Source organism: Oncorhynchus tshawytscha, linkage group LG14, assembly GCF_018296145.1.
Source record: "Oncorhynchus tshawytscha isolate Ot180627B linkage group LG14, Otsh_v2.0, whole genome shotgun sequence".
In the NCBI taxonomy this organism is placed as follows: Eukaryota; Metazoa; Chordata; class Actinopteri; order Salmoniformes; family Salmonidae; genus Oncorhynchus; species Oncorhynchus tshawytscha.
The window spans coordinates 43,918,235-43,990,323 of record NC_056442.1 but is presented as its reverse complement, the minus strand read 5'-3'; positions in this window follow the sequence as shown (position 1 = coordinate 43,990,323).

The window sequence follows — 72,089 nt, the reverse complement described above, 5'->3', positions numbered from 1 at the left end:
GGGAGGGGCTCTATGCAGGTTTTGCCAGCACAGATAGTCTACGGTGTTTTGAATGTGGGGATTTGGGGCACAAGAGTTTTGCGTGCCCACATAAAGGCCATAGACAAGGTGAGGGTGTAAGCGCAAGTGGGGGAAATCGAGGTCAAAATGCAGGGGGTAAGGAGATGCAGACAGCAGAGGCTGGGCCTTGTCAGTCTAGAGATGGTGGTGTAGATGAGTCTCAGAGATGGTGGTGTAGATGAGGCTGGGCCTAGTCAGGCTAGAGATGGTAGGGTAGTGGAGGCTGGGTCTAGTCAGGCTAGAGATGGTGGAGAAGCAGAGGCTGGGTCTAGTCAGGTTAGAGATGGTGGGGTAGCTGAGGCTGGGCCTAGACATGCTATGGAGGGTGGTGCAGATGATGCTGGGCTGAGTCATGCTATGGAGGGTGGTGTAGCTGAGGCTGGCCCTAGTCATGCTATGGAGGGTGGTGTAGCTGAGGCTGGCCCTAGTCATGCTATGGAGGGTGGTAGCTGAGGCTGGCCCTAGTCATGCTATGGAGGGTGGTGTAGCTGAGGCTGGCCCTAGACATGCTATGGAGGGTGGTGCAGATGATGCTGGGCTGAGTCATGCTATGGAGGGTGGTGTAGCTGAGGCTGGCCCTAGTCATGCTATGGAGGGTGGTGTAGCTGAGGCTGGCCCTAGTCATGCTATGGAGGGTGGTGCAGATGATACTGCGTCTAGTCAGGTTATTCTAGTGGATGAGGAGAGTATAGTGGGGAAGTGTAAGAGATTAGGGGGAGGAGGAGGGTGTCAAGAGGAAAAGGAAAAAGGGTGTGGACAAAGGCACCATGGAAATGTTGCCTGTTGCTGTGGGTGAGGCCCTAACCAGAGAGAAAGGGCAGGTGGTCAGGGTGGGAGATAGAGAAGAGGAGGAAAGTGAGTCTGAGGAAGAGGATGAGGAGTTATTTTTTTCAGACTCCTCTTCAATTGGCCCGGAGCTGACAGCCAGTCAAACAGAGGGGTCTAAGTACACGTTGAGAGAACTGACAAGGTTCCTGAATGAGACTAAGGGGAAAAAAGTTAATCTTGAGGCTTTTTTTCCTGATCCTAGAAAGTTTGTAAGATCAGTACAACATGCTATGACAAATGAGGGGCATGGTGTCCTCTCACCCAGGAAACGGTTTAGGTTGAGGAAGTGGGTCACAACAGTGCGTAAAGGTTTACCTTCAGACACGTTTTAAATGTTTAATTTCTTACTGACACTGGGGCTTTTTGAGCTTTGCTATTGGTCTATTTCTCTGCTGGCTTTTCTCCCACTTCTTATGGAGACTCTTCGGGTAGGCTCGCTCAATATAAATGGCGCCAGAGATGCGGGAAAGAGGAGTGTGTTGGGTGAATATGTAAAACAAAAAAAAGTACAGGTGTTGTTTCTGCAGGAGACGCATAGTGATGTGGTGAATGAAGTTGATTGGGGGCTCTGGTGGAAAGGGGCAAGTGTGTTGAGCCATGGGACAAATCTTAGTGCAGGGGTGGCAGTCCTTTTTGCACCGGGACTGGCTGTAAAAATTTGCTCCTCAAAGGAGGTGTGTAGGGGTAGGTTGCTTGTTGTTAAAGCAGAAATTAACAACATGTGTTTTGTCTTTATAAATGTGTATGCGCCTAACACAGGGAGAGAAAGAGGGGTTCTATTTGGGAGTCTTAGACAGGAACTCTCACAAGTAGCGCCTGAGGAGACGCTGGTGATCGGAGGTGACTGGAACTGTACAATGGATTTTACAAAAGACAGAAATGGGGAAGAGCCTCATTCAGTGTCAGTGGGAGTGTTAAGGGATATCTTTAATCAGTTTGACCTAGTGGATGTTTGGAGAACTAAACATCCAAACACAAGACAGTATACGTGGGTGAAGGTTTTTGGGGCTAGGGTGAGTGCAGCTCGACTTGATCGTTTTTACATGTCCAGGAATCAGAGCAATAGGCTGCTGGGTGCTACCATTCTCCCAGTGGGGTTTTCGGATCACCACATAACCATGGCTCGGCTGTCTATTTCACCAGGCCCCGGCAGGCATCTTATTGGAAGTTTAATGTAAAGCTCTTACAAGATGCCACTTTTTGCTCAGGTTTCCAGACTTTTGGGAAAGATGGGGGCAGCGAAGAGAGGAGTATGAGTCTCTGAGTCAATGGTGGGATGTGGGGAAAGTGCAAATTCGGCTTTTCTGTCAACAGTACACAGCTCTCTCATCCTCAGAGGCTAGGAGAGTATTGGGGGAACTAGAGCGGTGTATTAGTGAGATGGAGGTAGAGATGGTGGGGCAAGGCAATGTAGGCCTCCAGGCTAACTTAGCCGATTACGTAGGGACCTGGGCAGTTTTTTCCAGGTTAAAGCAAAGGGAGCACTTGTAAGAGCTAGGTTCTCCATGCTCAAGGAGATGGATGCTCCCAGCTCCTTCTTCTTTGGTTTGGAAAGACAGAGCAGTGAAGCCAAGGGTATGCATTGTCTACGGCTGTCTGATGGGCGGGTGACCTCTGTGGTGGGGGAGATGCGGGAGCGGACTGTGGAGTTTTATACTGAATTGTATAGGGCAGAAATGTGTGATCCTATGTGTGCTCAGGTCTTGTTCGCAGGACTCCCTAAGCTCTCTCGGGCACAGAGGGATGAAATGGACATTCCTCTGTTGTCACATGAACTGGCAGAGGCAGTAACCCAGATGTCCCCCGGTCGTGCACCCGGGGTCGATGGACTTCCAGTGGAATTTTACAAAAAATTCTGGGGAACAATTGGACAGGATTTCTTTTGCGTGTTGCGTGAATGCGTCGGGGTAGGAGAGTTGCCGATGAGCTGCCGTCGGGCGGCTCTGACTCTCCTGCCCAAAAAAGGGGACTTGTGTGAACTTAAGAACTGGAGGCCTGTGGCATTACTCTGTGCGGACTACAAGATTTTTGCCAAGGTCCTCTCTAACAGACTGAAGTCCCATCTGGACTCTATAATACACAAGGACCAGACATATTGTGTACCGGGACGCTCAATCACGGACAACTTGTTCTTGATTAGGGACATGTTGGACTTGTCGAGAGGTTCTAATGTGAACTTTGGACTGGTCTCTTTAGATCAAGAGAAGGCTTTTGATAGAGTGGATCATGAGTATCTGTTTAATGTGATGTCTGTGTTTGGGTTTGGGAAGAGTTTTGTGACCTGTGTGAAGCTGTTGTATGCTGGGGCGTCATGTATGGTTAAGGTGGGAGGGGGCTCAGTAGGCCAGTCTGGGTGAGACGGGGCATTAGACAAGGATGCCCTCTATCTGGGCAGCTGTACACACTAGCCATTGAGCCTTTTTTAGGACTGCTACGCAGGAGACTGCGGGGAGTGTGCTGGACAGGCATGGATGTGGTGACAGGAATAGCAGTCTCAGCATATGCAGATGATGTTTCTGTGATGGTCAGGGATGGGCAAGATATGCAGGAACTAGAGACCAGTCTGAAGGTGTACGAGGGAGCTTCATCAGCTAAGGTAAACTGGGGAAAGAGCAAAGCTCTGTTATGTGGGGCATGGGGGATAGGGCTCCTCCTCTGCTTCCAGGGGTTTGCAGTGGGGTTGTGAAGGGCTTAAAGTGTTGGGGGTGTACCTGGGCTCGGAGAGGTGGGTCAGCAAGAACTGGGAGGGGCTGTCACAGGCAGTGGTGTCAAGACTGGCCAGGTGGAGGTGGCTCCTGTCCCAAGTGTCATATAGAGGGAGGGTGCTGATAATCAACAACCTGGTGGCATCTTCCTTGTGGCATAAACTGGCTGTCCTCAACCCCCCGCCGGTCTGCTTGCAGACCTGCAACGCAAGCTGGTGGACTTCTTTTGGTCGGGACATCACTGGCTGAAGGCAGCAGTTTTGTACATGACCGTCCACGAAGGAGGACAGGGCCTGGTGGAACTGGAGAGCAGGATGGCTGCTTTCCGACTAAAGGCGGTGCAGAGACTGCTGTACCACACTGATGTTGGCTGGAGAGAACCAGCATGCGCGCTGCTGAGGAGAGCTGGCGGATTAGGGTTGGACCGGCAGCTGTTCCTCATGAAGCTGGAGAGGCTGAGTACAGCAGGTCTCTCAGAGTTTTACTCTGCGGTGCTGAGGGCCTGGCAGCTGCTAAGGCCCACACGAGAAGGGGGTGTGGAGCCTGGGCAGTGGGTGTGGGAGGAGCCTATCTTCCACAACCCAGCCATCCCTTTGAGATCGGTTCAGTCGGCCACCCTGCAGAGGCAACTGATGGCAGGGGGTTTACAAAGGCTGGGTGACCTGAGACTGCTGGGAGAGGAGGGGTGGAAAACCCCAGAGGTCTTGGCGCAACAAACAGGAATAACGTCTCTTAGGCTGCTGGAGAGATTCCTGGAGGAGGTCCAGGAGGCACTGTCTGAGCCGGTAAGGGGGGTGTTTGAGAGGCCAAAGGGAGAGGGGCCACCAATGTTCCCGCCACTGCAGGTGACTGCAGAGACTGGAGACTGGCAAGGGGGTCTGGAGGACTTGTTAGATTTTAACACTCCGAGCCTGGGGAGTTTGAGGGGTGGGAGGTAAAGCCCTCTACAACCTCTGCGTTAAGGTTAGGAGCATTAGAAGCCTAACAGGAGTGAAGGCTCATCAGTGGCAGGGGGTATGTGGGGCGGAGAGTATGGTGGGTTTTAGATGGAGGGCGCTCTACAAACCCCCAGTACCAAAGAGGTCAGGGGACCTCCAGTGGAGGGTTCTTCATGGAGCCCTGGCCACTAACAGCTGGTTGGCACGGGTTGATCCGGGAATTGGGCAGGGGTGTCCTTTCTGTCAAATGAAAGAAACTGTAATTCATGTGTTTTCTGTGTGCACCAGGTTAATGCCATTAATGTCTCTGTTGGAATGTCTGTGTGAGAGGTTGGGGGTGGTTTTTGCTGTTGGGATGTTTATAATGGGATACAGGTATTCGAGTAAGGAGAAAGAAAAATGTGTTTTGTTGAATTTTCTGTTTGCTCAGGCAAAGTTAGCTATTTGGCTAACAAGGAGGAACAGGGTCAAAGGTGGGGGATAACAGACCCTTTACTACTGTTTAATGGGATGGTCTCTGCGCGCCTTAGGGTTGAGTTTGAGTTCTATAAAATGATCAAATGTGTGGAGATGTTTGAGGAGATATGGTGTGTTGGGGGGGCTGTCTGTATTGCTGGGGAAGATGTTTTGGATATACGGTTGTAGGAGAGGGTTTTTATTTTTTATTTTAGGAGTGGGGGGGGTGAGTTTTAAATGAATTGAGAATGTCTCAATAAAGAAAGACCAAAAGTCAAAGTCTCTCTCTCTCTCTCTCTCTCTCTCTCTCGCTCTGTCCCATCCCATTCTACCCATTTCTCATGCCCTATCACCCCCACTCTTTTCCTCCCCAATCTCTCTCTCTCTCTCTCTCTCTCTCTCTGTCTCTCTCTGTCTCTCTCTCTGTCTCTCTCTCTGTCTCTCTCTCTGTCTCTCTCTCTGTCTTCTCTCTGTCTCTCTCTCTCTCTCTCTCTGTCTCTCTCTCTCTGTCTCTCTCTCTCTCTCTCTCTCTCTCTCTCTCTCGCTCTCTCGCTCAATGTCCAATTCAATTCAATTCAAGGGCTTTATTGGCATGGGAAACATGTGTTAACATTGCCAAAGCAAGTGAGGTAGACAATATACAAAGTGAATATATAAATGAAAAACAAAAAAAATTAACAGTAAACATTACACATACAGAAGTTTCAAAACAATAAAGACATTACAAATGTCATATTATATATATATACAGTGTTCTAACAATGTACAAATGGTTAAAGGACACAAGATAAAATAAATAAGCATAAATATGGGTTGTATTTACAATGGTGTTTGTTCTTCACTGGTTGCCCTTTTCTCGTGGCAACAGGTCACAAATCATGCTGCTGTGATGGCACACTGTGGAATTTCACCCAGTAGATATGGGAGTTTTTCAAAATTGGATTTGTTTTCAAATTCTTGTGGATCTGTGTAATCTGAGGGAAATATGTCTCTCTAATATGGTAATATGGTCATACATTGGGCAGGAGGTTAGGAAGTGCAGCTCAGTTTCCACCTCATTTTGTGAGCAGTGAGCACATAGCCTGTCTTCTCTTGAGAGCCATGTCTGCCTACGGCGGCCTTTCTCAATAGCAAGGCTATGCTCACTGAGTCTGTACATAGTCAAAGCTTTCCTTAATTTTGGGTCAGTCACAGTGGTCAGGTATTCTGCCGCTGTGTACTCTCTGTGTAGGGCCAAATAGCATTCTAGTTTGCTCTGTTTTTTTGTTAATTCTTTCCAATGTGTCAAGTAATTATCTTTTTGTTTTCTCATGATTTGGTTGGGTCTAATTGTGCTGCTGTCCTGGGGCTCTGTAGGGTGTGTTTGTGTTTGTGAACAGAGCCCCAGGACCAGCTTGCTTAGGGGACTCTTCTCCAGGTTCATCTCTCTGTAGGTGATGGCTTTGTTTTGGAAGGTTTGGGAATCGCTTCCTTTTAGGTGGTTATAGAATTTAACGGCTCTTTTCTGGATTCTGACAATTAGTGGGTATCGGCCTAATTCTGCTCTGCATGCATTATTTGGTGTTCTACGTTGTACACAGAGGATATTTTAGCAGAATTCTGCATGCAGAGTCTCAATTTGGTGTTTGTCCCATTTTGTGAAGTCTTGGTTGGTGAGCGGACCCCAGACCTCACAACCATAAAGGGCCATGGGCTCTATGACTGATTCAAGTATTTTTAGCCAAATCCTAATTGGTATGTTGAAATTTATGTTCCTTTTGATGGCATAGAATGCCCTTCTTGCCTTGTCTCTCAGATCGTTCACAGCTTTGTGGAAGTTACCTGTGGCACTGATGTTTAGGCCAAGGTATGTATAGTTTTTTGTGTGCTCTAGGGCAACAGTGTCTAGATGGAATTTGTATTTGTGGTCCTGGTGACTGGACCTTTTTTGGAACACCATTATTTTGGTCTTACTGAGATTTACTGTCAGGGCCCAGGTCTGACAGAATCTGTGCATAAGATCTAGGTGCTGCTGTAGGCCCTCCTTGGTTGGTGACAGAAGCACCAGATCATCAGCAAACAGCAGACATTTGACTTCGGATTCTAGTAGGGTGAGGCCGGGTGCTGCAGACTTTTCTAGTGCCCTCGCCAATTCGTTGATATATATGTTGAAGAGGGTGGGGCTTAAGCTGCATCCCTGTCTCACCCCACGACCCTGTGTGAAGAAATGTGTGTGTTTTTGCCAATTTTAACCGCAACACTTGTTGTTTGTGTACATGGATTTTATAATGTCGTATGTTTTACCCCCAACACCACTTTCCATCAGTTTGTATAGCAGACCCTCATGCCAAATTGAGTCGAAGGCTTTTTTGAAATCAACAAAGCATGAGAAGACTTTGCCTTTGTTTTGGTTTGTTTGGTTGTCAATTAGGGTGTGCAGGGTGAATACATGGTCTGTTGTACGGTAATTTGGTAAAAAGCCAATTTGACATTTGCTCAGTACATTGTTTTCATTGAGGAAATGTACGAGTCTGCTGTTAATGATAATGCAGAGGATTTTCCCAAGGTTACTGTTGACACATATTCCACGGTAGTTATTGGGGTCAAATTTGTCTCCACTTTTGTGGATTGGGGTGATCAGTCCTTGGTTCCAAATATTGGGGAAGATGCCAGAGCTAAGGATGATGTTAAAGAGTTTTAGTATAGCCAATTGGAATTTGTTGTCTGTATATTTGATCATTTCATTGAGGATACCATCAACACCACAGGCCTTTTTGGGTTGGAGGGTTTTTATTTTGTCCTGTAACTCTTTCAATGTAATTGGAGAATCCAGTGTGTTCTGGTAGTCTTTAATAGTTGATTCTAAGACCTGCATTTGATCATGTATATATTTTTGCTCTTTATTCTTTGTTAAAGAGCCAAAAAGATTGGAGAAGTGGTTTACCCATGCATCTCCATTTTGGATAGATAATTCTTTGTGTTGTTGTTTGTTTAGTGTTTTCCAATTTTCCCAGAAGTGGTTAGAGTCTATGGATTCTTCAATTACATTGAGCTGATTTCTGACATGCTGTTCCTTCTTTTTCCGTAGTGTATTTCTGTATTGTTTTAGTGATTCACCATAGTGAAGGTGTAGACTCAGGTTTTCCTGGTCTCTATGTTTTTGGTTGGACAGGTTTCTCAATTTCTTTCTTAGATTTTTGCATTCTTCATCAAACCATTTGTCATTGTTGTTAATTTTCTTCTGTTTTCTATTTGAGATTTTTAGATTTGATAGGGATGCTGAGAGGTCAAATATACTGTTGAGATTTTCTACTGCCAAGTTTACACCTTCACTATTACAGTGGAACGTTTTACCCAGGAAATTGTCTAAAAGGGATTGAATTTGTTGTTGCCTAATTGTTTTTTGGTAGGTTTCCAAACTGCATTCCTTCCATCTATAGCATTTCTTAATGTTACTCAGTTCCTTTGGCTTTGATGCCTCATGATTGAGTATTGCTCTGTTCAAGTAGGCTGTGATTTTGCTGTGGTCTTATAGGGCTGTCAGTGGGCTGACTGTGAACGCTCTGAGAGACTCTGGGTTGAGGTCAGTGATAAAGTAGTCCACAGTACTACTGCCAAGAGATGGGCTATATGTGTACCTACCATAGGAGTCCCCTCGAAGCCTACCATTGACTATGTACAAACCCAGCGTGTGACAGAGCTGCAGGAGTTGTAACCCATTTTTGTTGGTTATGTTGTCATAGTTGTGCCTAGGGGGGCATATGTGGGAGGGAATGTTGTCACCTCCAGGCAGGTGTTTGTCCCCCTGTGTGCTGAGGGTGTCAGGTTTTTGTCCTTGCATTTAGGTCGCCACAGACTAGTACATGTCCCTGGGCTTGGAAATGATTGATTTCCCCCTCCAGGATGGAGAAGCTGTCTTCAAGTATGGGGATTCTAGTGGGGGAATATAGGTAGCACACAGGAGGACATTTTTCTCTGTTAGGATAATTTCCTTTTGAATTTCTAGCCAAATGTAGAATGTTCCTGTTTTGATTAATTTAATGGAGTGAGTTAGGTCTGCTCTATACTAAATTAGCATACCCCCTGAGTCCCTTCCCTGTTTCACACCTGGTAGTTTGGTGGATGGGACTACCAGCTCTCTGTAACCTAGAGGGCAACCAGTGGGTCCGTCTCCTCTATACCAGGTTTCTTGCAGGATGACAATGTCTGTATTACCGATTTCTTTGGTGAAGTCCGGGTTCCTGCTCTTTAGGCCAAAGGCAGATGACCTCAGGCCTTGGATATTCCAGGATGATATAGTGAAGGCTTTTTGTTCCTTAGAGTGTCCAATGTTGTTGGTTGTGGTTTGGCCTCAGGCCAGTAAGTGTGAGCAGAGCCTGCTGAGCATCTGGTACATGCCATTGGCTTGGGCGAGTGTGAGAGTGGGCGTTGGGACTGTTTGCCCGCTCACTACCTGGGCGTATGAGTGGCTTCCATGTTGAGGCCCTCTTTGCAGGGTTGGGGTGCATGGGGTGGGCAGGAGTGGCATCGGTCTGATCTGAGGGGGCCTAAATGGGGTGTGGGCATGGTTGACGTGGGGGGTATTGATTGATTGGGGTTGGGGTGGGGGTGTGGATGTGTCTGGGGGGTGGATGTGTCTGGGGTGCTGGATGTAATTCCTCTTGGCGTGGGTCCTCTATGTGTAGGTCCAGGGGGGGGTCCTGCAGGTCTGGGAGGGTGTCTCGCTGGTCTGGGTGGGGTGTCTATTGATCTGTTGCTCCTGTGTGAAGGGGGATACGTTTGAGAGCGATGTCCTTTAGGGTTAGGGCAAAGGTGGGCACTGCTGCCTTGTAGAGGTGGACCTGGTCATAGAGGCTGTTCAAGTCCAGGGTGGAGTGGTGGGCCAGGAAAACATTTGGTTTTGAGGCACAGTCACGGGAAATACTTGCGTTTACCCGCTGTATTGTGGCAGGGTGGAAGTCTTTTCGTGGTAGCAGAGTGGAGATAACCACTTGTGCGTTGGGGAAAGTAGAAGAAGCCTTTGCTATCACTCCCTTCAGTGCTGTGGCCACCCTTTCCTGCTGTGCTCTCAGGTCGTTTGTGCCTGTGTGTATTATTATGTGGCTAGGTGAGCCTAGTTGGTCCTCAGACAGAAGGTCGAGGGCGCGCTGGGTGTTTGGACACCAGAGTTTAGACACACTGTGTTTGGGAAAACGTTTTTTTTTCTTCTATATATTTCCCATTTGAGTCCATAAGTAGTACAATCTGTGTCTTGTGTTTGTCCTCAGTGGGTGTGGGGGGGGTTGTCAGAAGGGTTATCAGGGTGGCTGACAGGGGGGGTGCTCAGAGGGGGTGAGAGCCGCTGGGCTTGGGGTTCTTCATTTGTCTGTTCTGCTGTGATGTCGACTCTATGGTCAGGGTCTGGTGTGGACTGTTCTGCTGTGGTGTCGAGACTTTTGTCGGGTGCTGAGGTGGGCTGTTCTGCTGGCTTCTCTGTGGGGGTGGCCACCTCTCTAGTGGGTTGTTCTCTGTCACACGCAGTCCCCCTCAACCTCTCCTCCGTCCCCCTCACCCTCTCCTCCATCCCCCTCAACCTCTCCTCCACCAGCAGTCTGATCCTCTCCTCTAGTGCTCTGTTCTTCTCCTGCTCCTGCTCTTTCTCCTGTTGAAGTTGTCTCACCACTGTCCAGAGTGCAGATATGTCTCTCTTCACCTCCAGCATTCCGGGTCTGGTTAAGGGGGTGTTGTTGTGCTGGACTGTTGTCTGAGTCTGTACTGACTGAAGTGTAATCACCTGCTGTTCCAGCTCCACCTGCCTTACCTCCAGCTGGGTGAATTTGTCCTTCATTTCAATGAGGGAGTCGTAATCTGTGCTGGGAGGTTGACTCTCAGCTGGGGGTTGCTCGTCTGTGGGGTTACATAATGAAGAGGTCTGGTCTGACTCGCTCGGGGGTATCTTTATCAGGGGAGAGCTTCTCCTGCTGGGCTAATTCTTTAATTTGGTGAAAGTCCAGCTGAAACTGTTTGGGGTTACCCTGTACAAGTACTGTTCCGGACTTATAGAGGTTTATATTAGCTGACTGTTACGCACGCCTCTAGGAAGAGGGAACGCAACACCCTGCTACAACTAAACACTCCGTGAAGCAAAAAAGGTATGGACTGTAGGTGCGAGTAAGGATGACAACAGGCAGAATGTGGTACCGTTTACAAGGACTTTATTCCTTTACACGGTAATATGGGGAAAAGGGGCTGGACGGAACCAAAGCAAAGAAAGTAAATCTCAAAGCCCCCCCCGCTCTCCTATCTTACCTGCCTACCCACTACTTACCTAATTTAGCACCACCTGGTGCCCTAACCAAAATACAAGGGGTGGTCCGCCCAGGTCTTACCTAGTGTGCCTAGACAGCGAATATGCTACGGGTATATGTATGCCCGCGGGCCTCTTGCCTAAGCACTCCCTAGGTGCCTTCCCCTTCCCCCCTGGGAAAAAATGAAACAGAATATTAAACAATTTCACAAACAAACTAAGAGACAAAGGACATCAAATAAGTTCTATCTGAGCAACAAACTCACAAAACATACCAACTCTCAGCAATGAACTCCCAGCAAAATCAACCTCTAGCAAAATCTCTCTCTAGCAAAATCTCTACAATGACCTCCCAGCAAATCTCTCTAGCAAATCTACCTCCAGCAAAATCCTCTACAAAAAAGATCTTCCTCCTGAACAGAACACTGGCTTTTATATAGCTTCTGAAGGAATGGGTAATTGGAGACAGCTGTGTCTTGACGAGGGGGCGGGGTCAGCTCTCCAATTAGCCCTGGAGTCGACCAATCAGCTGCTTGAGGGATTTCAGGAAGCCATTTCCTGAAATAAACACATGCAAATACACAAACTACAACACATAATCTGGGGAACGTAACACGCCCACCACAAAAATTGCAAACCTAGTTTTGCAATAATAAATGCCAACGTATCCCCAGTTAGTAAACCCGTGATAGAGCGTCAGCAACCACATTCGCCGAGCCCTTCACATAAGCTATCTGTACATTATTGTTAGTAGGAACTGGTTACCTGACCTGGTTTTCGGCAATGGACCTACACAATCAATTATCACTCTTTCAAACGGTTCCCCTACCACAGGAATCGGGCAGAGTGGCGCTCGTGGAACTGTTTGATTCACTTTCCCAGTGAGTTGACATATGTGACATGTTTTACAAAATTGGACCACGTCAGACTTCAAACCTGGCCAGAAGAAATGACGAAGGACCCGGTTATAGGTCTTTGTGATCCCCAAGTGTCCAGACCACGCCTGGTCATGGGCGAGTGACAGCACCTGCTGTCGGAACGGTGTAGGAACAACCACTTGACACACTTCACTCCAGTCATTAATGGTGTCATGAGATGCCCATTTACGCATCAAAACTCCTGCTTCCATAAAGTAGGCAGTCTCTCTAGTTTTAGCTTCCTCAATGGAAATTACCGAAGCAAAACACTTGCGAAGACTGGTGTCTTCTTTTTGACATTCAATCACCTTCTCAGGGGTGACAGACAAAAGAATGTCATGTAATTGGGGCGCGATTTCGTTTTCCCCTGCCTTAGTTTTTACGGGGGTAAAAACTGTCGGCAATGCAGAAGGAATACTCAGTGCATTGTCTTCTACCTCAACATTCTCAAAAATAGAACTAGCCAAATCCACCACATCTCCTAGCTTGCGAGATTGTGCCCTCGTTAACACACAAGCAGGAAAAACATGTGGAAATGCTTGAACCAATTTCTCATCTGTAGTTCTTATTTCTGGGTTGTCTACTACCTCTAACACAGGAGTGACATTACCACCAGCAATATCATTCCCTAGTAGCAATTTTACTCCTGATACTGGCAGTGTAGACACTACACCAACACGGAAACGTCCTGATACCAAGTCTGACACTAAGTGGACCCAGTGTAATGGTACAGGTACGGTTTTTGTCTCTATCCCCTGTAATATGACATGTGAGCCACAATACGTTTCAGGAGACCAGGGTAAAGCATCAGTAATGATTACTGACTGCGCCGCCCCGGTGTCTCGTAGGATTTGGATAGGCTTTTGATCAGCTTGTTCTCCTGTTAAGGAAACACAACCGGCAGAGATAAACGGAGCATAGACAGGATCCGGTTTCTCAAATGCTGAATCAACAACTCGAGCCAATGGAAGAGCCAAAGACTTGACTAAACCCAAACCTTCCATTTTTGGGGACGGTGACTGGGACTGTTGCGGTTTATTTTTCAAAACTGGGCAGTCCGCAATCACGTGACCCTTTTGGTGACAGTAAAAACATTCACGGACTTCATGAAAAGGCTTAGGGTTGTCAGAGGAAAAGCGACCTGAACGAGGAACTGATGACGTAATCGTCCGGCCTTCAAAACGTGGTGCACCAAAGACAGTCTTGTGTGTCAAAGCGTACTCATCTGCCAACACTGCTGCTTGGGCCAATGTCACCACTTTCTTGTTTATTTAAATGAACTACAAGTCTATCTGGGAGGTTGCTTTTAAAGTCCTCCAACAGCATCAACTCCCGAATATCAGCAAAGGTGTTAGCTTTGCTGGCTGAACACCAACGACTAAACAGAGACTCTTTGTCCCTAGCAAATTCAACAAATGTTTTTTTGTGGTTCCTGAAGCACTGCCTATAAGCTTCAGGCACCAACTCATAAGCCCGCAACACGGTAGTTTTAACTGTATCGTAATGTAAACTGTCTTCCAGGGAGAGAGCAGCTACTACTTCCTGGGCTTTCCCAGACAATTTACATTGTAACAGGAGCGGCCAAACCTCGAGTGGCCAATGCAGCGCAGCGGCCACACGCTCAAACGCAGAGAAATAATAATCAACTTCCGACTCTCGGAATGGAGGGACTAAAGCTATGTTTTTACTCACATCGAAGTGGGCTTGATGATGAGCAGCTTGTGGAGTCGCACTGGAGCCAGCATCTAGCTCCAGTTGTCGGATCCTCACCTCCTTGTCAGCTTCTATTTTCCTAATTTCAAGTTCAAAATTCATCTGTCTCTCTTTATCTTTTTGCTCCATTTCTAACCGAGCCAGCCTCACCTTCAGCCTAGCAGTCCCATCTGAACGACCCGAAGCAGAAGATAAAGGATCGAATCGGGGCAATGTAAAAGGGGTACGAGGAACCCCTTCCTCCGCCCTGTCCTCTGACTTGGCATCAGAAGGTCTACCCGTCTCCTCTCCTTGCAATGAGAGAATCCGTTCTCTCACTAAACCCTCCCTGACTAGCACCAACAGCTCAGCCTTTAGGGCTTTCTCAGGGACAACAAATCCATAATGGTCAGCTATAGCTACAAGGTCTACTTTACGAAACCTCACCAAACAATCAATAGAGGGCGCTTCAAAAAACTTGGAGATGGCTGAGGCAGCCATCTTTTACAATGCAGTCTCCTGAACACACTAACTAAACAAGTCATCCAAACTCACAACCTACCATCACACCTCAATCACTAACCACAGAGAGAGCTCAGAGCAGCAGGGTCCGGTGGGTTTAATGGAAAGATCCCAGATGAGCCCCCATTATGTTACGCACGCCTCTATGAAGAGGGAACGCAACACCCTGCTACAACTAAACACTCCGTGAAGCGAAAAAGGTATGGACTGTAGGTGCGAGTAAGAATGACAACAGGCAGAATGTGGTACCGTTTACAAGGACTTTATTCCTTTACACGGTAATATGGGGAAAAGGGGCTGGACGGAACCAAAGCAAAGAAAGTAAATCTCAAAGCCCCCCCTCCTATCTTACCTGCCTACCCACTACTTACCTAATTTAGCACCACCTGGTGCCCTAACCAAAATACAAGGGGTGGTCCGCCCAGGTCTTACCTAGTGTGCCTAGACAGCGAATATGCTACGGGTATATGTATGCCCGCAGGCCTCTTGCCTAAGCACTCCTAGGTGCCTTCCCCTTCCCCCTGGGGAAAAAATGAAACAGAATATTAAACAATTTCACAAACAAACTAAGAGACAAAGGACATCAAATAAGTTCTATCTGAGCAACAAACTCACAAAACATACCAACTCTTAGCAATGAACTCCCAGCAAAATCAACCTCTAGCAAAATCTCTCTCTAGCAAAATCTCTACAATGACCTCCCAGCAAATCTCTCTAGCAAATCTCTCTAGCAAATCTCTCTAGCAAATCTCTCTAGCAAATCTCTCTAGCAAATCTCTCTAGCAAATCTCTCTAGCAAATCTCTCTAGCAAATCTCTCTAGCAAATCTCTCTAGCAAATCTCTCTAGCAAATCTCTCTAGCAAATCTCTCTAGCAAATCTCTCTAGCAAATCTCTCTAGCAAATCTCTCTAGCAAATCTCTCTAGCAAATCTACCTCCAGCAAAATCCTCTACAAAAAAGATCTTCCTCCTGAACAGAACACTGGCTTTTATATAGCTTCTGAAGGAATGGGTAATTGGAGACAGCTGTGTCTTGACGAGGGGGCGGGGTCAGCTCTCCAATTAGCCCTGGAGTCGACCAATCAGCTGCTTGAGTGATTTCAGGAAGCCATTTCCTGAAATAAACACATGCAAATACACAAACTACAACACATAATCTGGGGAACGTAACACTGACTCAGAGTCCTCGTTGTCAAGTATTCTGAGTTTCCATCCCTCGTTAACCTCCCCTCTCTTAACAAAGGGGTAGTGTGCTAATATAGCACTGTGCCATGCCAGGGGATGGTTTGTGTGGAAGATAAGGTTGCTGATGTTCCCATTTTTGTAATAGTCAGCAAAAAGTGTCTCTTGATTTTCCAAAAGGAGCTTCATTTTGTAATCTTTTCTTGCTTTATCATTCTTTACATGCACAGGGTACTGTATTTTAATTACCTCTGAACAGCAGGAGGGAGCTTCTAAGGCCTCTCCATTTGGTTGGGGTAGACTGTGTGACTCTCCTGCCATTGTTGGGCTAATGGGCTTTGACACCTCTCACTTGACACGTCAGTGCTAGTTGAAGCTGTATCAAGCTTGGCAGAATTATGTTAGAATTCAGTCCTTATAAAGTCATGTTGTGTATTTTTCTTCTTGGCTTTTGGAAATAAAATATAGTTTCAGACTAAACATTACTCACTCAGTTCCAGGTTGGATGGTGTTTTCAGGTTTCTGTTGTTTTCCAGAGAATTTGCTGGATAGAGTAATATAATCCTTGGTAGTTGTGAACCTTCCAGGTGATTCCGTAATTCCGTCCAAAATCAGGTTGTAGGTTTTAAGTTTTGATTTGAAGTAGGGGTTATGTTGTAGAGGGTAGAATCCAGTATGTGTTCCTGACAAAAAAATCCAAGTTTATCTAACTACTAATCTATCTTTTTTTAAGAAAATGCTGAAAAATGCAGGAGCTCATCTGGTCCTGATCCTGACCTCTGCTCTGCTCTGCTCTGTCTCTCTCTCTCTCTCTCTCTCTCTCTCTCTCTCTCTCTCCCCTAGTAACCCCTTCTCCAATCCCCTTTCCCACTTAGCTTTGCCTCTCTCTCTCTCTAACCCTGTTTCTAGCCCTCTCACGCTGCAGCAGTGTGTGTATGTGTGACATGCGTGTGTTACGTGAGTGTGTGTGTTACATGAGTGTGTGTGTTACGTGTTCTCTAGTCCCCTGATCCCTCTTTTTCCCTGACAGGCTGTCTGCTGCAGCACCACTTACCGTCTCCATTTATTATGCCAGCATGCATATTGCATTGAGTGGGGTGTGTGTGCCTGTGTGTGTGTGTGTGTGGGTGTGACATGGCAGAAGGAGACCGATGTGTTTGCACAGTCATAAATATCATTACATTTACAGCTCAGCACTTACAACTTACACAGGCTATGAAAACAAAGGCAAACAGACCCAGACCCTGATATTTATTTGATGTTTGGGTTACAGAGTGTGTGTGGGGTGTCTGTGCGACATCATGTGTCTGTGCGGGAACATGTGTACTATAGTGTATGAGACAACACACTGTATGCCTTTGTATGCACATACATATGTACTGCATGTACATCAATGTGTTTGTGAGAGCAGTTTTGTAAGCGTGTGTGTAAGTGAGCGTTTCTGCGAGTTTGTGTGTGTGTCCGTATTTGTGTATGCCTGTTGTGTGGACAGACTGTGGCATGCATGGTAACGATTAGTGGCTGAGTGTGTTTGCAGCTGACCTCTGAAGTGAAAAAGGAAGGCTCAGGTTGGTTTGAACCCATTAGCCCTTTTCCCTCCCCTCTCTTATTCACTCACTTCCATCCCTCCTTTCCTGCCTCCTTTACTTACTCTTTCTCTCCAGCTCCACTGAAGTAAAACTCTATCATAGCTCTGTTTATAGGCTCGTCCAAAAGTTTACATGTCAATTATTTCATATACAGTTGAAGTCAGAAGTTTACATACAACTTAGCCAAATACATTTAAACTCAGTTTTTCACAAATCATGACATTTAATCAGAGTAAAAATTCCCAGTTTTATGTCAGTTAGTATCACCACTTTATTTTAAGAATGTGAAATCTCAGAATAATAGTAATAACAGCTTTACGTTCTTTCATCACATTCCCAGTGGGTCAGAAGTTTACATACACACAATTAGTATTTGGTAGCATTGCCTTTAAATTGTTTAACTTGGGTCAAATGTTTCAGGTAGCCTTCCACAAGCTTCCCACAATAAGTTGGGTGAATTTTGGCCCATTTCTCCTGACAGAGCTGGTGTAACTGAGTCAGGTTTGTAGGCCTCCTTGCTCGCACACGCTTTTTCAGTTCTGCCCACAAGTTTTCTATAGGATGGAGGTCAGGGCTTTGTGATGGCCACTCCAATATGTTGACTTTGTGGTCCTTAAGCCATTTTTCCACAACTTTGGAAGTATGCTTGGGGTCATTGTCCATATGGAAGACCCACTTGTGACCAAGCTTTAACTTCCTGACTGATGTCTTGAGATGTTGCTTCAATATATCCAGATAATGTTCCTCCTCTTGAAGCCATCTATTTTGTGAAGTGCACCAATCCCTCCTGCAGCAAAGCACCCACAGAACATGATGCTGCCACCCCCATGCTTCACGGTTGGGATGGTGTTCTTCGGCTTGCAAGCGTCCCCCTTTTTCCTCCAAACATAATTATGGTCATTATGGCCAAACAGGTCTATTTTTGTTTCATCAGACCAGAGGACATTTCTCCTAAAAGTACGATCTTTGTCCCCATGTGCAGTTGCAAACCGTAGTCTGGATTTTTTTGGTGGTTTTGGAACAGTGGCTTCTTCCTTGCTGAGCGGCCTTTCAGGTTATAGGACTCGTTTTATTGTGGATATAGATACTTTTGTACCCGTTTCCTCCAGCATCTTCACAAGGTCCTTTGCTGTTGTTCTTGGAATGATTTGCACTTTTCGCACCAAAGTACGTTCATTTCTAGGTGACAGAACACGTCTCCTTCCTGAGCGGTTTGACGGCTGTGTGGTCACATGGTGTTTATACTTGTGTACTATTGATTGTACAGATGAACCTTCAGGCGTTTGGAAATTGCTCCCAAGGATGAACCAGACTTGTGGAGGTCTACAATTTTTTTTCTGAGGTCTTGGCTGATTTCTATTGATTTTCCCATCATTTCAAGCAAGAGGCACTGTTTGAAGGTAGGCCTTGAAATACATCCACAGGTACACCTCCAATTGACTCAAATGATGTCAATTAGCCTATCAGAAGCTTCTAAAGCCATGAAATCATTTTCTGGAATTTTCCGAGCTGTTTAAAGGCACAGTCAACTTAGTTTAAACTTCTGACCCACTGGAATTGTGAATTATAAGTGAAATAATCTGTCTGAAAAACAATTGTTGAAAAAATTACCTAATTACTTGTGTCATGCATAAAGTAGATGTCCTAAGTGACTTGCCAAAACTATGTTTGTTAACAAGAAATTTGTGGAGTGATTGAAAAACAAATTTTAATGACTCCAACCTAAGTGTATGTTAACTTCCGACTTCAACTTTACCTGCATAGTAAAGTAGAAAATGTTGAAGAGAAATAAAGTGGAGAGAAAGGAAAGTAATAAGTACTGTATGATCTGCGGAAGAGATGGACACAGGGGATAACAGGAAGAGATGGACACAGGGGATAATAGGAAGAGATGGACACAGGGGATAATAGGAAGAGATGGACACAGGGGATAATAGGAAGAGATGGACACAGGGGATAACAGGAAGAGATGGACACAGGGATAACAGGAAGAGATGGACACAGGGGATAACAGGAAGAGATGGACACAGGGGGGATAACAGGAAGAGATGGACACAGGGGATAACAGGAAGAGATGGACAGGGGATAACAGGAAGAGATGGACACAGGGGATAACAGGAAGAGATGGACACAGGGGATAACAGGAAGAGATGGACACAGGGGATAATAGGAAGAGATGGACACAGGGATAATAGGAAGAGATGGACACAGGGGATAACAGGAAGAGATGGACACAGGGGATAATAGGAAGAGATGGACACAGGGGATAATAGGAAGAGATGGACACAGGGGATAATAGGAAGAGATGGACACAGGGGATAACAGGAAGAGATGGACACAGGGGATAGGAAAGATGGACACAGGGGATAACAGGAAGAGATGGACACAGGGGATAACAGGAAGAGATGGACACAGGGGATAACAGGAAGAGATGGACACAGGGGATAACAGGAAGAGATGGACACAGGGGATAACAGGAAGGATGGACACAGGGGATAACAGGAAGAGATGGACACAGGGGATAACAGGAAGAGATGGACACAGGGGATAATAGGAAGAGATGGACACAGGGGATAACAGGAAGAGATGGACACAGGGGATACTAGGAAGAGATGGACACAGGGGATAACAGGAAGAGATGGACACATGGGGGGATAACAGGAAGAGATGGACACAGGGGATAACAGGAAGAGATGGACACAGGGGATAACAGGAAGAGATGGACACAGGGGATAACAGGAAGAGATGGACACAGGGGATAATAGGAAGAGGGATAACAGGAAGAGATGGACACAGGGGGATACAGGAAGAGATGGACACAGGGGATAACAGGAAGAGATGGACACAGGGGATAACAGGAAGAGATGGACACAGGGGGATAACAGGAAGAGATGGACACAGGGGATAACAGGAAGAGATGGACACAGGGGATAACAGGAAGAGATGGACACAGGGGATAACAGGAAGAGATGGACACAGGGGATAACAGGAAGAGATGGACACAGGGGATAACAGGAAGAGATGGACACAGGGGATAACAGGAAGAGATGGACACAGGGGATAACAGGAAGAGATGGACACAGGGATAACAGGAAGAGATGGACACAGGGGGATAACAGGAAGAGATGGACACAGGGGATAACAGGAAGAGATGGACACAGGGATAACAGGAAGAGATGGACACAGGGGATAACAGGAAGAGATGGACACAGGGGATAATAGGAAGAGATGGACACAGGGGATAACAGGAAGAGATGGACACAGGGGATAACAGGAAGAGATGGACACAGGGGATAATAGGAAGAGATGGACACAGGGGATAATAGGAAGAGATGGACACAGGGGATAATAGGAAGAGATGGACACAGGGGATAATAGGAAGAGATGGACACAGGGGATAATAGGAAGAGATGGACACAGGGGATAACAGGAAGAGATGGACACAGGGGATAATAGGAAGAGATGGACACAGGGGATAATAGGAAGAGATGGACACAGGGGATAATAGGAAGAGATGGACACAGGGATAACAGGAAGAGATGGACACAGGGGATAATAGGAAGAGATGGACACAGGGGATAACAGGAAGAGATGGACACAGGGGATAACAGGAAGAGATGGACACAGGGGATAATAGGAAGAGATGGACACAGGGGATAACAGGAAGAGATGGACACAGGGGATAACAGGAAGAGATGGACACAGGGGATAACAGGAAGAGATGGACACAGGGGATAACAGGAAGAGATGGACACAGGGGATAACAGGAAGAGATGGACACAGGGGATAACAGGAAGAGATGGACACAGGGGATAACAGGAAGAGATGGACACAGGGGATAACAGGAAGAGATGGACACAGGGGATAATAGGAAGAGATGGACACAGGGGATAACAGGAAGAGATGGACACAGGGGATAACAGGAAGAGATGGACACAGGGGATAACAGGAAGAGATGGACACAGGGGATAATAGGAAGAGATGGACACAGGGGATAACAGGAAGAGATGGACACAGGGGATAACAGGAAGAGATGGACACAGGGGATAACAGGAAGAGATGGACACAGGGGATAACAGGAAGAGATGGACACAGGGGATAACAGGAAGAGATGGACACAGGGGATAACAGGAAGAGATGGACACAGGGGGATAACAGGAAGAGATGGACACAGGGATAACAGGAAGAGATGGACACAGGGGATAACAGGAAGAGATGGACACAGGGGATAACAGGAAGAGATGGACACAGGGGATAACAGGAAGAGATGGACACAGGGGATAACAGGGGATAACAGGATAAAGGAAGAGATGGACACAGGGGATAATAGGAAGAGATGGACACAGGGGATAACAGGAAGAGATGGACACAGGGGATAACAGGAAGAGATGGACACAGGGGATAACAGGAAGAGATGGACACAGGGGGATAATAGGAAGAGATGGACACAGGGGATAACAGGAAGAGATGGACACAGGGGGGATAACAGGAAGAGATGGACACAGGGGATAACAGGAAGAGATGGACACAGGGGATAACAGGAAGAGATGGACACAGGGGATAACAGGAAGAGATGGACACAGGGGATAACAGGAAGAGATGGACACAGGGGATAACAGGAAGAGATGGACACAGGGGATAACAGGAAGAGATGGACACAGGGGATAACAGGAAGAGATGGACACGGGGGATAACAGGAAGAGATGGACACAGGGGATAACAGGAAGAGATGGACACAGGGGATAATAGGAAGAGATGGACACAGGGGATAACAGGAAGAGATGGACACAGGGATAACAGGAAGAGATGGACACAGGGGATAACAGGAAGAGATGGACACAGGGGATAACAGGAAGAGATGGACACAGGGGATAACAGGAAGAGATGGACACAGGGGATAATAGGAAGAGATGGACACAGGGGATAACAGGAAGAGATGGACACAGGGGATAACAGGAAGAGATGGACACAGGGGATAACAGGAAGAGATGGACACAGGGGATAACAGGAAGAGATGGACACAGGGGATAACAGGAAGAGATGGACACAGGGGATAACAGGAAGAGATGGACACAGGGGATAACAGGAAGAGATGGACACAGGGATAACAGGAAGAGATGGACACAGGGGAATAGGAAGAGATGGACACAGGGGATAATAGGAAGAGATGGACACAGGGATAACAGGAAGAGATGGACACAGGGGATAACAGGAAGAGATGGACACAGGGGATAACAGGAAGAGATGGACACAGGGATAACAGGAAGAGATGGACACAGGGGATAACAGGAAGAGATGGACACAGGGGATAACAGGAAGAGATGGACACAGGGGATAACAGGAAGAGATGGACACAGGGATAATAGGAAGAGATGGACACAGGGGATAACAGGAAGAGATGGACACAGGGGATAATAGGAAGAGATGGACACAGGGGATAACAGGAAGAGATGGACACAGGGGATAACAGGAAGAGATGGACACAGGGGATAATAGGAAGAGATGGACACAGGGGATAACAGGAAGAGATGGACACAGGGGATAATAGGAAGAGATGGACACAGGGGATAATAGGAAGAGATGGACACAGGGGATAATAGGAAGAGATGGACACAGGGGATAATAGGAAGAGATGGACACAGGGGATAACAGGAAGAGATGGACACAGGGGATAATAGGAAGAGATGGACACAGGGGATAATAGGAAGAGATGGACACAGGGGATAACAGGAAGAGATGGACACAGGGGATAATAGGAAGAGATGGACACAGGGGATAATAGGAAGAGATGGACACAGGGGATAACAGGAAGAGATGGACACAGGGGATAACAGGAAGAGATGGACACAGGGGATAACAGGAAGAGATGGACACAGGGGATAACAGGAAGAGATGGACACAGGGGATAACAGGAAGAGATGGACACAGGGGATAACAGGAAGAGATGGACACAGGGGATAACAGGAAGAGATGGACACAGGGGATAATAGGAAGAGATGGACACAGGGGATAATAGGAAGAGATGGACACAGGGGATAACAGGAAGAGATGGACACAGGGGATAACAGGAAGAGATGGACACAGGGGATAATAGGAAGAGATGGACACAGGGGATAACAGGAAGAGATGGACACAGGGATAACAGGAAGAGATGGACACAGGGGATAATAGGAAGAGATGGACACAGGGGATAATAGGAAGAGATGGACACAGGGGATAACAGGAAGAGATGGACACAGGGGATAAAGGAAGAGATGGACACAGGGGATAACAGGAAGAGATGGACACAGGGGATAACAGGAAGAGATGGACACAGGGGGATAATAGGAAGAGATGGACACAGGGGATAACAGGAAGAGATGGACACAGGGGATAACAGGAAGAGATGGACACAGGGGATAACAGGAAGAGATGGACACAGGGGATAACAGGAAGAGATGGACACAGGGGATAACAGGAAGAGATGGACACAGGGGATAACAGGAAGAGATGGACACAGGGGATAACAGGAAGAGATGGACACAGGGGATAACAGGAAGAGATGGACACAGGGGATAACAGGAAGAGATGGACACAGGGGATAATAGGAAGAGATGGACACAGGGGATAACAGGAAGAGATGGACACAGGGGATAACAGGAAGAGATGGACACAGGGGATAACAGGAAGAGATGGACACAGGGGATAACAGGAAGAGATGGACACAAGGGATAATAGGAAGAGATGGACACAGGGGATAACAGGAAGAGATGGACACAGGGGATAACAGGAAGAGATGGACACAGGGGATAACAGGAAGAGATGGACACAGGGGATAACAGGAAGAGATGGACACAGGGGATAACAGGAAGAGATGGACACAGGGGATAACAGGAAGAGATGGACACAGGGGATAACAGGAAGAGATGGACACAGGGGATAACAGGAAGAGATGGACACAGGGGATAATAGGAAGAGATGGACAAGGGGATAACAGGAAGAGATGGACACAGGGGATAACAGGAAGAGATGGACACAGGGGATAACAGGAAGAGATGGACACAGGGGATAACAGGAAGAGATGGACACAGGGGATAATAGGAAGAGATGGACACAGGGGATAATAGGAAGAGATGGACACAGGGGATAACAGGAAGAGATGGACACAGGGGATAACAGGAAGAGATGGACACAGGGGATAATAGGAAGAGATGGACACAGGGGATAACAGGAAGAGATGGACACAGGGGATAACAGGAAGAGATGGACACAGGGGATAACAGGAAGAGATGGACACAGGGGATAATAGGAAGAGATGGACACAGGGGATAACAGGAAGAGATGGACACAGGGGATAATAGGAAGAGATGGACACAGGGGATAATAGGAAGAGATGGACACAGGGGATAACAGGAAGAGATGGACACAGGGGATAATAGGAAGAGATGGACACAGGGGATAACAGGAAGAGATGGACACAGGGGATAACAGGAAGAGATGGACACAGGGGATAACAGGAAGAGATGGACACAGGGGATAACAGGAAGAGATAACACGGGGATAATAGGAAGAGATGGACACAGTGGATAATAGGAAGAGATGGACACAGGGGATAACAGGAAGAGATGGACACAGGGGATAACAGGAAGAGATGGACACAGGGGATAATAGGAAGAGATGGACACAGGGGATAACAGGAAGAGATGGACACAGGGGATAACAGGAAGAGATGGACACAGGGGATAACAGGAAGAGATGGACACAGGGGATAACAGGAAGAGATGGACACAGGGGATAATAGGAAGAGATGGACACAGGGGATAATAGGAAGAGATGGACACAGGGGATAACAGGAAGAGATGGACACAGGGGATAATAGGAAGAGATGGACACAGGGGATAACAGGAAGAGATGGACACAGGGGATAATAGGAAGAGATGGACACAGGGGATAATAGGAAGAGATGGACACAGGGGATAATAGGAAGAGATGGACACAGGGGATAATAGGAAGAGATGGACACAGGGGATAACAGGAAGAGATGGACACAGGGGATAACAGGAAGAGATGGACACAGGGGATAACAGGAAGAGATGGACACAGGGGATAACAGGAAGAGATGGACACAGGGGATAACAGGAAGAGATGGACACAGGGGATAACAGGAAGAGATGGACACAGGGGATAACAGGAAGAGATGGACACAGGGGATAACAGGAAGAGATGGACACAGGGGATAACAGGAAGAGATGGACACAGGGGATAACAGGAAGAGATGGACACAGGGGATAACAGGAAGAGATGGACACAGGGGATAACAGGAAGAGATGGACACAGGGGATAATAGGAAGAGATGGACACAGGGGATAATAGGAAGAGATGGACACAGGGGATAACAGGAAGAGATGGACACAGGGGATAAAGGAAGAGATGGACACAGGGGATAACAGGAAGAGATGGACACAGGGGATAACAGGAAGAGATGGACACAGGGGATAACAGGAAGAGATGGACACAGGGGATAACAGGAAGAGATGGACACAGGGGATAACAGGAAGAGATGGACACAGGGGATAACAGGAAGAGATGGACACAGGGGATAACAGGAAGAGATGGACACAGGGGATAACAGGAAGAGATGGACACAGGGGATAACAGGAAGAGATGGACACAGGGGATAACAGGAAGAGATGGACACAGGGGATAACAGGAAGAGATGGACACAGGGGATAACAGGAAGAGATGGACACAGGGGATAACAGGAAGAGATGGAAGGGGATAATAGGAAGAGATGGACACAGGGGATAACAGGAAGAGATGGACACAGGGGATAACAGGAAGAGATGGACACAGGGGATAATAGGAAGAGATGGACACAGGGGATAACAGGAAGAGATGGACACAGGGGATAATAGGAAGAGATGGACACAGGGGATAACAGGAAGAGATGGACACAGGGGATAACAGGAAGAGATGGACACAGGGGATAATAGGAAGAGATGGACACAGGGGATAATAGGAAGAGATGGACACAGGGGATAATAGGAAGAGATGGACACAGGGGATAATAGGAAGAGATGGACACAGGGGATAATAGGAAGAGATGGACACAGGGGATAACAGGAAGAGATGGACACAGGGGATAACAGGAAGAGATGGACACAGGGGATAACAGGAAGAGATGGACACAGGGGATAACAGGAAGAGATGGACACAGGGGATAACAGGAAGAGATGGACACAGGGGATAACAGGAAGAGATGGACACAGGGGATAACAGGAAGAGATGGACACAGGGGATAACAGGAAGAGATGGACACAGGGGATAACAGGAAGAGATGGACACAGGGGGATAACAGGAAGAGATGGACACAGGGGATAACAGGAAGAGATGGACACAGGGGATAATAGGAAGAGATGGACACAGGGGATAACAGGAAGAGATGGACACAGGGGATAACAGGAAGAGATGGACACAGGGGATAACAGGAAGAGATGGACACAGGGGATAACAGGAAGAGATGGACACAGGGGATAACAGGAAGAGATGGACACAGGGGATAACAGGAAGAGATGGACACAGGGGATAACAGGAAGAGATGGACACAGGGGATAACAGGAAGAGATGGACACAGGGGATAACAGGAAGAGATGGACACAGGGGATAACAGGAAGAGATGGACACAGGGGATAACAGGAAGAGATGGACACAGGGGATAACAGGAAGAGATGGACACAGGGGATAACAGGAAGAGATGGACACAGGGGATAACAGGAAGAGATGGACACAGGGGATAACAGGAAGAGATGGACACAGGGGGATAACAGGAAGAGATGGACACAGGGGATAACAGGAAGAGATGGACACAGGGGATAACAGGAAGAGATGGACACAGGGGATAACAGGAAGAGATGGACACAGGGGGATAATAGGAAGAGATGGACACAGGGGATAACAGGAAGAGATGGACACAGGGGATAATAGGAAGAGATGGACACAGGGGGATAACAGGAAGAGATGGACACAGGGGATAATAGGAAGAGATGGACACAGGGGATAACAGGAAGAGATGGACACAGGGGATAACAGGAAGAGATGGACACAGGGGATAACAGGAAGAGATGGACACAGGGGATAACAGGAAGAGATGGACACAGGGGATAATAGGAAGAGATGGACACAGGGGATAACAGGAAGAGATGGACACAGGGGATAACAGGAAGAGATGGACACAGGGGATAACAGGAAGAGATGGACACAGGGGATAACAGGAAGAGATGGACACAGGGGATAACAGGAAGAGATGGACACAGGGGATAACAGGAAGAGATGGACACAGGGGATAACAGGAAGAGATGGACACAGGGGATAACAGGAAGAGATGGACACAGGGGATAACAGGAAGAGATGGACACAGGGGATAACAGGAAGAGATGGACACAGGGGATAACAGGAAGAGATGGACACAGGGGATAACAGGAAGAGATGGACACAGGATAACAGGAAGATGGACACAGGGGATAAAGGAAGAGATGGACACAGGGGATAACAGGAAGAGATGGACACAGGGATAACAGGAAGAGATGGACACAGGGGATAACAGGAAGAGATGGACACGGGGGATAACAGGAAGAGATGGACACAGGGGATAACAGGAAGAGATGGACACAGGGGATAACAGGAAGAGATGGACACAGGGGATAACAGGAAGAGATGGACACAGGGGATAATAGGAAGAGATGGACACAGGGGATAACAGGAAGAGATGGACACAGGGGATAACAGGAAGAGATGGACACAGGGGATAACAGGAAGAGATGGACACAGGGGATAACAGGAAGAGATGGACACAGGGGATAATAGGAAGAGATGGACACAGGGGGATAACAGGAAGAGATGGACACAGGGGATAATAGGAAGAGATGGACAGGGGATAACAGGAAGAGATGGACACAGGGGATAATGGACACAGGAAGAGATGGACACAGGGGATAATAGAAGAGATGGACACAGGGGATAACAGGAAGAGATGGACACAGGGGATAATAGGAAGAGATGGACACAGGGGATAATAGGAAGAGATGGACACAGGGGATAATAGGAAGAGATGGACACAGGGGATAATAGGAAGAGATGGACACAGGGGATAACAGGAAGAGATGGACACAGGGGATAACAGGAAGAGATGGACACAGGGGATAACAGGAAGAGATGGACACAGGGGATAACAGGAAGAGATGGACACAGGGGATAACAGGAAGAGATGGACACAGGGATAACAAGGAAGAGATGGACACAGGGGATAACAGGAAGAGATGGACACAGGGGATAATAGGAAGAGATGGACACAGGGGATAACAGGAAGAGATGGACACAGGGGATAACAGGAAGAGATGGACACAGGGGATAACAGGAAGAGATGGACACAGGGGATAACAGGAAGAGATGGACACAGGGGATAATAGGAAGAGATGGACACAGGGATAATAGGAAGAGATGGACACAGGGGATAATAGGAAGAGATGGACACAGGGGATAATAGGAAGAGATGGACACAGGGGATAACAGGAAGAGATGGACACAGGGATAACAGGAAGAGATGGACACAGGGGATAATAGGAAGAGATGGACACAGGGGATAATAGGAAGAGATGGACACAGGGGATAACAGGAAGAGATGGACACAGGGGATAATAGGAAGAGATGGACACAGGGGATAACAGGAAGAGATGGACACAGGGGATAACAGGAAGAGATGGACACAGGGGATAACAGGAAGAGATGGACACAGGGGATAACAGGAAGAGATGGACACAGGGGATAACAGGAAGAGATGGACACAGGGGATAACAGGAAGAGATGGACACAGGGGATAACAGGAAGAGATGGACACAGGGGATAATAGGAAGAGATGGACACAGGGGATAACAGGAAGAGATGGACACAGGGGATAACAGGAAGAGATGGACACAGGGGATAACAGGAAGAGATGGACACAGGGGATAACAGGAAGAGATGGACACAGGGGATAATAGGAAGAGATGGACACAGGGGATAACAGGAAGAGATGGACACAGGGGATAACAGGAAGAGATGGACACAGGGGATAACAGGAAGAGATGGACACAGGGGATAACAGGAAGAGATGGACACAGGGGATAACAGGAAGAGATGGACACAGGGGATAACAGGAAGAGATGGACAGGGGATAACAGGAAGAGATGGACAGGGGATAAAGGAAGAGATGGACACAGGGGATAACAGGAAGAGATGGACACAGGGGATAACAGGAAGAGATGGACACAGGGGATAACAGGAAGAGATGGACACAGGGGATAACAGGAAGAGATGGACACAGGGGATAACAGGAAGAGATGGACACAGGGGATAATAGGAAGAGATGGACACAGGGGATAACAGGAAGAGATGGACACAGGGGATAATAGGAAGAGATGGACACAGGGGATAACAGGAAGAGATGGACACAGGGGATAACAGGAAGAGATGGACACAGGGGATAACAGGAAGAGATGGACACAGGGGATAACAGGAAGAGATGGACACAGGGGATAACAGGAAGAGATGGACACAGGGGATAACAGGAAGAGATGGACACAGGGGATAACAGGAAGAGATGGACACAGGGGGGATAACAGGAAGAGATGGACACAGGGGATAACAGGAAGAGATGGACACAGGGGATAACAGGAAGAGATGGACACAGGGGATAACAGGAAGAGATGGACACAGGGGATAACAGGAAGAGATGGACACAGGGGATAACAGGAAGAGATGGACACAGGGGATAACAAGAAGAGATGGACACAGGGGATAACAGGAAGAGATGGACACAGGGGATAACAGGAAGAGATGGACACAGGGGATAATAGGAAGAGATGGACACAGGGGATAACAGGAAGAGATGGACACAGGGGATAACAGGAAGAGATGGACACAGGGGATAATAGGAAGAGATGGACACAGGGGATAACAGGAAGAGATGGACACAGGGGATAACAGGAAGAGATGGACACAGGGGATAATAGGAAGAGATGGACACAGGGGATAACAGGAAGAGATGGACACAGGGGATAACAGGAAGAGATGGACACAGGGGATAACAGGAAGAGATGGACACAGGGGATAACAGGAAGAGATGGACACAGGGGATAACAGGAAGAGATGGACACAGGGGATAACAGGAAGAGATGGACACAGGGGATAACAGGAAGAGATGGACACAGGGGATAACAGGAAGAGATGGACACAGGGGATAATAGGAAGAGATGGACACAGGGGATAACAGGAAGAGATGGACACAGGGGATAATAGGAAGAGATGGACACAGGGGATAATAGGAAGAGATGGACACAGGGGATAATAGGAAGAGATGGACACAGGGGATAACAGGAAGAGATGGACACAGGGGATAACAGGAAGAGATGGACACAGGGGATAACAGGAAGAGATGGACACAGGGGATAATAGGAAGAGATGGACACAAGGGATAACAGGAAGAGATGGACAGGGGATAACAGGAAGAGATGGACACAGGATAACAGGAAGAGATGGACACAGGGGATAATAGGAAGAGATGGACACAGGGGATAACAGGAAGAGATGGACACAGGGATAACAGGAAGAGATGGACACAGGGGGATAACAGGAAGAGATGGACACAGGGGATAACAGGAAGAGATGGACACAGGGGGATAATAGGAAGAGATGGACACAGGGGATAATAGGAAGAGATGGACACAGGGGATAATAGGAAGAGATGGAACAGGATAACAGGAAGAGATGGACACAGGGGATAACAGGAAGAGATGGACACAGGGGATAATAGGAAGAGATGGACACAGGGGATAACAGGAAGAGATGGACACAGGGGATAATAGGAAGAGATGGACACAGGGGATAATAGGAAGAGATGGACACAGGGGATAACAGGAAGAGATGGACACAGGGGATAACAGGAAGAGATGGACACAGGGGATAACAGGAAGAGATGGACACAGGGGATAATAGGAAGAGATGGACACAGGGGATAACAGGAAGAGATGGACACAGGGGATAACAGGAAGAGATGGACACAGGGGATAACAGGAAGAGATGGACACAGGGGATAACAGGAAGAGATGGACACAGGGGATAACAGGAAGAGATGGACACAGGGGATAACAGGAAGAGATGGACACAGGGGATAACAGGAAGAGATGGACACAGGGGATAACAGGAAGAGATGGACACAGGGGATAACAGGAAGAGATGGACACAGGGGATAACAGGAAGAGATGGACACAGGGGATAACAGGAAGAGATGGACACAGGGGATAACAGGAAGAGATGGACACAGGGGATAACAGGAAGAGATGGACACAGGGGATAACAGGAAGAGATGGACACAGGGGATAACAGGAAGAGATGGACACAGGGGATAACAGGAAGAGATGGACACAGGGGATAACAGGAAGAGATGGACACAGGGGATAAACAGGAAGAGATGGACACAGGGGATAACAGGAAGAGATGGACACAGGGGATAACAGGAAGAGATGGACACAGGGGATAACAGGAAGAGATGGACACAGGGGATAACAGGAAGAGATGGACACAGGGGATAACAGGAAGAGATGGACACAGGGGATAACAGGAAGAGATGGACACAGGGGATAACAGGAAGAGATGGACACAGGGGATAATAGGAAGAGATGGACACAGGGGATAATAGGAAGAGATGGACACAGGGGATAACAGGAAGAGATGGACACAGGGGATAACAGGAAGAGATGGACACAGGGGATAATAGGAAGAGATGGACACAGGGGATAACAGGAAGAGATGGACACAGGGGATAACAGGAAGAGATGGACACAGGGGATAACAGGAAGAGATGGACACAGGGGATAACAGGAAGAGATGGACACAGGGGATAACAGGAAGAGATGGACACAGGGGATAACAGGAAGAGATGGACACAGGGGATAACAGGAAGAGATGGACACAGGGATAACAGGAAGAGATGGACACAGGGGATAACAGGAAGAGATGGACACAGGGGATAACAGGAAGAGATGGACACAGGGGATAATAGGAAGAGATGGACACAGGGGATAATAGGAAGAGATGGACACAGGGGATAACAGGAAGAGATGGACACAGGGGATAACAGGAAGAGATGGACACAGGGGATAACAGGAAGAGATGGACACAGGGATAACAGGAAGAGATGGACACAGGGGATAACAGGAAGAGATGGACACAGGGGATAATAGGAAGAGATGGACACAGGGGATAACAGGAAGAGATGGACACAGGGGATAATAGGAAGAGATGGACACAAGGGATAACAGGAAGAGATGGACACAGGGGATAATAGGAAGAGATGGACACAGGGGATAACAGGAAGAGATGGACACAGGGATAATAGGAAGAGATGGACACAGGGATAATAGGAAGAGATGGACACAGGGATAACAGGAAGAGATGGACACAGGGGATAATAGGAAGAGATGGACACAGGGGATAATAGGAAGAGATGGACACAGGGGATAACAGGAAGAGATGGACACAGGGGATAATAGGAAGAGATGGACACAGGGGGGATAATAGGAAGAGATGGACACAGGGGATAACAGGAAGAGATGGACACAGGGGATAATAGGAAGAGATGGACACAGGGGATAACAGGAAGAGATGGACACAGGGGATAACAGGAAGAGATGGACACAGGGGATAACAGGAAGAGATGGACACAGGGGATAATAGGAAGAGATGGACACAGGGGATAACAGGAAGAGATGGACACAGGGGATAACAGGAAGAGATGGACACAGGGGATAATAGGAAGAGATGGACACAGGGGATAACAGGAAGAGATGGACACAGGGGATAACAGGAAGAGATGGACACAGGGGATAACAGGAAGAGATGGACACAGGGGATAACAGGAAGAGATGGACACAGGGGATAATAGGAAGAGATGGACACAGGATAACAGGAAGAGATGGACACAGGGGATAATAGGAAGAGATGGACACAGGGGATAACAGGAAGAGATGGACACAGGGGATAATAGGAAGAGATGGACACAGGGGATAACAGGAAGAGATGGACACAGGGGATAACAGGAAGAGATGGACACAGGGGATAACAGGAAGAGATGGACACAGGGGATAATAGGAAGAGATGGACACAGGGGATAACAGGAAGAGATGGACACAGGGGATAAAGGAAGAGATGGACACAGGGGATAATAGGAAGAGATGGACACAGGGATAACAGGAAGAGATGGACACAGGGGATAACAGGAAGAGATGGACACAGGGGATAACAGGAAGAGATGGACACAGGGGATAACAGGAAGAGATGGACACAGGGGATAATAGGAAGAGATGGACACAGGGGATAACAGGAAGAGATGGACACAGGGGATAATAGGAAGAGATGGACACAGGGGATAACAGGAAGAGATGGACACAGGGGATAATAGGAAGAGATGGACACAGGGGATAATAGGAAGAGATGGACACAGGGGATAATAGGAAGAGATGGACACAGGGGATAACAGGAAGAGATGGACACAGGGGATAACAGGAAGAGATGGACACAGGGGATAACAGGAAGAGATGGACACAGGGGATAACAGGAAGAGATGGACACAGGGATAACAGGAAGAGATGGACACAGGGGATAACAGGAAGAGATGGACACAGGGGATAACAGGAAGAGATGGACACAGGGGATAATAGGAAGAGATGGACACAGGGGATAATAGGAAGAGATGGACACAGGGGATAACAGGAAGAGATGGACACAGGGGATAACAGGAAGAGATGGACACAGGGGATAACAGGAAGAGATGGACACAGGGGATAACAGGAAGAGATGGACACAGGGGATAACAGGAAGAGATGGACACAGGGGATAACAGGAAGAGATGGACACAGGGGATAACAGGAAGAGATGGACACAGGGGGATAACAGGAAGAGATGGACACAGGGGATAACAGGAAGAGATGGACACAGGGGATAACAGGAAGAGATGGACACAGGGGATAACAGGAAGAGATGGACACAGGGATAACAGGAAGAGATGGACACAGGGGATAACAGGAAGAGATGGACACAGGGGATAACAGGAAGAGATGGACACAGGGGATAACAGGAAGAGATGGACACAGGGGATAACAGGAAGAGATGGACACAGGGGATAATAGGAAGAGATGGACACAGGGGATAATAGGAAGAGATGGACACAGGGGATAACAGGAAGAGATGGACACAGGGGATAACAGGAAGAGATGGACACAGGATAACAGGAAGAGATGGACACAGGGGATAACAGGAAGAGATGGACACAGGGGATAATAGGAAGAGATGGACACAGGGGATAACAGGAAGAGATGGACACAGGGGATAACAGGAAGAGATGGACACAGGGGATAACAGGAAGAGATGGACACAGGGGATAACAGGAAGAGATGGACACAGGGGATAATAGGAAGAGATGGACACAGGGGATAATAGGAAGAGATGGACACAGGGGATAACAGGAAGAGATGGACACAGGGATAACAGGAAGAGATGGACACAGGGGATAACAGGAAGAGATGGACACAGGGATAACAGGAAGAGATGGACAGGGGATAAGGAAGAGATGGATAGGGGATAATAGGAAGAGATGGACACAGGGGATAACAGGAAGAGATGGACACAGGATAATAGGAAGAGATGGACACAGGGGATAATAGGAAGAGATGGACACAGGGGATAACAGGAAGAGATGGACACAGGGGATAATAGGAAGAGATGGACACAGGGGATAACAGGAAGAGATGGACACAAGGATAACAAGAAGAGATGGACACAGGGGATAATAGGAAGAGATGGACACAGGGGATAATAGGAAGAGATGGACACAGGGGATAACAGGAAGAGATGGACACAGGGGATAATAGGAAGAGATGGACACAGGGGATAACAGGAAGAGATGGACACAGGGGATAACAGGAAGAGATGGACACAGGATAACAGGAAGAGATGGACACAGGGGATAACAGGAAGAGATGGACACAGGGGATAATAGGAAGAGATGGACACAGGGGATAACAGGAAGAGATGGACACAGGGGATAATAGGAAGAGATGGACACAGGATAACAGGAAGAGATGGACACAGGGGATAACAGGAAGAGATGGACACAGGGGATAACAGGAAGAGATGGACACAGGGATAACAGGAAGAGATGGACACAGGGGATAACAGGAAGAGATGGACACAGGGGATAACAGGAAGAGATGGACACAGGGGATAATAGGAAGAGATGGACACAGGGGATAACAGGAAGAGATGGACACAGGGGATAACAGGAAGAGATGGACACAGGGGATAATAGGAAGAGATGGACACAGGGGGATAACAGGAAGAGATGGACACAGGGGATAACAGGAAGAGATGGACACAGGGGATAACAGGAAGAGATGGACACAGGGGATAACAGGAAGAGATGGACACAGGGGATAAATAGGAAGAGATGGACACAGGGGATAACAGGAAGAGATGGACACAGGGGATAACAGGAAGAGATGGACACAGGGGATAACAGGAAGAGATGGACACAGGGGATAACAGGAAGAGATGGACACAGGGGATAACAGGAAGAGATGGACACAGGGGATAACAGGAAGAGATGGACACAGGGGATAACAGGAAGAGATGGACACAGGGGATAACAGGAAGAGATGGACACAGGGGATAACAGGAAGAGATGGACACAGGGGATAACAGGAAGAGATGGACACAGGGGATAATAGGAAGAGATGGACACAGGGGATAACAGGAAGAGATGGACACAGGGGATAATAGGAAGAGATGGACACAGGGGATAACAGGAAGAGATGGACACAGGGGATAACAGGAAGAGATGGACACAGGGGATAACAGGAAGAGATGGACACAGGGGATAACAGGAAGAGATGGACACAGGGGATAACAGGAAGAGATGGACACAGGGGATAACAGGAAGAGATGGACACAGGGGATAACAGGAAGAGATGGACACAGGGGATAACAGGAAGAGATGGACACAGGGGATAACAGGAAGAGATGGACACAGGGATAGCAGGAAGAGATGGACACAGGGGATAACAGGAAGAGATGGATGGATACAGGAAGAGATGGACACAGGGGATAACAGGAAGAGATGGACACAGGGGATAATAGGAAGAGATGGACACAGGGATAACAGGAAGAGATGGACACAGGGGATAACAGGAAGAGATGGACACAGGGGATAATAGGAAGAGATGGACACAAGAGATAACAGGAAGAGATGGACACAGGGGATAATAGGAAGAGATGGACACAGGGGATAACAGGAAGAGATGGACACAAGGATAACAGGAAGAGATGGAACAGGATAACAGGAAGAGATGGACACAGGGGATAACAGGAAGAGATGGACACAGGATAACAGGAAGAGATGGACACAGGGGATAATAGGAAGAGATGGACACAGGGGATAATAGGAAGAGATAGGGGATAACAGGAAGAGATGGACACAGGGGATAACAGGAAGAGATGGACACAGGGGATAATAGGAAGAGATGGACACAGGGGATAACAGGAAGAGATGGACACAGGGGATAACAGGAAGAGATGGACACAGGGGATAACAGGAAGAGATGGACACAGGGGATACAGGAAGAGATGGACACAGGGGGATAACAGGAAGAGATGGACACAGGGGATAAAGGAAGAGATGGACACAGGGGATAACAGGAAGAGATGGACACAGGGGATAATAGGAAGAGATGGACACAGGGGATAATAGGAAGAGATGGACACAGGGGATAATAGGAAGAGATGGACACAGGGGATAACAGGAAGAGATGGACACAGGGGATAACAGGAAGAGATGGACACAGGGGATAACAGGAAGAGATGGACACAGGGGATAATAGGAAGAGATGGACACAGGGGATAACAGGAAGAGATGGACACAGGGGATAACAGGAAGAGATGGACACAGGGGATAACAGGAAGAGATGGACACAGGGGATAACAGGAAGAGATGGACACAGGGGATAACAGGAAGAGATGGACACAGGGGATAACAGGAAGAGATGGACACAGGGGATAACAGGAAGAGATGGACACAGGGGATAACAGGAAGAGATGGACACAGGGGATAACAGGAAGAGATGGACACAGGGGATAACAGGAAGAGATGGACACAGGGGATAACAGGAAGAGATGGACACAGGGGATAACAGGAAGAGATGGACACAGGGGATAATAGGAAGAGATGGACACAGGGGATAACAGGAAGAGATGGACACAGGGGATACAGGAAGAGATGGACACAGGGGATAACAGGAAGAGATGGACACAGGGGGATAACAGGAAGAGATGGACACAGGGGATAACAGGAAGAGATGGACACAGGGGATAACAGGAAGAGATGGACACAGGGGATAACAGGAAGAGATGGACACAGGGGATAACAGGAAGAGATGGACACAGGGGATAATAGGAAGAGATGGACACAGGGGATAATAGGAAGAGATGGACACAGGGGATAACAGGAAGAGATGGACACAGGGGATAACAGGAAGAGATGGACACAGGGGATAACAGGAAGAGATGGACACAGGGGATAACAGGAAGAGATGGACACAGGGGATAACAGGAAGAGATGGACACAGGGGATAACAGGAAGAGATGGACACAGGGGATAACAGGAAGAGATGGACACAGGGGATAACAGGAAGAGATGGACACAGGGGATAACAGGAAGAGATGGACACAGGGGATAACAGGAAGAGATGGACACAGGGGATAATAGGAAGAGATGGACACAGGGGATAACAGGAAGAGATGGACACAGGATAACAGGAAGAGATGGACACAGGGGATAACAGGAAGAGATGGACACAGGGGATAACAGGAAAGATGGACAGGGGATAACAGGAAGAGATGGACAGGGGATAACAGGAAGAGATGGACACAGGGGATAACAGGAAGAGATGGACACAGGGGATAACAGGAAGAGATGGACACAGGGATAACAGGAAGAGATGGACACAGGGGATAATAGGAAGAGATGGACACAGGGGATAACAGGAAGAGATGGACACAGGGGATAATAGGAAGAGATGGACACAGGGGATAACAGGAAGAGATGGACACAGGGGATAACAGGAAGAGATGGACACAGGGGATAACAGGAAGAGATGGACACAGGGGATAACAGGAAGAGATGGACACAGGGGATAACAGGAAGAGATGGACACAGGGGATAACAGGAAGAGATGGACACAGGGGATAACAGGAAGAGATGGACACAGGGGATAATAGGAAGATGGACAGGGGATAACAGGGGATGGAACAGGATAATAGGAAGAGATGGACACAGGGGATAACAGGAAGAGATGGACACAGGGGATAATAGGAAGAGATGGACACAGGGGATAACAGGAAGAGATGGACACAGGGGATAACAGGAAGAGATGGACACAGGGGATAACAGGAAGAGATGGACACAGGGGATAACAGGAAGAGATGGACACAGGGGATAACAGGAAGAGATGGACAGGGGATAATAGGAAGAGATGGACAGGGGATAACAGGAAGAGATGGACACAGGGGATAACAGGAAGAGATGGACACAGGGGATAACAGGAAGAGATGGACACAGGGGATAACAGGAAGAGATGGACACAGGGGATAACAGGAAGAGATGGACACAGGGGATAACAGGAAGAGATGGACACAGGGGATAACAGGAAGAGATGGACACAGGGGATAATAGGAAGAGATGGACAGGAAGAGATGGACACAGGGGATAATAGGAAGAGATGGACACAGGGGATAATAGGAAGAGATGGACACAAGGGGATAACAGGAAGAGATGGACACAGGGGATAACAGGAAGAGATGGACACAGGGGATAACAGGAAGAGATGGACACAGGGGATAACAGGAAGAGATGGACACAGGGGATAATAGGAAGAGATGGACACAGGGGATAACAGGAAGAGATGGACACAGGGGATAACAGGAAGAGATGGACACAGGGGATAACAGGAAGAGATGGACACAGGGGATAACAGGAAGAGATGGACACAGGGGATAATAGGAAGAGATGGACACAGGGGATAACAGGAAGAGATGGACACAGGGGATAACAGGAAGAGATGGACACAGGGGATAACAGGAAGAGATGGACACAGGGGATAACAGGAAGAGATGGACACAGGGGATAATAGGAAGAGATGGACACAGGGGATAACAGGAAGAGATGGACACAGGGGATAACAGGAAGAGATGGACACAGGGGATAACAGGAAGAGATGGACACAGGGGAACAGGAAGAGATGGACACAGGGGATAACAGGAAGAGATGGACACAGGGGATAACAGGAAGAGATGGACACAGGGGATAATAGGAAGAGATGGACACAGGGGATAACAGGAAGAGATGGACACAGGGGATAACAGGAAGAGATGGACACAGGGGATAACAGGAAGAGATGGACACAGGGGATAATAGGAAGAGATGGACACAGGGGATAACAGGAAAGATGGACACAGGGGATAACAGGAAGAGATGGACACAGGGGATAACAGGAAGAGATGGACACAGGGGATAACAGGAAGAGATGGACACAGGGGATAACAGGAAGAGATGGACACAGGGGATAACAGGAAGAGATGGACACAGGGGATAACAGGAAGAGATGGACACAGGGGATAACAGGAAGAGATGGACACAGGGATAACAGGAAGAGATGGACACAGGGATAACAGGAAGAGATGGACACAGGGGATAATAGGAAGAGATGGACACAGGGGATAACAGGAAGAGATGGACACAGGGGATAACAGGAAGAGATGGACACAGGGGATAATAGGAAGAGATGGACACAAGGGGATAACAGGAAGAGATGGACACAGGGGATAATAGGAAGAGATGGACACAGGGGATAACAGGAAGAGATGGACACAGGGGATAACAGGAAGAGATGGACACAGGGGATAATAGGAAGAGATGGACACAGGGGATAACAGGAAGAGATGGACACAGGGGATAACAGGAAGAGATGGACACAGGGGATAACAGGAAGAGATGGACACAGGGGATAATAGGAAGAGATGGACACAGGGGATAATAGGAAGAGATGGACACAGGGATAATAGGAAGAGATGGACACAGGGGATAACAGGAAGAGATGGACACAGGGGATAACAGGAAGAGATGGACACAGGGGATAACAGGAAGAGATGGACACAGGGGATAATAGGAAGAGATGGACACAGGGGATAATAGGAAGAGATGGACACAGGAGATAGCAGGAAGAGATGGACACAGGGGATAATAGGAAGAGATGGACACAGGGGATAATAGGAAGAGATGGACACAGGGGATAACAGGAAGAGATGGACACAGGGGATAATAGGAAGAGATGGACACAGGGGATAACAGGAAGAGATGGACACAGGGGATAAAGGAAGAGATGGACACAGGGGATAATAGGAAGAGATGGACACAGGGGATAACAGGAAGAGATGGACACAGGGGATAACAGGAAGAGATGGACACAGGGGATAACAGGAAGAGATGGACACAGGGGATAACAGGAAGAGATGGACACAGGGGATAACAGGAAGAGATGGACACAGGGGATAACAGGAAGAGATGGACACAGGGGATAATAGGAAGAGATGGACACAGGGGATAACAGGAAGAGATGGACACAGGGGATAACAGGAAGAGATGGACACAGGGGATAACAGGAAGAGATGGACACAGGGGATAATAGGAAGAGATGGACACAGGGGATAACAGGAAGAGATGGACACAGGGGATAATAGGAAGAGATGGACACAGGGGATAATAGGAAGAGATGGACACAGGGGATAATAGGAAGAGATGGACACAGGGGATAACAGGAAGAGATGGACACAGGGGATAACAGGAAGAGATGGACACAGGGGATAACAGGAAGAGATGGACACAGGGGATAACAGGAAGAGATGGACACAGGGGATAACAGGAAGGGACACAGGGATAACAGGAAGAGATGGACACAGGGGATAACAGGAAGAGATGGACACAGGGGATAACAGGAAGAGATGGACACAGGGGATAACAGGAAGAGATGGACACAGGGGATAACAGGAAGAGATGGACACAGGGGATAATAGGAAGAGATGGACACAGGGGATAACAGGAAGAGATGGACACAGGGGATAACAGGAAGAGATGGACACAGGGGATAACAGGAAGAGATGGACACAGGGGATAACAGGAAGAGATGGACACAGGGGATAATAGGAAGAGATGGACACAGGGGATAACAGGAAGAGATGGACACAGGGGATAACAGGAAGAGATGGACACAGGGGATAACAGGAAGAGATGGACACAGGGGATAACAGGAAGAGATGGACACAGGGGATAACAGGAAGAGATGGACACAGGGGATAACAGGAAGAGATGGACACAGGGGATAATAGGAAGAGATGGACACAGGGGATAACAGGAAGAGATGGACACAGGGGATAACATGAAGAGATGGACACAGGGGATAACAGGAAGAGATGGACACAGGGGATAACATGAAGAGATGGACACAGGGGATAACAGGAAGAGATGGACACAGGGGATAACATGAAGAGATGGACACAGGGGATAGCAGGAAGAGATGGACACAGGGGATAGCAGGAAGAGATGGTCACAAGGGATAGCAGGAAGAGATGGACACAGGGGATAACAGGAAGAGATGGTCACAAGGGATAACAGGAAGAGATGGACACAGGGGATAACAGGAAGAGATCGACACAGGGGATAATAGGAAGAGATGGACACAGGGGATAACAGGAAGAGATGGTCACAAGGGATAGCAGGAAGAGATGGACACAGTGGATAATAGGAAGAGATGGACACAGGGGATAACAGGAAGAGATGGACACAGGGGATAACAGGAAGAGATGGACACAGGGGATAATAGGAAGAGATGGACACAGGGGATAACAGGAAGAGATGGACACAGGGGATAACAGGAAGAGATGGACACAGGGGATAACAGGAAGAGATGGACACAGGGGATAACAGGAAGAGATGGACACAGGGGATAACAGGAAGAGATGGACACAGGGGATAACAGGAAGAGATGGACACAGGGGATAACAGGAAGAGATGGACACAGGGGATAACAGGAAGAGATGGACACAAGGGGATAACAGGAAGAGATGGACACAGGGGATAACAGGAAGAGATGGACACAGGGATAACAGGAAGAGATGGACACAGGGGATAATAGGAAGAGATGGACACAGGGGATAACAGGAAGAGATGGACACAGGGGATAATAGGAAGAGATGGACACAGGGGATAACAGGAAGAGATGGACACAGGGGATAATAGGAAGAGATGGACACAGGGGATAACAGGAAGAGATGGACACAGGGGATAACAGGAAGAGATGGACACAGGGGATAACAGGAAGAGATGGACACAGGGGATAACAGGAAGAGATGGACACAGGGATAACAGGAAGAGATGGACACAGGGGATAACAGGAAGAGATGGACACAGGGGATAATAGGAAGAGATGGACACAGGGGATAACAGGAAGAGATGGACACAGGGGATAACAGGAAGAGATGGACACAGGGGATAACAGGAAGAGATGGACACAGGGGATAATAGGAAGAGATGGACACAGGGGATAACAGGAAGAGATGGACACAGGGGATAACAGGAAGAGATGGACACAGGGGATAACAGGAAGAGATGGACACAGGGGATAACAGGAAGAGATGGACACAGGGGATAACAGGAAGAGATGGACACAGGGGATAACAGGAAGAGATGGACACAGGGGATAACAGGAAGAGATGGACACAGGGGATAACAGGAAGAGATGGACACAGGGATAACAGGAAGAGATGGACACAGGGGATAACAGGAAGAGATGGACACAGGGGATAACAGGAAGAGATGGACACAGGGGATAAAGGAAGAGATGGACACAGGGGATAACAGGAAGAGATGGACACAGGGGATAACAGGAAGAGATGGACACAGGGGATAACAGGAAGAGATGGACACAGGGGATAACAGGAAGAGATGGACACAGGGGATAACAGGAAGAGATGGACACAGGGGATAACAGGAAGAGATGGACACAGGGGATAACAGGAAGAGATGGACACAGGGGATAACAGGAAGAGATGGACACAGGGGATAATAGGAAGAGATGGACACAGGGATAACAGGAAGAGATGGACACAGGGGATAACAGGAAGAGATGGACACAGGGGATAACAGGAAGAGATGGACACAGGGGATAACAGGAAGAGATGGACACAGGGGATAACAGGAAGAGATGGACACAGGGGATAACAGGAAGAGATGGACACAGGGGATAACAGGAAGAGATGGACACAGGGGATAACAGGAAGAGATGGACACAGGGATAACAGGAAGAGATGGACACAGGGGATAACAGGAAGAGATGGACACAGGGGATAACAGGAAGAGATGGACACAGGGGATAACAGGAAGAGATGGACACAGGGGATAACAGGAAGAGATGGACACAGGGGATAACAGGAAGAGATGGACACAGGGGATAACAGGAAGAGATGGACACAGGGGATAACAGGAAGAGATGGACACAGGGGATAACAGGAAGAGATGGACACAGGGGATAACAGGAAGAGATGGACACAGGGGATAACAGGAAGAGATGGACACAGGGGATAATAGGAAGAGATGGACACAGGGATAGCAGGAAGAGATGGACACAGGGGATAATAGGAAGAGATGGACACAAGGGATAACAGGAAGAGATGGACACAGGGGATAACAGGAAGAGATGGACACAGGGGATAATAGGAAGAGATGGACACAGGGATAAGGAGGAAGAGATGGACACAGGGGATAACAGGAAGAGATGGACAGGGGATAACAGGAAGAGATGGACACAAGGGGATAACAGGAAGAGATGGACACAGGGGATAACAGGAAGAGATGGACACAGGGGATAATAGGAAGAGATGGACACAAGGGGATAACAGGAAGAGATGGACACAGGGGATAACAGGAAGAGATGGACACAGGGGATAATAGGAAGAGATGGACACAGGGGATAATAGGAAGAGATGGACACAGGGATAGCAGGAAGAGATGGACACAGGGGATAATAGGAAGAGATGGACACAGGGGATAATAGGAAGAGATGGACACAGGGGATAACAGGAAGAGATGGACACAGGGGATAACAGGAAGAGATGGACACAGGGGATAATAGGAAGAGATGGACACAGGGGATAACAGGAAGAGATGGACACAGGAAGAGATGGACACAGGGGATAATAGGAAGAGATGGACACAGGGGATAATAGGAAGAGATGGACACAGGATAACAGGAAGAGATGGACACAGGGGATAATAGGAAGAGATGGACACAGGGGATAACAGGAAGAGATGGACACAGGGGATAATAGGAAGAGATGGACACAGGGGATAACAGGAAGAGATGGACACAAGGGGATAACAGGAAGAGATGGACACAGGGGATAACAGGAAGAGATGGACACAGGGGATAACAGGAAGAGATGGACACAGGGGATAACAGGAAGAGATGGACACAGGGGATAACAGGAAGAGATGGACACAGGGGATAACAGGAAGAGATGGACACAGGGGATAACAGGAAGAGATGGACACAGGGGATAACAGGAAGAGATGGACACAGGGGATAACAGGAAGAGATGGACACAGGGGATAACAGGAAGAGATGGACACAGGGGATAACAGGAAGAGATGGACACAGGGGATAACAGGAAGAGATGGACACAGGGGATAACAGGAAGAGATGGACACAGGGGATAACAGGAAGAGATGGACACAGGGGATAACAGGAAGAGATGGACACAGGGGATAACAGGAAGAGATGGACACAGGGGATAACAGGAAGAGATGGACACAGGGGATAACAGGAAGAGATGGACACAGGGGATAACAGGAAGAGATGGACACAGGGGATAACAGGAAGAGATGGACACAGGGGATAACAGGAAGAGATGGACACAGGGGATAACAGGAAGAGATGGACACAGGGGATAACAGGAAGAGATGGACACAGGGGATAACAGGAAGAGATGGACACAGGGGATAACAGGAAGAGATGGACACAGGGGATAACAGGAAGAGATGGACACAGGGGATAACAGGAAGAGATGGACACAGGGGATAATAGGAAGAGATGGACACAGGGGATAACAGGAAGAGATGGACACAGGGGATAACAGGAAGAGATGGACAAGGGGATAACAGGAAGAGATGGACACAGGGGATAACAGGAAGAGATGGACACAGGGGATAACAGGAAGAGATGGACACAGGGGATAACAGGAAGAGATGGACACAGGGGATAACAGGAAGAGATGGACACAGGGGATAACAGGAAGAGATGGACACAGGGGATAACAGGAAGAGATGGACACAGGGGATAACAGGAAGAGATGGACACAGGGGATAACAGGAAGAGATGGACACAGGGGATAACAGGAAGAGATGGACACAGGGGATAACAGGAAGAGATGGACACAGGGGATAACAGGAAGAGATGGACACAGGGGATAACAGGAAGAGATGGACACAGGGGATAACAGGAAGAGATGGACACAGGGGATAACAGGAAGAGATGGACATAGGATAACAGGAAGAGATGGACACAGGGGATAACAGGAAGAGATGGACACAGGGGATAATAGGAAGAGATGGACACAGGGGATAACAGGAAGAGATGGACACAGGGGATAACAGGAAGAGATGGACACAGGGGACAGGAAGAGATGGACACAGGGGAAGAGATGGACACAGGGGATAACAGGAAGAGATGGACACAGGGGATAACAGGAAGAGATGGACACAGGGGATAACAGGAAGAGATGGACACAGGGGATAACAGGAAGAGATGGACACAGGGGATAATAGGAAGAGATGGACACAGGGGATAACAGGAAGAGATGGACACAGGGGATAACAGGAAGAGATGGACACAGGGGATAACAGGAAGAGATGGACACAGGGGATAACAGGAAGAGATGGACACAGGGGATAACAGGAAGAGATGGACACAGGGGAAGGAAGAGATGGACACAGGGGATAACAGGAAGAGATGGACACAGGGGATAACAGGAAGAGATGGACACAGGGGATAACAGGAAGAGATGGACACAGGGGATAATAGGAAGAGATGGACACAGGGGATAATAGGAAGAGATGGACACAGGATAACAGGAAGAGATGGACACAGGGGATAACAGGAAGGATAGGGGACAGGAAGAGATGGAAGAGATAACAGGAAGAGATGGACACAGGGGATAATAGGAAGAGATGGACACAGGGGATAACAGGAAGAGATGGACACAGGGGATAACAGGAAGAGATGGACACAGGGGATAACAGGAAGAGATGGACACAGGGGATAACAGGAAGAGATGGACAGGGGATAACAGGAAGAGATGGACACAGGGGATAACAGGAAGAGATGGACACAGGGGATAACAGGAAGAGATGGACACAGGGGATAACAGGAAGAGATGGACACAGGGGATAACAGGAAGAGATGGACACAGGGGATAACAGGAAGAGATGGACACAGGGGATAACAGGAAGAGATGGACACAGGGGATAACAGGAAGAGATGGACACAGGGGATAACAGGAAGAGATGGACACAGGGGATAACAGGAAGAGATGGACACAGGGGATAACAGGAAGAGATGGACACAGGGGATAACAGGAAGAGATGGACACAGGGGATAACAGGAAGAGATGGACACAGGGGATAACAGGAAGAGATGGACACAGGGGATAACAGGAAGAGATGGACAGGGGATAATAGGAAGAGATGGACACAGGGGATAACAGGAAGAGATGGACACAGGGGATAATAGGAAGAGATGGACACAGGGATAACAGGAAGAGATGGACACAGGGGATAACAGGAAGAGATGGACACAGGGGATAATAGGAAGAGATGGAAGAGATGGACACAGGGGATAACAGGAAGAGATGGACACAGGGGATAACAGGAAGAGATGGACACAGGGGATAACAGGAAGATGGACACAGGGGATAATAGGAAGAGATGGACACAAGGGATAACAGGAAGAGATGGACACAGGGGATAATAGGAAGAGATGGACACAGGGGATAACAGGAAGAGATGGACACAGGGGATAACAGGAAGAGATGGACACAGGGGATAATAGGAAGAGATGGACACAGGGGATAACAGGAAGAGATGGACACAGGGGATAACAGGAAGAGATGGACACAGGGGATAACAGGAAGAGATGGACACAGGGGATAACAGGAAGAGATGGACACAGGGGATAACAGGAAGAGATGGACACAGGGGATAACAGGAAGAGATGGACACAGGGGATAACAGGAAGAGATGGACACAGGGGATAACAGGAAGAGATGGACACAGGGGATAACAGGAAGAGATGGACACAGGGGATAACAGGAAGAGATGGACACAGGGGATAACAGGAAGAGATGGACACAGGGGATAACAGGAAGAGATGGACACAGGGGATAACAGGAAGAGATGGACACAGGGGATAACAGGAAGAGATGGACACAGGGGATAACAGGAAGAGATGGACTGGGGAAGGAAGAGATGGACACAGGGGATAACAGGAAGAGATGGACACAGGGGATAACAGGAAGAGATGGACACAGGGGATAACAGGAAGAGATGGACACAGGGGATAACAGGAAGAGATGGACACAGGGGATAACAGGAAGAGATGGACACAGGGGATAACAGGAAGAGATGGACACAGGGGATAACAGGAAGAGATGGACACAGGGGATAACAGGAAGAGATGGACACAGGGGATAACAGGAAGAGATGGACACAGGGGATAACAGGAAGAGATGGACACAGGGATAACAGGAAGAGATGGACACAGGGGATAACAGGAAGAGATGGACACAGGGGATAACAGGAAGAGATGGACACAGGGGATAACAGGAAGAGATGGACACAGGGGATAATAGGAAGAGATGGACACAGGGGATAACAGGAAGAGATGGACACAGGGGATAATAGGAAGAGATGGACACAGGGGATAACAGGAAGAGATGGACACAGGGGATAACAGGAAGAGATGGACACAGGGGATAACAGGAAGAGATGGACACAGGGGATAACAGGAAGAGATGGACACAGGGGATAACAGGAAGAGATGGACACAGGGGATAACAGGAAGAGATGGACACAGGGGATAACAGGAAGAGATGGACACAGGGGATAACAGGAAGAGATGGACACAGGGGATAACAGGAAGAGATGGACACAGGGGATAACAGGAAGAGATGGACACAGGGGATAATAGGAAGAGATGGACACAGGGGATAACAGGAAGAGATGGACACAGGGGATAGGAAGAGATGGACACAGGGGATAACAGGAAGAGATGGACACAGGGGATAATAGGAAGAGATGGACACAGGGGATAACAGGAAGAGATGGACACAGGGGATAATAGGAAGAGATGGACACAGGGGATAACAGGAAGAGATGGACACAGGGGATAACAGGAAGAGATGGACACAGGGGATAACAGGAAGAGATGGACACAGGGATAACAGGAAGAGATGGACACAGGGGATAACAGGAAGAGATGGACACAGGGGATAACAGGAAGAGATGGACACAGGGGATAACAGGAAGAGATGGACACAGGGGATAACAGGAAGAGATGGACACAGGGGATAACAGGAAGAGATGGACACAGGGGATAACAGGAAGAGATGGACACAGGGGATAACAGGAAGAGATGGACACAGGGGATAACAGGAAGAGATGGACACAGGGGATAACAGGAAGAGATGGACACAGGGGATAACAGGAAGAGATGGACACAGGGGATAACAGGAAGAGATGGACACAGGGGATAACAGGAAGAGATGGACACAGGGGATAACAGGAAGAGATGGACACAGGGGATAATAGGAAGAGATGGACACAGGGGATAATAGGAAGAGATGGACACAGGGGATAACAGGAAGAGATGGACACAGGGGATAACAGGAAGAGATGGACACAGGGGATAACAGGAAGAGATGGACACAGGGGGGGATAATAGGAAGAGATGGACACAGGGGATAACAGGAAGAGATGGACACAGGGGATAACAGGAAGAGATGGACACAGGGGATAACAGGAAGAGATGGACACAGGGGATAACAGGAAGAGATGGACACAGGGGATAATAGGAAGAGATGGACACAGGATAACAGGAAGAGATGGACACAGGGATAACAGGAAGAGATGGACACAGGGGAAGGAAGAGATGGACACAGGGGATAACAGGAAGAGATGGACACAGGGGATAACAGGAAGAGATGGACACAGGGGATAACAGGAAGAGATGGACACAGGGGATAACAGGAAGAGATGGACACAGGGGATAACAGGAAGAGATGGACACAGGGGATAACAGGAAGAGATGGACACAGGGGATAATAGGAAGAGATGGACACAGGGGATAACAGGAAGAGATGGACACAGGGGATAACAGGAAAGATGGACACAGGGGATAACAGGAAGAGATGGACACAGGGGATAACAGGAAGAGATGGACACAGGGGATAACAGGAAGAGATGGACACAGGGGATAACAGGAAGAGATGGACACAGGGGATAACAGGAAGAGATGGACACAGGGGATAACAGGAAGAGATGGACACAGGGGATAACAGGAAGAGATGGACACAGGGGATAACAGGAAGAGATGGACACAGGGGATAACAGGAAGAGATGGACACAGGGGATAACAGGAAGAGATGGACACAGGGGATAACAGGAAGAGATGGACACAGGGGATAACAGGAAGAGATGGACACAGGGGATAACAGGAAGAGATGGACACAGGGGATAACAGGAAGAGATGGACACAGGGGATAACAGGAAGAGATGGACACAGGGGATAATAGGAAGAGATGGACACAGGGGATAATAGGAAGAGATGGACACAGGGGATAACAGGAAGAGATGGACACAGGGGATAATAGGAAGAGATGGACACAGGGGATAACAGGAAGAGATGGACACAGGGGATAATAGGAAGAGATGGACACAGGGGATAACAGGAAGAGATGGACACAGGGGATAACAGGAAGAGATGGACACAGGGGATAACAGGAAGAGATGGACACAGGGGATAACAGGAAGAGATGGACACAGGGGATAACAGGAAGAGATGGACACAGGGGATAATAGGAAGAGATGGACACAGGGGATAACAGGAAGAGATGGACACAGGGGATAATAGGAAGAGATGGACACAGGGGATAACAGGAAGAGATGGACACAGGGGATAACAGGAAGAGATGGACACAGGGGATAACAGGAAGAGATGGACACAGGGGATAATAGGAAGAGATGGACACAGGGGATAACAGGAAGAGATGGACACAGGGGATAACAGGAAGAGATGGACACAGGGGATAACAGGAAGAGATGGACACAGGGATAACAGGAAGAGATGGACACAGGGGATAACAGGAAGAGATGGACACAGGGGATAACAGGAAGAGATGGACACAGGGGATAACAGGGGATAACAGGAAGAGATGGACACAGGGGATAATAGGAAGAGATGGACACAGGGGATAATAGGAAGAGATGGACACAGGGGATAACAGGAAGAGATGGACACAGGGGATAACAGGAAGAGATGGACACAGGGGATAACAGGAAGAGATGGACACAGGGGATAACAGGAAGAGATGGACACAGGGGATAACAGGAAGAGATGGACACAGGGGATAATAGGAAGAGATGGACACAGGGGATAACAGGAAGAGATGGACACAGGGATAACAGGAAGAGATGGACACAGGGGATAATAGGAAGAGATGGACACAGGGGATAACAGGAAGAGATGGACACAGGGGATAACAGGAAGAGATGGACACAGGGGATAACAGGAAGAGATGGACACAGGGGATAACAGGAAGAGATGGACACAGGGGATAACAGGAAGAGATGGACACAGGGGATAATAGGAAGAGATGGACACAGGGGATAATAGGAAGAGATGGACACAGGGGATAATAGGAAGAGATGGACACACAGGGATAACAGGAAGAGATGGACACAGGGGATAACAGGAAGAGATGGACACAGGGGATAACAGGAAGAGATGGACACAGGGGATAACAGGAAGAGATGGACACAGGGGATAATAGGAAGAGATGGACACAGGGGATAACAGGAAGAGATGGACACAGGGGATAACAGGAAGAGATGGACACAGGGGATAACAGGAAGAGATGGACACAGGGGATAACAGGAAGAGATGGACACAGGGGATAATAGGAAGAGATGGACACAGGGGATAATAGGAAGGAAGAGATGGACACAGGGGATAACAGGAAGAGATGGACACAGGGGATAACAGGAAGAGATGGACACAGGGGATAATAGGAAGAGATGGACACAGGGGATAACAGGAAGAGATGGACACAGGGGATAACAGGAAGAGATGGACACAGGGGATAACAGGAAGAGATGGACACAGGGGATAATAGGAAGAGATGGACACAGGGGATAACAGGAAGAGATGGACACAGGGGATAACAGGAAGAGATGGACACAGGGGATAACAGGAAGAGATGGACACAGGGGATAACAGGAAGAGATGGACACAGGGGATAACAGGAAGAGATGGACACAGGGGATAACAGGAAGAGATGGACACAGGGGATAACAGGAAGAGATGGACACAGGGGATAACAGGAAGAGATGGACACAGGGGATAACAGGAAGAGATGGACACAGGGGATAACAGGAAGAGATGGACACAGGGGATAACAGGAAGAGATGGACACAGGGGATAACAGGAAGAGATGGACACAGGGGATAACAGGAAGAGATGGACACAGGGGATAACAGGAAGAGATGGACACAGGGGATAACAGGAAGAGATGGACACAGGGGATAACAGGAAGAGATGGACACAGGGGATAACAGGAAGAGATGGACACAGGGGATAACAGGAAGAGATGGACACAGGGGATAATAGGAAGAGATGGACACAGGGGATAATAGGAAGAGATGGACACAGGGGATAACAGGAAGAGATGGACACAGGGGATAACAGGAAGAGATGGACACAGGGGATAACAGGAAGAGATGGACACAGGGGATAACAGGAAGAGATGGACACAGGGGATAACAGGAAGAGATGGACACAGGGGATAACAGGAAGAGATGGACACAGGGGATAACAGGAAGAGATGGACACAGGGGATAACAGGAAGAGATGGACACAGGGGATAACAGGAAGAGATGGACACAGGGGATAACAGGAAGAGATGGACACAGGGGATAACAGGAAGAGATGGACACAGGGGATAACAGGAAGAGATGGACACAGGGGATAACAGGAAGAGATGGACACAGGGGATAATAGGAAGAGATGGACACAGGGGATAACAGGAAGAGATGGACACAGGGGATAACAGGAAGAGATGGACACAGAGATAACAGGAAGAGATGGACACAGGGGATAATAGGAAGAGATGGACACAGGGGATAATAGGAAGAGATGGACACAAGAGATAGCAAGAAGAGATGGACACAGGGGATAATAGGAAGAGATGGACACAGGGGATAATAGGAAGAGATGGACACAGGGATAACAGGAAGAGATGGACACAGGGGATAATAGGAAGAGATGGACACAGGGGATAATAGGAAGAGATGGACACAGGGGATAACAGGAAGAGATGGACACAGGGGATAATAGGAAGAGATGGACACAGGGGATAACAGGAAGAGATGGACACAGGGGATAACAGGAAGAGATGGACACAGGGGATAATAGGAAGAGATGGACACAGGGGATAATAGGAAGAGATGGACACAGGGGATAACAGGAAGAGATGGACACAGGGATAACAGGAAGAGATGGACACAGGGGATAATAGGAAGAGATGGACACAGGGGATAACAGGAAGAGATGGACACAGGGGATAACAGGAAGAGATGGACACAGGGGATAACAGGAAGAGATGGACACAGGGGATAATAGGAAGAGATGGACACAAGAGATAGCAGGAAGAGATGGACACAGGGGATAATAGGAAGAGATGGACACAGGGGATACAGGAAGAGATGGACACAGGGGATAATAGGAAGAGATGGACACAGGGGATAACAGGAAGAGATGGACACAGGGGATAACAGGAAGAGATGGACACAGGGGATAACAGGAAGAGATGGACACAGGGGATAACAGGAAGAGATGGAGGGGATAACAGGAAGAGATGGACACAGGGGATAACAGGAAGAGATGGACACAGGGGATAACAGGAAGAGATGGACACAGGGGATAACAGGAAGAGATGGACACAGGGGATAACAGGAAGAGATGGACACAGGGGATAACAGGAAGAGATGGACACAGGGGATAACAGGAAGAGATGGACACAGGGGATAACAGGAAGAGATGGACACAGGGGATAACAGGAAGAGATGGACACAGGGGATAACAGGAAGAGATGGACACAGGGGATAACAGGAAGAGATGGACACAGGGGATAACAGGAAGAGATGGACACAGGGGATAACAGGAAGAGATGGACACAGGGGATAACAGGAAGAGATGGACACAGGGGATAACAGGAAGAGATGGACACAGGGGATAACAGGAAGAGATGGACACAGGGGATAACAGGAAGAGATGGACACAGGGGATAATAGGAAGAGATGGACACAGGGGATAACAGGAAGAGATGGACACAGGGGATAATAGGAAGAGATGGACACAGGGGATAACAGGAAGAGATGGACACAGGGGATAACAGGAAGAGATGGACACAGGGGATAACAGGAAGAGATGGACACAGGGGATAACAGGAAGAGATGGACACAGGGGATAACAGGAAGAGATGGACACAGGGGATAATAGGAAGAGATGGACACAGGGGATAACAGGAAGAGATGGACACAGGGGATAACAGGAAGAGATGGACACAGGGGATAACAGGAAGAGATGGACACAGGGGATAACAGGAAGAGATGGACACAGGGGATAACAGGAAGAGATTTGGACACAGGGGATAACAGGAAGAGATGGACACAGGGATAACAGGAAGAGATGGACACAGGGGATAACAGGAAGAGATGGACACAGGGGATAACAGGAAGAGATGGACACAGGGGATAACAGGAAGAGATGGACACAGGGGATAATAGGAAGAGATGGACACAGGGGATAACAGGAAGAGATGGACACAGGGGATAATAGGAAGAGATGGACACAGGGGATAACAGGAAGAGATGGACACAGGGGATAACAGGAAGAGATGGACACAGGGGATAACAGGAAGAGATGGACACAGGGGATAACAGGAAGAGATGGACACAGGGGATAACAGGAAGAGATGGACACAGGGGATAACAGGAAGAGATGGACAGGGGATAACAGGAAGAGATGGACACAGGGGATAACAGGAAGAGATGGACACAGGGGATAACAGGAAGAGATGGACACAGGGGATAACAGGAAGAGATGGACACAGGGGATAACAGGGGATAACAGGGGGAAGAGATGGACACAGGGGATAACAGGAAGAGATGGACACAGGGGATAATAGGAAGAGATGGACACAGGGGATAATAGGAAGAGATGGACACAGGGGATAACAGGAAGAGATGGACACAGGGGATAACAGGAAGAGATGGACACAGGGGATAACAGGAAGAGATGGACACAGGGGATAATAGGAAGAGATGGACACAGGGGATAACAGGAAGAGATGGACACAGGGGATAATAGGAAGAGATGGACACAGGGGATAATAGGAAGAGATGGACACAGGGGATAATAGGAAGAGATGGACACAGGGGATAACAGGAAGAGATGGACACAGGGGATAACAGGAAGAGATGGACACAGGGGATAACAGGAAGAGATGGACACAGGGGATAACAGGAAGAGATGGACACAGGGGATAACAGGAAGAGATGGACACAGGGGATAACAGGAAGAGATGGACACAGGGGATAATAGGAAGAGATGGACACAGGGGATAATAGGAAGAGATGGACACAGGGGATAACAGGAAGAGATGGACACAGGGGATAACAGGAAGAGATGGACACAGGGGATAACAGGAAGAGATGGACACAGGGGATAATAGGAAGAGATGGACACAGGGGATAACAGGAAGAGATGGACACAGGGGATAACAGGAAGAGATGGACACAGGGGATAACAGGAAGAGATGGACACAGGGGATAACAGGAAGAGATGGACACAGGGGATAATAGGAAGAGATGGACACAGGGGATAACAGGAAGAGATGGACACAGGGGATAACAGGAAGAGATGGACACAGGGGATAACAGGAAGAGATGGACACAGGGGATAATAGGAAGAGATGGACACAGGGGATAATAGGAAGAGATGGACACAGGGGATAACAGGAAGAGATGGACACAGGGATAACAGGAAGAGATGGACACAGGGGATAATAGGAAGAGATGGACACAGGGGATAACAGGAAGAGATGGACACAGGGATAACAGGAAGAGATGGACACAGGGGATAACAGGAAGAGATGGACACAGGGGATAACAGGAAGAGATGGACACAGGGGATAACAGGAAGAGATGGACACAGGGGATAACAGGAAGAGATGGACACAGGGGATAACAGGAAGAGATGGACACAGGGGATAACAGGAAGAGATGGACACAGGGGATAATAGGAAGAGATGGACACAGGGGATAACAGGAAGAGATGGACACAGGGGATAATAGGAAGAGATGGACACAGGGGATAACAGGAAGAGATGGACACAGGGGATAACAGGAAGAGATGGACACAGGGGATAACAGGAAGAGATGGACACAGGGGATAACAGGAAGAGATGGACACAGGGATAACAGGAAGAGATGGACACAGGGGATAACAGGAAGAGATGGACACAGGGGATAACAGGAAGAGATGGACACAGGGATAACAGGAAGAGATGGACACAGGGGATAATAGGAAGAGATGGACACAGGGGATAATAGGAAGAGATGGACACAGGGGATAACAGGAAGAGATGGACACAGGGGATAATAGGAAGAGATGGACACAGGGGATAACAGGAAGAGATGGACACAGGGGATAACAGGAAGAGATGGACACAGGGGATAACAGGAAGAGATGGACAACAGGAAGGGGATAACAGGAAGAGATGGACACAGGGGATAACAGGAAGAGATGGACACAGGGGATAACAGGAAGAGATGGACACAGGGGATAACAGGAAGAGATGGACACAGGGGATAACAGGAAGAGATGGACACAGGGGGATAACAGGAAGAGATGGACACAGGGGATAACAGGAAGAGATGGACACAGGGGATAACAGGAAGAGATGGACACAGGGGATAATAGGAAGAGATGGACACAGGGGATAACAGGAAGAGATGGACACAGGGGATAACAGGAAGAGATGGACACAGGGGATAACAGGAAGAGATGGACACAGGGGATAATAGGAAGAGATGGACACAGGGGATAACAGGAAGAGATGGACACAGGGGATAACAGGAAGAGATGGACACAGGGGATAATAGGAAGAGATGGACACAGGGGATAATAGGAAGAGATGGACACAGGGGATAACAGGAAGAGATGGACACAGGGGATAACATGAAGAGATGGACACAGGGGATAACAGGAAGAGATGGACACAGGGGATAATAGGAAGAGATGGACACAGGGGATAATAGGAAGAGATGGACACAGGGGATAATAGGAAGAGATGGACACAGGGGATAATAGGAAGAGATGGACACAGGGGATAATAGGAAGAGATGGACACAGGGGATAACAGGAAGAGATGGACACAGGGGATAACAGGAAGAGATGGACACAGGGGATAACAGGAAGAGATGGACACAGGGGATAATAGGAAGAGATGGACACAGGGGATAACAGGAAGAGATGGACACAGGGGATAACAGGAAGAGATGGACACAGGGGATAACAGGAAGAGATGGACACAGGGGATAACAGGAAGAGATGGACACAGGGGATAATAGGAAGAGATGGACACAGGGGATAACAGGAAGAGATGGACACAGGGGATAACAGGAAGAGATGGACACAGGGGATAACAGGAAGAGATGGACACAGGGATAATAGGAAGAGATGGACACAGGGATAATAGGAAGAGATGGACACAGGGGATAACAGGAAGAGATGGACACAGGGGATAACAGGAAGAGATGGACACAGGGATAACAGGAAGAGATGGACACAGGGGATAACAGGAAGAGATGGACACAGGGGATAACAGGAAGAGATGGACACAGGGGATAACAGGAAGAGATGGACACAGGGGATAACAGGAAGAGATGGACACAGGGGATAACAGGAAGAGATGGACACAGGGGATAACAGGAAGAGATGGACACAGGGGATAACAGGAAGAGATGGACACAGGGGATAACAGGAAGAGATGGACACAGGGGATAACAGGAAGAGATGGACACAGGGATAATAGGAAGAGATGGACACAGGGGATAACAGGAAGAGATGGACACAGGGGATAATAGGAAGAGATGGACACAGGGGATAACAGGAAGAGATGGACACAGGGGATAATAGGAAGAGATGGACACAGGGGATAACAGGAAGAGATGGATACAGGGGATAACAGGAAGAGATGGACACAGGGATAACAGGAAGAGATGGACACAGGGGATAACAGGAAGAGATGGACACAGGGGATAACAGGAAGAGATGGACACAGGGGATAACAGGAAGAGATGGACACAGGGGATAATAGGAAGAGATGGACACAGGGGATAATAGGAAGAGATGGACACAGGGGACAATAGGAAGAGATGGACACAGGGGATAACAGGAAGAGATGGACACAGGGGATAACAGGAAGAGATGGACACAGGGGATAACAGGAAGAGATGGACACAGGGGATAATCAGGAAGAGATGGACACAGGGGATAACAGGAAGAGATGGACACAGGGGATAATAGGAAGAGATGGAAACAGGGGATAATAGGAAGAGATGGACACAGGGGATAATAGGAAGAGATGGACACAGGGGATAACAGGAAGAGATGGACACAGGGGATAACATGAAGAGATGGACACAGGGGATAACAGGAAGAGATGGACACAGGGGATAATAGGAAGAGATGGACACAAGAGATAGCAGGAAGAGATGGACACAGGGGATAATAGGAAGAGATGGACACAAGAGATAGCAAGAAGAGATGGACACAGGGGATAATAGGAAGAGATGGACACAGGGGATAATAGGAAGAGATGGACACAAGGATAACAGGAAGAGATGGACACAGGGGATAACAGGAAGAGATGGACACAGGGGATAATAGGAAGAGATGGACACAAGAGATAGCAAGAAGAGATGGACACAGGGATAATAGGAAGAGATGGACACAGGGGATAATAGGAAGAGATGGACACAAGAGATAGCAAGAAGAGATGGACACAGGGGATAATAGGAAGAGATGGACACAGGGGATAATAGGAAGAGATGGACACAAGAGATAGCAGGAAGAGATGGACACAGGGGATAACAGGAAGAGATGGACACAGGGGATAATAGGAAGAGATGGACACAGGGGATAACAGGAAGAGATGGACACAGGGGATAACAGGAAGAGATGGACACAGGGGATAATAGGAAGAGATGGACACAGGGGATAACAGGAAGAGATGGACACAGGGGATAACAGGAAGAGATGGACACAGGGGATAACAGGAAGAGATGGACACAGGGGATAGGAAGAGATGGACACAGGGGATAACAGGAAGAGATGGACACAGGGGATAACAGGAAGAGATGGACACAGGGGATAACAGGAAGAGATGGACACAGGGGATAACAGGAAGAGATGGACACAGGGGATAATAGGAAGAGATGGACACAGGGGATAACAGGAAGAGATGGACACAGGGGATAACAGGAAGAGATGGACACAGGGGATAACAGGAAGAGATGGACACAGGGGATAATAGGAAGAGATGGACACAGGGGATAACAGGAAGAGATGGACACAGGGGACAGGAAGAGATGGACACAGGGGATAACAGGAAGAGATGGACACAGGGGATAACAGGAAGAGATGGACACAGGGGATAACAGGAAGAGATGGACACAGGGGATAATAGGAAGAGATGGACACAGGGGATAATAGGAAGAGATGGACACAGGGGATAATAGGAAGAGATGGACACAGGGGATAATAGGAAGAGATGGACACAGGGGATAACATGAAGAGATCGACACAGGGGATAACATGAAGAGATCGACACGGGATAACATGAAGGGATGGACACAGGGGATAATAGGAAGAGATGGACACAGGGGATAACATGAAGAGATGGACACAGGGGATAACATGAAGAGATGGACACAGGGGATAATAGGAAGAGATGGACACAGGGGATAACATGAAGAGATGGACACAGGGGATAACATGAAGAGATGGACACAGGGGATAACAGGAAGAGATGGTCACAGGGGATAACAGGAAGAGATGGACACAGGGGATAAACAGGAAGAGATGGACACAGGGGATAATAGGAAGAGATGGACACAGGGGATAACAGGAAGAGATGGACACAGGGGATAACAGGAAGAGATGGACACAGGGGATAACAGGAAGAGATGGACACAGGGGATAATAGGAAGAGATGGACACAGGGGATAACAGGAAGAGATGGACACAGGGGATAATAGGAAGAGATGGACACAGGGATAATAGGAAGAGATGGACACAGGATAGCAGGAAGAGATGGACACAGGGGATAATAGGAAGAGATGGACACAGGGGATAACAGGAAGAGATGGACACAGGGGATAATAGGAAGAGATGGACACAGGGGATAACAGGAAGAGATGGACACAGGGGATAACAGGAAGAGATGGACACAGGGGATAACAGGAAGAGATGGACACAGGGGGATAACAGGAAGAGATGGACACAGGGGATAACAGGAAGAGATGGACACAGGGGATAACAGGAAGAGATGGACACAGGGGATAACAGGAAGAGATGGACACAGGGGATAACAGGAAGAGATGGACACAGGGGATAATAGGAAGAGATGGACACAGGGGATAACAGGAAGAGATGGACACAGGGGATAATAGGAAGAGATGGACACAGGGGATAACAGGAAGAGATGGACACAGGGGATAATAGGAAGAGATGGACACAGGGGATAACAGGAAGAGATGGACACAGGGGATAACAGGAAGAGATGGACACAAGGGATAACATGAAGAGATGGACACAGGGATAACAGGAAGAGATGGACACAGGGGATAACAGGAAGAGATGGACACAGGGGATAATAGGAAGAGATGGACACAGGGGATAATAGGAAGAGATGGACACAGGGGATAATAGGAAGAGATGGACACAGGGGATAATAGGAAGAGATGGACACAGGGGATAACAGGAAGAGATGGACACAGGGGATAACAGGAAGAGATGGACACAGGGGATAACAGGAAGAGATGGACACAGGGGATAATAGGAAGAGATGGACACAGGGGATAACAGGAAGAGATGGACACAGGGGACAGGAAGAGATGGACACAGGGGATTAGGAAGAGATGGAGGGATAACAGGAAGAGGATAACATGGGATAACAGGAAGAGATGGACACAGGGGATAACAGGAAGAGATGGACACAGGGGATAACAGGAAGAGATGGACACAGGGATAACAGGAAGAGATGGACACAGGGGATAACAGGAAGAGATGGACACAGGGGATAACAGGAAGAGATGGACACAGGGATAATAGGAAGAGATGGACACAGGGGATAATAGGAAGAGATGGACACAGGGGATAACAGGAAGAGATGGACACAGGGATAATAGGAAGAGATGGACACAGGGATAATAGGAAGAGATGGACACAGGGGATAATAGGAAGAGATGGACACAGGGGATAATAGGAAGAGATGGACACAAGGGATAGCAAGAAGAGATGGACACAGGGGATAATAGGAAGAGATGGACACAGGGGATAATAGGAAGAGATGGACACAAGAGATAGCAAGAAGAGATGGACACAGGGGATAATAGGAAGAGATGGACACAGGGGATAACAGGAAGAGATGGACACAGGGGATAACAGGAAGAGATGGACAAGGGGATAACAGGAAGAGATGGACACAGGGGATAACAGGAAGAGATGGACACAGGGGATAAAGGAAGAGATGGACACAGGGGATAACATGAAGAGATGGACACAGGGGATAATAGGAAGAGATGGACACAGGGGATAATAGGAAGAGATGGACACAGGGGATAACAGGAAGAGATGGACACAGGGGATAATAGGAAGAGATGGACACAAGGGATAAGCAGGAAGAGATGGACACAAGGGATAACAGGAAGAGATGGACACAGGGGATAAGCAGGAAGAGATGGACACAGGGATAAGCAGGAAGAGATGGACACAGGGGATAATAGGAAGAGATGGACACAGGGGATAACAGGAAGAGATGGACACAAGGGATAGCAGGAAGAGATGGACACAGGGGATAATAGGAAGAGATGGACACAGGGGATAATAGGAAGAGATGGACACAGGGATAACAAGGAAGAGATGGACACAGGGATAACAGGAAGAGATGGACACAGGGGATAATAGGAAGAGATGGGATAACAGGAAGAGATGGACACAGGGGATAATAGGAAGAGATGGACACAGGGGATAACAGGAAGAGATGGTCACAAGGGATAGCAGGAAGAGATGGACACAGGGGATAATAGGAAGAGATGGACACAGGGGATAACATGAAGAGATGGACACAGGGGATAACAGGAAGAGATGGACACAGGGGATAACAGGAAGAGATGGACACAGGGGATAACAGGAAGAGATGGACACAGGGGATAACATGAAGAGATGGACACAGGGGATAACAAGAAGAGATGGACACAGGGGATAACAGGAAGAGATGGACACAGGGGATAATAGGAAGAGATGGACACAGGGGATAACAGGAAGAGATCGACACAGGGGATAACATGAAGAGATGGACACAGGGGATAACAGGAAGAGATGGACACGGGGGGAAGAGATGGACACAGGGGATAACATGAAGAGATGGACACAGGGGATAACAGGAAGAGATGGACACAGGGGAACATGAAGAGATGGACACAGGGGATAACATGAAGAGATGGACACAGGGGATAACATGAAGAGATGGACACAGGGGATAACATGAAGAGATGGACACAGGGGATAACATGAAGATGGACACAGGGATAACAGGAAGACACAGGGGATAAGGGGATAACATGAAGAGATCGACACAGGGGATAACATGAAGAGATCGACACAGGGGATAACATGAAGAGATCGACACAGGGGATAACAGGAAGAGATGGTCACAAGGGATAGCAGGAAGAGATGGACACAGGGGATAACAACATAATGAAAGAGGGAAGTAAGGATGAAAAGAGGGGACTTGTTATTTTCCGTCAATGATTGATACAAGTGAGAAAGAGAGAAAATTAAAAAAAATTTGCCGGCGTCTCTTTCAGTGTTGGAGTGGGATTCATAGACAGTGCAGCGCCCAGCTTGGCGGACGGAGCGAGGGACGTTGGTGCTCTGTGGGTGTCGTTCCAGAAATAAATCACACATCGCCATGGTGACATGCCACCTCCGACATGCCAACATGGCATTTGTGTGGAAATGATGGTAGCAGGCGCGCTGATAATGAAAAAATAGATGGCCAAACTGGCCAAACTGTTCCCCCAATATCTAGGATATTATAACAGTGGAGTGGTGAGTCTAGGGTTTGCTTTAGAACCGACAGCCAAGAAAGAAGAAGAGAAAAAAGAGAGAGAGATAGAGAAGGATAGATGGAGGGATAGAGACAGAGGAAGAGGGAGAGAGAAGGGAGAGAGAGAAGGAGAGATGGAGGGATAGAGACAGAGGAAGAGGGAGAGAGAAGGGAGAGAGAGAAGGATAGATGGAGGAAGAGGGAGAGAGAAGGAGAGAGAGAAGGAGAGATGGAGGGATAGAGACAGAGGAAGAGGGAGAGAGAAGGGAGAGAGAGAAGGAGAGATGGAGGGATAGAGACAGAGGAAGAGGGGAGAGAAGGGAGAGAGAGAAGGAGAGATGGAGGGATAGAGACAGAGGAAGAGGAGAGAGAAGGGAGAGAGAGAAGGATAGATGGAGGGATAGAGACAGAGGAAGAGGGAGAGAGAAGGGGAGAGAGAGAAGGATAGATGGAGGGATAGAGACAGAGGAAGAGGGAGAGAGAAGGGAGAGAGAGAAGGATAGATGGAGGGATAGAGACAGAGGAAGAGGGAGAGAGAAGGAGAGAGAGAAGGATAGATGGAGGAAGAGGGAGAGAGAAGGGAGAGAGAGAAGGAGAGATGGAGGGATAGAGACAGAGGAAGAGGGAGAGAGAAGGGAGAGAGAGAAGGAGAGATGGAGGGATAGAGACAGAGGAAGAGGGAGAGAGAAGGGAGAGAGAGAAGGAGAGATGGAGGGATAGAGACAGAGGAAGAGGGAGAGAGAAGGGGAGAGAGAAGGATAGATGGAGGGAGAGGAGAGAGAAGGGAGAGAGAGAAGGAGAGATGGAGGGATAGAGACAGAGGAAGAGGGAGAGAGAAGGGAGAGAGAGAAGGATAGATGGAGGAAGAGGGAGAGAGAGAAGGAGAGATGGAGGGATAGAGACAGAGGAAGAGGGAGAGAGAAGGGAGAGAGAGAAGGATAGATGGAGGGATAGAGACAGAGGAAGAGGGAGAGAGAAGGAGAGAGAGAAGGAGAGATGGAGGGATAGAGACAGAGGAAGAGGGAGAGAGAGAAGGATAGATGGAGGGATAGAGACAGAGGAAGAGGGAGAGAGAAGGGAGAGAGAGAAGGAGAGATGGAGGGATAGAGACAGAAGAAGAGGGAGAGAAGGATAGAGGGAGAGATAGAGACAGAGGAAGAGGGAGAGAAAAGGGAGAGAGAAGGAGAGATGGAGGGATAGAGACAGAGGAAGAGGGAGAGAGAAGGATAGAGGGAGAGATAGAGACAGAGGAAGAGGAAGAGAGAAGGGAGAGAGAAGGATAGAGGATAGAGGGAAGGATAAAGACAGAGGAAGAGAAAGAGAGAGGGATAGAGGATAGAGGGAGGGATAGAGACAGAGGAAGAGAAAGAGAGAGAAGGATAGAGGGAGGGATAGAGACAGAGGGAGAGAAAGAGAGAGAAGGATAGAGGATAGAGGGAGGGATAGAGACAGAGGAAGAGAAAGAGAGAGAAGGATAGAGGGAAGGATAGAGACAGAGGAAGAGATGCTAACATCGTAGTACTGTTCAGGGTAGAGGTGTGTGTGTTTGCAGTATAGGCTGTGTTGTGTTGAAAGAGGATGAGGCCTGTCTTTCCCCTGGCCTAAGTAAGGTTCCTGAGCCATGAGAACCACACATGGACCAGCTGAATAGAGTCAACAGGATCAATCTTCACAACTTGTCTGTTTGTTTGCTCATTCATTTATCCATTAATGTGTTCTCTTTGTGTTTTTGCAAGAGGGACCCAAATATTCCTTGGCATGACTGCCTACCCTCCTGCATGCTGGATTTCCATTTGGAGACAGTCCATCTTATTTTCGTACTGGCAGGCAATGTTTGAAATCACTGTCTCTCTCTCTCTCTCTCTCTCTCTCTCTCTCTCTCTCACACACACACACACACACACACACACACACACACACACACACACACACACACACACACACACACACACACACACACACACACACACACACACACACACACACACACAGAGAGAGTCTGGAAGATACATTAGCATTCTGGGGAAGTAGAGTCTGGAGAGGCTCTGTGTTAGAGCTCTACCTACATCAAAGACTTTGAGAGAGAGGACAGAGATTGGGAAGGGGGAGTGAGAGGGAGAGAGGAGAGAGAAAGAGCAGGGGAGAGAGAGATGGCGAGAGGGTGAGAGGGAGATCAGGAGAGGGGCGGGGCGGGGGGGGAGATGGAGAGAGGAAACCGGGGGAGAAAAAAGAGAGATGGAAGAGAGTGAAACCGGAGAGGGGGAGAGAGAGAGGGAACCAGAGAGGTGGGAAGAGAGGTGGAACCGGAGAGGTGGGAAGAGAGGTGGAACCGGAGAGGGAGAGATGGAGAGGGAACCAGAGAGAGGGAGAGAGAGAGCGAACTGGAAAAGGGAGAGAGAGAGGGAACCGGAGAGAGGGAGAGAGAGAGAGCAAACTGGAGAGGGGGAGAGGATTTAAGTTGAAGCTACTGTGGGTTTCTTGTTCGGTTCAGTATACTGTCCTTGTTCTAAACATAGTGTGGTTCCCACTTCCCACTGCTACCTCCCTCTCAACTAGTCACATAGATATCACCCTCTGTCTGTCTGTCTGTCTGTCTGTCTGTCTGTCTGCCTGCCTGCCTGCCTGCCTGCCTGCCTGCCTGCCTGCCTGCCTGCCCTGCCCGCCCGCCCGCCCGCCAACCCGCCCACCCCGATATCCCCCCGCCTGTCTGCCTGTCTGTTTGCACACGCACGGCACAGGTGGACAGTCCGTGTGTGTGCACGTGTCTAGTAGGAACGGTTGGTGACATTAAATACATTGTGTGGAAGTTTATGAGTTTAGAGTAGGAATATTGAAAAGGGATTCTTGGGTAGGAAAATGATCATGTAGTATGGGAATGGGTGGACACGCATAGCTAAAAGGGTCCTTTCCCGAAAGCCATTATGTTTCTGGGGGGATTGATAACGGTATACAGGTTGGAGGAGAGAAGGTGCACCATGTGTCACTCAGGCAGCTTCAGAACTTAAGCTCCTGCAGGGTGTTGTGAGTGATATGGTGTGACTGTAGACCAAACAGAAACTGGACACCCACATCATGAGTCTGTGTGTGTGTAGCACGCCCGAGTCTGTGTGTGTGTAAACACGCCTGAGTCTGTGTGTGTGTAAACATGCCTGAGTCTGTGTGTGTGTAAACACGCCTGAGTCAGTGTGTGTGTAAACATGCCTGAGTCTGTGTGTGTGTAAACATCCCTGAGTCAGTGTGTGCAAACATGCCTGAGTCTGTGTGTGTGTAAACATGCCTGAGTCTGTGTGTGTAAACATGCCTGAGTCTGTGTGTGTAAACATCCCTGAGTCAGTGTGTGCAAACATGCCTGAGTCTGTGTGTGTGTAGCACGCCCGAGTCTGTGTGTGTGTAAACACGCCTGAGTCAGTGTGTGTGTAAACATGCCTGAGTCAGTGTGTGTGTAAACACGCCTGAGTCAGTGTGTGTGTAAACATCCCTGAGTCTGTGTGTGTGTAAACATGCCTGAGTCTGTGTGTGTGTAAACATGCCTGAGTCTGTGTGTGTGTAAACATGCCTGAGTCTGTGTGTGTGTAAACATGCCTGAGTCTGTGTGTGTGTAAACATGCCTGAGTCTGTGTGTGTAAACATGCCTGAGTCTGTGTGTGTGTAAACGTGCCTGAGTCTGTGTGTGTGCAAACATGCCTGAGTCTGTGTGTGTGTAAACATGCCTGAGTCTGTGTGTGTGTAAACATGCCTGAGTCTGTGTGTGTGTAAACATGCCTGAGTCTGTGTGTGTGTAAACATGTCTGAGTCTGTGTGTGCAAACACGCCTGAGTCTGTGTGTGTGTAAACATGCCTGAGTCTGTGTGTGTGTAAACACGCCTGAGTCAGTGTGTGTGTAAACACGCCAGTCTGTGTGTGTGTAAACACGCCTGAGTCTGTGTGTGTGTAAACACGCCTGAGTCAGTGTGTGTGTAAACATGCCTGAGTCTGTGTGTGTGTAAACATGCCTGAGTCTGTGTGTGCAAACACGCCTGAGTCTGTGTGTGTGTAAACATGCCTGAGTCTGTGTGTGGTTAACACACCTGAGTCTGTGTGTGTGTGTAACACTCCTGAGTCTGTGTGTGTGCATTGTGTTTGTCCCAACTCTTTATCTCCTGCAGGAGTAAAACCAGTCAACAGAGGGCACTGTCACCCTCTCTCTTCAACATTCACTTCTATACTCCAGCTCTCACTATTGGCTCTTTCATGGTTTCTGTTGCCCACTTGCACGGTTACACTTCAGGGACAGATACTGGTACGGTTACACTTCAGGGACAGATACTGGTACGGTTACACTTCAGGGACAGATACTGGTACGTTTACACTTCAGGGACAGGGGGTGGTATGGTTACACTTCAGGGAGAGATGATGGTATGGTTAAACTTCAGGGACAGGGGCTGGTATGGTTACACTTCAGGGACAGGTGCTGGTATGGTTACACTTCAGGAACATGGGGTGATATGGTTACACTTCAGGGAGAGATGATGTTATGGTTACACTTCAGGGACAGGTGCTGGTATGGTTACACTTCAGGAACATGGGGTGATATGGTTACACTTCAGGGAGAGATGATGTTATGGTTACACTTCAGGGACAGGTGCTGGTATGGTTACACTTCAGGAACATGGGGTGATATGGTTACACTTCAGGGAGAGATGATGGTATGGTTACACTTCAGGGACAGGTGCTGGTATGGTTACACTTCAGGAACATGGGGTGATATGGTTACACTTCAGGGAGAGATGATGGTATGGTTACACTTCAGGGACAGGGGGTGGTATGTTTACATTTCAGGGGCTGGAGGGGATATGGTTACATTTCAGGGGATGGTGGTGGTAAGGTTACATTTCAGGGTGAGATACTGGTATGGTTACACTTAAGGGACAGGGGTTGGTATGGTTACAGTTCAGGGACAGATACTGGTATGGTTACACTTCAGGGAAGGTGCTGGTATGGTTACACTTCAGGCGCTGGCAGGGGTATGTTTACACTTCAGGGGGTGGTCGGGGTATGGTTACATTTCAGGGGATGGTGGTGGTAAGGTTACAGTTCAGGGACAGATACTGGTATGGTTACACTTCAGGGACAGGGGTTGGTATGGTTACACTTCAGCGACATGTGCTGTTATGGTTACACTTTGGGGACAGGTGCTGGTATGGTTACACTTCAGGAACAGGTACTGGTATGGTTACACTTCATTTAGAGATGATGGTATGGTTACACATCAGGGGCTGGTATGGTTACACTTCAGGGACAGGTGCTGGTATGGTTACACTTGAGGGACAGGTGCTGGTATGGTTCAACTTCAGGGAAAGATGATGCTATGGTTACACTTCAGGGACAGATACTGGTACGGTTACACTTCCGGGACAGATACTGGTACGGTTACACTTCAGGGTCATATACTGGTACGGTTACACTTCAGGGACAGGGGTTGGTATGGTTACACTTCAGGGACAGGGGGTGGTATGGTTACACTTCAGGGGCAGGTGCTCGTATGGTTACACTTCAGGGGCAGGTGACTGAATGGTTACACTTCAGGGACAGGTGCCTGTATGGTTACACTTCAGGGACAGGGGTTGGTATGGATACACTTCAGGGACAGGTGGTAGTATGGTAACACTTCAGGGACAGGGGTGGTATGGATACACTTCAGGGACAGGTGCTGGTATGGTTACACTTCAGGGACAGGTTATTGTATGGTTACACTTCAGGGACATGTGCTGTCATGGTTACACTTTGGGGACATGAGCTGGTATGGTTACACTTCAGGGACAGGTACTGGTATGGTTACACTTCAGGGACAGGTTCTTGTATGGTTACACTTCAGGGACAGGTGGTGGTATTGTTACACTTCATTGAGAGATGATGGTATGGTTACACTTCAGGGACAGGGCATGGTATGGTTACATTTTAGGGACAGGTGCTGGTAGGATTACACTTCAGGGAGAGATGATGGTATGGTTACATTTCAGGGACAGGTGGTGGTATTGTTATACTTCAGTGAGAGATGATGGTATGGTTACACTTCAGGGACATGGGTTGGTGTGGTTACATTTTAGGGTCAGGTGCTGGTATGGTTACACTTCAGGGACAGATACTGGTATGGTTACACTTCAGGGACAGGTGCTGGTATAATGAAACTTCAGGGGCTGGTGGTGGTATGGTTACATTTCAGGGGCTGGAGGGGATATGGTTACATTTCAGGGGATGGTGGTGGTATGGTTACATTTCAGGGTGAGATACTGGTATGGTTACACTTAAGGGACAGGGCTGGGTATGGTTACACTTCAGGGACAGATACTGGTATGTTTACACTTCAGGAAGAGATGATGGTATGGTTACACTTCAGGGACAGGGGGTGGTATGGTTACACTTCAGGGACAGGTGCTGGTATGGTTACACTTCGGTGAGAGATGATGGTGTGGTTACAATTCAGGGACATGGGGTGGTGTGGTTACAATTCAGGGACATGGGGTGGTGTGGTTACATTTCAGGGTCCGGTGCTGGTATGGTTACACTTCAGGAAAAGGTGCTGGTATGGTTACACTTCAGGGACAGGTGCTGATATGGTTACACTTCAGGGGCTGGTGGTGGCATGGTTACACTTCAGGGACAGGTGAATGTATGGTTACACTTCAGGGACAGGTGATGGTATGGTTACACTTCAGGCTACAGGTGCTGGTATGGTTACACTTCAGGGACAGGTGCTGGTATGCTTACACTTCAGTGAGAGATGATGGTATAGTTACACTTCAGGTAGAGTGGGTGGTATGGTTACACTTCAGGGACAGGTGCTGGTATGGTTACACTTCAGGGACAGACACTGCTATGGTTACACTTCAGGGACAGGTGCTGGTATGGTTACACTTCAGGGAGAGATGATGGTATGGTTACACTCCAGGGACAGGTGCCGGTATGGTTACACTTCAGGGGCTGGTGGTGGTATGGTTACACTTCAGGGACAGGTGATGGTATGGTTACACTTCAGGGACAGGTGATGGTATGGTTACACTTCAGGGACAGGTGCTGGTATGGTTACACTACAGGGACAGGTGCTGGTATGGTTACACTTCAGGGACTGACACTGCTATGGTTACACTTCAGGGACAGGTGCTGGTATGGTTACACTTCAGGGAGAGATGATGGTATGGTTACACTTCAGGGAGAGATGATGGTATGGTTACACTTCAGGGACAGGTGCTGGTATGGTTACACTTCAGGGGCTGGTGGTGGTATGGTTACACTTCAGGGACAGGTGATGGTATGGTTACACTTCAGGGACAGGTGCTGGTATGGTTACACTACAGGGACAGGTGCTGGTATGGTTACACTTCAGGGACTGACACTGCTATGGTTACACTTCAGGGACAGGTGCTGGTCCGGTTTCTCTCCGTTTTAGATTTCCAGCATATCCAGTTTGAGGGTTTTATCCTGCGGGAGGGCGGGAGGGCGGGAGGGCGGGAGGGAGGGAGGGAGGGAGGGAGGGAGAGGGAGAGAGAGAGAGATTTGGCTAAAAATACTTGAATCAGTCATAGAGCCCATGGCCCTTTATGGTTGTGAGGTCTGGGGTCCGCTCACCAACCAAGACTTCACAAAATGGGACAAACACCAAATTGAGACTCTGCATGCAGAATTCTGCTAAAATATCCTCTGTGTACAACGTAGAACACCAAATAATGCATGCAGAGCAGAATTAGGCCGATACCCACTAATTGTCAGAATCCAGAAAAGAGCTGTTAAATTCTATAACCACCTAAAAGGAAGCGATTCCCAAACCTTCCAAAACAAAGCCATCACCTACAGAGAGATGAACCTGGAGAAGAGTCCCCTAAGCAAGCTGGTCCTGGGGCTCTGTTCACAAACACAAACACACCCTACAGAGCCCCAGGACAGCAGCACAATTAGACCCAACCAAATCATGAGAAAACAAAAAGATAATTACTTGACACATTGGAAAGAATTAACATAAAAACAGAGCAAACTAGAATGCTATTTGGCCCTACACAGAGAGTACACAGCGGCAGAATACCTGACCACTGTGACTGACCCAAAATTAAGGAAAGCTTTGACTATGTACAGACTCAGTGAGCATAGCCTTGCTATTGAGAAAGGCCGCCGTAGGAAGACATGGCTCTCAAGAGAAGACAGGCTATGTGCTCACTGCCCACAAAATGAGGTGGAAACTGAGCTGCACTTCCTAACCTCCTGCCCAATGTATGACCATATTAGAGAGACATATTTCCCTCAGATTACACAGATCCACAAAGAATTCGAAAACAAATCCAATTTTGAAAAACTCCCATATCTACTGGGTGAAATTCCACAGTGTGCCATCACAGCAGCAAGATTTGTGACCTGTTGCCACGAGAAAAGGGCAACCAGTGAAGAACACACACCATTGTAAATACAACCCATATCTATGCTTATTTATTTTATCTTGTGTCCTTTACCATTTGTACATTGTTAAAACACTGTATATATATATATATATGACATTTGTAATGTCTTTATTGTTTTGAAACTTCTGTATATGTGATGTTTACTGTTAATTTGTATTGTTTATTTCACTTTATATATTCACTTTACATATTATCTACCTCACTTGCTTTGGCAATGTTAACACATGTTTCCCATGCCAATAAAGCCCTTGAATTGAATTGAATTGAAATTGAATTGAGAGAGATTGAGTCCACTCACCTTATCTTTCTGTGTTGTGATGGCTGAGTTGAGGCTGCAGTGGAAAAGTGGAGGGAAGAGAGAGACATGTTTACATTGTCAGAATCAGAATCTCTTAGTGTGTGTATCAGTGTGTGTTTATATCTGTGTGTGTGTACCATACAGTGTTTGACTGTATAGATTAGAGTGGTGAGTGTGTGTGAGTTTCCGATCTCATTGTTCGTTAAGAGAAAAATGTGTTTGTGTGTGTGTGTTGAAGTGAGTCCAACCATTTTCTCCTTCGTTGATCTCTCTACTTTATCTCTCCTCTCATTCTTCCATCATTCTTCCGCACC